The following is a 72089-nucleotide window of genomic DNA, read 5'->3' on the forward strand; positions in this document are numbered from 1 at the left end:
TACGCGAGGAAGCTTCCAAACAGCGGGAAAATAAGAATAATTTGGTTAGTGTGTAGGATACGAATCCGGACTACCCGAACCAAATGTTTCAGATGTTTGGACTATGGGCTCACATCTGCAACCTGTTAGCGACCTGACGGAAAGCAGTCCATAAAGCGAACAACTGCAATGAAAAGTAAAGCTGCGTCCTATGCAGGGACCGTGGTGCGACTGATACGAGCATTGCGCACACTGCGGGCTTGGGGCGATATCCAGTCTTTAGAGCAGAATTGGAAAGATCTAGCCGCGTCCTTTGATTCGCATCCAACAAATCAATATGCATCGGAGTAGAACCGCTCACGAGTTGCTAGCGCAGTTCGCTGCGGAGATCAAAACCGATTTAGTACTCATCAGTGAGCAGTACCAAAACATGGTTTCATGGCACCCTGATATATCAGGTACCACTGCCATCTGAGCTCGGGACGGCACCCCCCTTAGGCTTCTTTCGCAAGGTCGAGGGGACGGCTTTGTCTAGATTCGGTGTCAGGAATAACCGTTTTTAGTGTCTATCTTACGCCGAATGAGCCGATGCCGGACTTTCGACGCAGGTTTGATGCTTTGGAGGACGGTATCTTAGCCACAGATGGGCGGATCGTGGTCGGGGGTGACTTCAATGCTGGGACCCTTGAATGGGGCATACCTCAGATAGACAAATCTCAGAGCTCCGGAAGGAATGTCACAGCGCGCGCCGCATAACACAACGTATAAGCGACCGGGAGGAGGCATGTACCATAATGACGGAGTACTAATCAGCCAAAAGGAGACTCCCCAGCGCAATAAATAAGAGTAATGCTCGCTGCTTGCGGGATCTGGTTGATGAAGTGAATGGGGACCCGTGTCGCGGGACTGATCCCCGATGCCCTTCTTTCTAACGAGCTTCAAGTCATATACCAGCGCAAGGGAGAAGAGCCAAGGAAGGTTGTTGCTCGTGAAAAGCGGCCACGCACTCTAGACGGACTGCGTTGCTCATCGGCAATTTAGGTACGTGGCTGAATCGGAAGCATGGTGAGACTGACAATTTCCTTATCCAATATTTAAGTGGGCAGGGTGGATTTCAGTCTTAACTGCACAATATTGGAAAGGCGCGATCTCCGGATTGTGTGCTTTGCAGCCGAGTTGTGGACGACGCAGATCACACTTTTTTTTCTTGTGGAAGGTAGGATGGGATTCGTCAGCAGCTCCATTTAAACACAGTGGATCTCTCTCCAGACAACATTGTCTCTCTCCAAACAACATTGTGCTGAGGTATGCTGACAGGTGGAGCCGCGTTGCCCATTACGTTCGGGTCCTTCTCGTTGCTAAGAAGGTAGAGCTCGACCGGTGGAGGAGTCAGATGACAGGGGGTTCCTTGAACTGACAGTTCCCCTCCTACTGTCCCCTCCCGTTGGTGAAAGGAGTTCCCTGATTTGAAGGCTCCGCAAGGTGAGAGAGTTCGGGGACTAGCCCGAATGGGCGAAACGGTTCCAGGCTAGCTCTCTGACAATGAAGAGGTGTTTAGTTGGTAATGCGACGATGTACCGAACCGGGAGTCCGACACTATGTGCGTAAATGCATTCACATACCTTACCTAAAAAAAGGCTGTCTTCAAAAGCTGGGCATAAGCTTCCCAATAACAGGTGGCAGAACCTAAACGCTGCTGACACATCAAACTTTTCCTGTCAGAAGCAAATATGTATACTGCAAAGCAGGAAGGCTTGCAGGAGTATTGCAGGTAGGTAACAGGCCATAATTCAATAGCTGGACATATGTTCTGAATAAGATTTATTCAAGATGATACGTGTCCCTTCTATAATGAGGAAGCGGAATCAACGAGCGTTTTCTATATGAATGCCCCACCATACGTGGGGACAGAAGACATCAGATCTTCAATGCCGATGTTCTCCAGTTGGAACGGGTAGTATCACATCTACTAACGGAAATCCTGCGATACTTTAACGAATCCGGGACATTCTGTTAGATGGGGGAGTCGAGTACACTGGGTCACCACAGCCTGAGTGCTCCAAAGCTATTGCTTCCCCTCCTCCTCCCAACGCAAACACCCACACACCCCTATACTAGTCTCTCAGGATGCATTCGCGTTATCTTTTAAAATTTCTGAAATTCTATTCTATTCTATTTCTATGTGAGTTAACGCCTATCAGTCATCGGACTTCTGGGGGCGGCTTCATATTATATTTGCTAATGGAAATTGGGGCATCGAGTACAGCGGACTACTGCCGTCTGTGTGGTCGGAGGCTATGCCTCTCCGCCACTCCATACAAACCCACCCACGGGCACTGGTACGTTTCCATAACTTGACTTAGATACATAGTTTCAAAATTATCCTTCTAGATGAAATTATCAATGGAGCAAAGCAGTTGTTTATTTTCTAAGTAAAAACATCGTTTTCCACCCCTCTATTGATATTATAATTCACCCTCCAGAACAAAATTTTAATTGAAGATGAGATGATGTAATTGAAAATGCTTCAAGCGCAGAAAAGGGGCCAGCCCTGAAACTTTCAGAAAATGCACTAGATCCTGGAAAATCAGATTTTAGCTTAATGGCACTTCTGCTAAGAGCTTAGTATGTTGAGTGCATGTTAAAAGATACAAATTCCAAGGCCTTTTGTTTTTAAATATAATATGCGCACGGGATGTTACCATTATCTTTGTACACTCGTATGTGTAATTGGATGAATTTCAAAATGCTTTCAGTATCCAATTAAAATTTCATTAGCGGGACAGAGGGATGCATGTAATTGCATAGACCCCTGTTTTACAGTTTCGCTACCCGTTGCCTTTTTAGCTTCAAGAAATAGATGAATGGTTTACGCTTGGAATTTGTAAAAGTTATAGATATATAAGAAGGTTCGCAGCACTCCGAAATAAATGAACCCTTTCAGTTTTCACTTCGTGGCAGTAAAAATTCATTTTTCAATGCATTGAATAAATCGAAATGAGCCATTTATGTTAATTTACTTCAATGCCAACTCGTTCTCCTTCACAAAACAAAGTTGCCGTCGGCTGATGTTGTCATAATTAGAAGTTTGAATAGGAAACATGAAACGGATCATCGCCATTTTAATTGTATTTAAACGGACATTGCTTGAATGGCATAACAATGCAACAATGGAGTGGGTTTCGAGTTCCCAGAATTCCATAGAAGATTAATTCCCAACTTCCAGTCGATCAAATCTACTTTGCAATTAAGAACTATCCCCAGGATTGCAGGGATAAAGTCACCCTCCCTCTCCTGGTTTATGGACCAGTTACTTACATACTTTCAGTCGAATCTTACTCAAAAACGGTTGCACTTTTATTCAAAAACTACTGATGATTCAATGGCGAACTGCTCGCACCCAACAGGAGGTGGTAACCATCGAGCTCTTGCTTGGAAACTATTGTCAGCGAGAACCGGCCACTACTACCCCGAAACCATCGGGCTCCTAAGGGACTAAAGCCAATAGGAAAGTTGACTACTGGAAGCCAGCGAAGAAGCGAAACCCCCCTTGTAGAAGCAAATATATATTCTGAGCAAAATTGAGTCAAATAATTAGGAGGCAAACTGGCACGGGGGCACCAGGAAACCAAACCGCCACCTGAATCCAGTCGACGCCGCAAACAATTATTGGAGGAAAGGTAAACAGACTACCCGACGAGGACTGACGATCGCTCTTAGTAGGTAAACCATGCTATGAATTAGGCAGATACATTTTTTAGCCCCCGAAGTGTGCTTGAATATCAGTAAGATTCTGGCCAAGGAACATACGAACACATTCTTTCTTAAAATTCGGGAGAGTCCCGGGCGAAATCTTCTGGTGAGACCCTGTAGCTGCTAGTACGTACCCACTTCCCCAAGTGCGACAAGGACTGTGAGTCAGAACATTACTCAGAAGGTATGCTGACCCAGTCGTGTGAGATTATCAAATCGGTAATTACCCAGGACTATAGAAAATTTCTTCGTATCTTAATCTCCGTACCTAGATGGCATAATGCCAGTAATGCTACAGAAACAGCTGGAAAGGAGTGTGCTGCAGCTTGTGGATATTTACCGAGATTGCAGTTCTCTCGGATACGTACCGCACCCCTGGAGACGCGTCGCGTAATTTTCGGCGAATCAACCCGATTTCTTTCATATTGAAGAAGTTGGATATCCACTTAAGGGCGGTCATGGCGGGGACGCCCTCCTCCAATCTAAGCACGTCTACCTGAAAAGCAAATATAATCCGTGCTACACGAGGTAATTAGCACATTTTAATGATCTCTACAATCCAAGCTTAATACCCTAGCTGCCTTCCGGGTTACAGAAGGAGCATTCAACAACCAACGCCAACAAGGAAGCTCTAACCATTATTGGAGCCACACATTGGATAATATCTATACTAAGAACCTGAATAAACCAATCCGATATAGGAGGTAGCCAGAATTGTGAGCAGAGGAACGCCGCAGAGTAGCGGGGGTGGCGTATGCCGACGGTTTGGTGATATTGGTGTCAGGTTTGTTTTCCTCCGATATGAGTGAAATAATAGAAAGCGCATTGGGAAAGCTTAAGTCCACCAAAATGGAATTGATGATATTTACCATTAAGACAAGGGTAATCGGATTCGGAGTAGGTTGCCCATGAGCTGACAGCTGTAGCATTCTGTTACCTTAGTGCACGAGAGTGACATCTGGTGGAAATGGCTTTCAGGTTAATTTTGCAGCTGCCTCCGTCCCAATAAAAACCATGGCAGGGCTGCTAGTACGTTCAAAGCTATGCACCATTAAGTTGGCAGTGCAAGCTCAGTTGAGATGGACTAGCGCCTAATCCCGGCTCTGAACACAAAATCTCCCCCTACCTGGGACCCAAATTAAAATGACAACAACAAACACGACCGCACAGCCGGCAATAGATGAAATTTTTAGAAGTAACAGCACTACACGACGCTAACCACTTCTGGCAGCTAAAGTGGGAGATCCCACTACAAACTTCTTGGCATGAAGCACCAAGCTACGCCGGTCACTCACTGAAAAAGTAGAAAGGTCGACGGTTCAAACGATGAAGACGACTGAAAGTGAAAAAGGGAGTGACACCTTAGGGGCTAAGAGTCCAGGCGAGCAAAAAGGAGAGACACCATCGAATTCGAGTTCAGAAAAGGAGTCACGAGAAAAGATAGAAAATTCAGAGGTGTCCCCCTTTTGTCCAGAAAAAAATGGCAACGAACTCAACAACAAGGCGGGAATGCAAGTCATTTCACCGGAGAGGATGGATCTCTTAGGAAAGACGCATGAAGAGAAAGAAGGGCTAGTCAAGAAGTGCGGGGTGGTCCTACGGAACATGAAAGCTGCTACAATCGTCCAGCGAAACATTTTCATGGATGTTCACAACGGCATAACGAAAATGAAAAAACTGCTGGACCTTATTGCACCCCAGCGAAATTCCTGGATAACAGCCGAAGAGAAACGCCTAATATAGCCTCTAGTCATACAAAACGCAGTGCCCTTAACCCGCCAGAGGGGGAACAAAAAATAGACAAAAGGAGGTCAGTGGAAAACAGCGGGGGTCTGCCGACAAGGACACAGCAGGAAGAATTTCGCAAGGATGTAACTAAGCGAAAACAGGAGCAATAACAAACTAAGTTGAAAAGCGGCAGAAAGGGCTCCACTGTAGCAAAATCGCAGTCGACTAGGACATTAGCGTCAAAGAAAAAGAGAAGGGACGAACCGCGGTCAGAGGCCATTCTTATTAAACCGAACGGAGGGAGATCTTCCAGATTCCAATTCCAATTCTAATTCCAATCACTCTCCTCGTTGCCGAACGGAGGCTTATATATTATACCTCACAAAAAGCGAGGGAAATAAGGAAGCTGTCGCTTGTGAGAACATAGTTCGCACTCTCTGTACATGGCCACAATCCTGAGAGAGAGAATCGAGAAATAGATGGACCACGCATCTCATAAGAGACGTGCGGCTGTGGTTCAATGGAAAACACGGTAAGGTTGGCTCTTACCTACGCCAGCTGCTCAGCGGACATGGGTACTTTCAATCTTATCTGAACATAATCGGGAAATCACAGTCGCCCGACTGTATTTATTGCAAGAACGTGATGGATGATGCCTGCCGCACCTTTTTGTTTCTGCAGAAGGATGGAAGGGTGTCTTAAGTCGGACATCATAATTGAAGTCATTCTTCATAATGAAGACACGTGAAGCCAAGTGGAACGTTACACTCAAGGCATTCTTAAGATGAAAAAGAGGAAGATGGATAGGAGAGATGCCAGGGTAACTGAAGGCTTCTTGAATCTGCGGCGTCTTGCTTCTATACTGAATAGGAGTGGCCTGAGGTAATACATCAAACGGTACCGGGATAGGATAGTGTTTTAGCCGGTAGTCTACCATCTCACGTGGCTAAATGATCAAAAGATTAGCTTTTTCTTTCCATATAAAGTATGTACACAGCAACGGTTCCAATTCTAACGTACCGTTCTATTGTGAAGTGATAGACGCTGAGGAAGAAGTATTTGGTTGTTGCAAATAATATGGCCGTTTTGGTACTAAAATTTGAAACGACTGTAAAGCTTACAAAAATTTATTTATTTAATCAAAATAGGTGTTAGTCGATTCAAAACACTTCTCCCAGCGAGATTCAAGAGCATTTATGCCAGTTTCGTAGAAGTCCAAATGTCGGGTGTTGATAAATTCGTTGAAGGCAATTTTGACAGCCTCTCCATTCCTAAATTTTTTTTCCGCCAAAAAATGATCCAAATGCTTAAAAAAGTAGTAGTCGGTTGGCGAAAGATTCGGTGAATATGGTGGATGAGACAGAGTCTCATACTGCAATTCGTTCAACTTTTGAACCGTTGTTCTGGAGACATGAGGTCGTGCTTTGTCATGAAGGAATATCGCACCGTCTTTCTTGACTAATCTCGGCCATTGAATACTCAATTTTTGGTGCATTTCCTCGAGTTTGGCACAGTATTTCTGTGCATTTACCGTTTCACCAAGTGCCAAAAAAGAATAGTGGATAACTCCAGCTATAGACCACCAAACAGTCACCATTACCTTCTTCGGATGGAGGCTCGGTTTCGGCATATGCTTCAGTGGCTCATCAGCATCTAACCATTGTGCTGATTGGCGACGATTGTCGTATAATATCCACTTTTCATCACATAGCACTATTCTGTGCAAAAAGGGATCGCTTCTGTTGCGGGTGAGTAAAGAACTGCAAATTTCCATTCGAAACGCCATGTTTTGCTCCGTAAGGGCATGCGGAACCCATTTGTCAAGCTGTTTCACCTTTCCAAGTTGTTGCAAATGCCGGGAAACTGTCGAATAACGTACGCCCGATTTCTCTGCAATGTCTCTCACAGACTAACGTGTGTCGGATTGGACTAGCAAACGCAGCTCGTCGTTGTCAATCGATGGTCCTGAATGTCCACGTGGCTTACTTTGAAGGTTTACATCGCCTAACCGGAATTTTCCGAATTACCACCGCGTGGTTCCTGCGCTTACCGTATCAGCTCCAAATCCGCTGTTAATGTTCTTAGTCGCCACCGCTGCTTTAAGAACGAGTTTGAACTCATACAGAAAAAGTATACGTTTTTGGCTCTTTTCCATCCTTTTTTCCTTTCTATTCACTGTTATCACAACGATGGTCAAAACTAAAATGACTCCTTGATTAAATGGAGGAGTATTTATACTTCATTATCCGACACCAACAGCCCCAACTGGTGGTGGTTTGATACAGAAAATCGCAACTAACTTCACTTGAATGCCAAATCGGCCATTTCATGTGCAACAACCGAATACAATAAAAGGTGCTACTGGCGTTTTGCATTCCTGCCCGTCTCAATGTAGTCTTCTACCTGGACACCACATTAATCACGTTGAGGCGTGCAGTATTATCAGACCACGTCAGTCCGGATGTTGGACAGAAAACCCTACAGGTATACTAACATCCTAGGCGAAGTATCTTGGAAGCTCTGGTCCTTCCCAACGGACTATGACGTACGCAAGCTGAGCTTTGCAAGAAACTTTCCTGGGGGCTTTCTAACCTTGCAGGGTGGAGAAGGGACGCGTGTTGCAAAGTTATGTTATAATATTCTTCACCGACAGATCAAGGATACTCTGTAAAGTCGACTCGGAGATTTCCTCGAATACACACACTCGGTAGACGGATTGGAAACGTGGGGCTCTGCTCTTGGCAGCCACTCCGTTGACGTAGTTTGTTTCCCAAAATAGATGTCGAGGATGGAATCTAATCGCGCTATCTTAGAATCTCTGGCCAGCCAAAGGGAATTTAAGTGGGCATGGAAGTTTTCAGTCTTACCTGCACAAGATTGGAAAGGCGCGTTCTCCGGATTGTGTGTTTTGCAATGGAGTTGTGGACGATGCCCACCACACTTTTTTTTCTTGTGGAAGGTGGGATGGGGTTCGTCAGCAGCTCTATTTAAACACAGGGGATCTCTCTCCAGACAACATTGTGGAAGAGATGCTGACGACTGCTGACAGCTGGAACCGTGTTGCCCATTACGTTCGGGCCCTTCTCGTTGCTAAGAAGATAGAACTCGACCGGTGGAGGAGCCGGATGACAGGGGGTTCTTTGAACTGACAGTTCCCTTCCTCCTCTCCCCTCCCATTGGTGAAAGGAATTCCCTGATTTGAAGGCTCCGCAAGGCGGGAGAGTTCGGGGGCTGGCCCGAAGTAATGTGACAAACGGTTCCAGGCTAGCTCTCTGACGATGGGGAGGTGTTTAGTAGGTAGTCCGAGCCAAAGGGAATTTGGCCCTCCTATTACAAGAGAGAGAGTTTTTGGGTCAGTCGCGTGCAAATGCACACAGGGTTAGGGTTATGGCGGTCTGTTGATGGCACTGTGTTATAGCGGATTGTGCCGCCAGACTTGGTATAGCATAGATTTCACATTATTACACAAAGTTACAGAGAAGAGGGAGAAACCCTCAGAAACTTCCTTTTCTATATTGGAGCCTGGTTGTGGACCCTAGGTAAGCAACTCTTTCGGAAACCTGAAGGAGATCTCAAGTTGAATGGATGCTACAATGGACGATGATGCCTTGCTTTCCCACGGCAATCATGATTTTAGGACTTTGTAGCAGCAAAACGAGACACCACAGCGTCAATCCAGTTTTTCGGAAAGGGCACTGATTCCTATCTACCTACGACAAAGGATATAACATTGTGAACCACCGAAAATGGTGGCAGGGTTGTGGATAACTGTGGCTTTCACTGCTTAGTAGTTTAGTTTCCGGTGGCAAAAAGTGAATTGGCATTCAAGATGAAGCAGAAAGGCTGCGCAGCAAACATCACTAGCTCTGGTAGCGAACTTTATCTCCACCTCCACATGATGATCGCTCTTAATGAAAGACTGCAAAAGGAACTAAAAAGGGTGCACAGCTGAAAAATGATCTGCCCTGCGCATGAAAGTGCTACTCCCAACCAGGAGATTCTAGTGGAATAATGTGTGGTTGAACAAAATCCTGCGGCGCAATTTTGAGGCTTCAATCTAGTACCATATGCAGAACTGAGAAGAGTTTCACTTGGTCTGGCTTTTTTTTTCCAGCCAATCGAATCCTCGGCCTTCTGAAAGGATAATGAAACATTCATACTAATTCAACGTTCACTGCTCGTTATAGTGTAACTACTTATCCTGGGCCAACAGTGTCGTGTCGCAGTGGAACGATAGGGGAAGGTAGGGCTGGTTCATACTTGATAAAGTAAAGTTAGTAATAAATAAGGAATTTCACTATATACTTGTTTGTTATATACACAATCTACAAATAAAAATAGATAGATACAAATCATCTCGGTTTCCTTATAGATAATAATTTCTAGTTGTATCTTCAGATAAAATATAATCAAATTCACCGACGGCTGCAGCAAAGGATGCATCTGTTGTTACCGATGGCAAATACGGACAAGTTTACAGGAAGTCCTCTATATCAACACATTAATTTGAAAATACTTTGGTAAATACCATAAAGGCGCATTGTGAAGTGACTGCTAATCTAGAATTACATATTTGCATAAGTTTAGCTACACATTGCGTTCCATGGAAATAGTTCTGCTTTCTAAAGTAAATATTCTCTAAACTTAAGTGGACACTAAATACTCGCATAGTACAATTCGGTAAGGAAGCTATTTGGCTATATGTGGGAGCCGGAGGAATCACTGTTGAAATCTTCGATCCTAGTTCAAATATTTGCTCTAGTAATTCTATTATTAATAATTGGAAATTGCCAATGTATAGACAAACGGAAGAAATTGATACCGCATGAAGTACGTACAGGACTTCTTCGTTCGGAAACGTGCAAACTTACATTGTTAGTCAATACTTAAATTTGCTTTAGGGTTATGATTATCTATTGACGTAGAAATCGAGGTTAGTAATAATGTAATGTAATGTACTCCATGAAACTGAAAAGATATTTTGCCCAACTTATCATGGTTGAGAGTAAAGCCGGTCATCCACGGTCTGGCAGGGGTGTCAATTACGGCTGATTATTCCACAGTCCATCAGGCCGCCTGCTACCCTGAAAACACCATCCATGCTCCAGCAAGCCGGACATCGCCATCAGTTTAACTCTGGCGTGAAAGCCAACCCAAATTTAAGATATTTTTATGTTTGAATGAATGCTCATAAAAAAATTTTACTAGCAATGAAGATGCACCTTCGTTCCGGCCTCCGGTCATCTGCGTACTGTCCAGCTTTAACTGATATGCCGGCCTGATAATGCATGCTGATCTTAACAGCAAGTCTCTGTTTATTAAATTAGAACCAATGTTTTCTCCAAATATTCTAAACAAGTCGCGAAACCGGAAGCTGAACGCTTCAGATAAGAAAGGTTCGGTGCATTTCTTTTAAAAGTTACAAATAGCCTGTGCATTTGCCCCATTACTACCTAGCACATAATATATGTATATACTATGTGAGAATATCCACTTTCCGGTGATATTGACATTCATAGTCTTGAATTTTCAAAGAAGCAACCACTTTGACGTATTGTAGCTTTGTTAGTAATAGGGCGATTTCCGCCAAACTTGGTAAGATCACGCTCTATATTATAGCCTACATCACTGCGTGGTGCTAACTTAAGGGGAGTTTTGCAGCCAATTACTAAAAATTATAGTAATATACTATTAATAATAATAATCGTTGGCGCAACAATCCATATTGGATCAGGGCCTTGAAGTGTGTTAGAGCACTTCATTCAAGACCGAAACGGTACACTACAGTATACTGTAGAGGCAATGTGGTTAGCCTTGTGCTCGCCCGAGATTATCACTCTGATTTGATTCAAGTAGTCATTCACAGCTGAGTCGACTGGTATCTGACGTCAAATCACGATACAAATTCCACTGTCACCAGCGAGATTTGAACCGCGACCTTCCGTACGACAGCCTTGTGCTCTAACCACTCAGCTATCCGGACACATAATATACTATTAGTAACTTTATTTGAAAAAGATATCGGTATAGAAGGTATTTCGGAACCCAGGCACTATATAGTAGCAGCCTCCTGATTTTTTTCAGATTTTTCGGTTAGGTAGTTTCTGAGAATGACCCCCTTCAAGAAACGATCACCTTCAACCCTTCGCACTCCCCACTTTTCTAACAAATGTCAAAACTAAGACCGGCTTCGAAAAGTACTAACCAAGACCTTTACTTTGATACCCCACATGGCTATATTTGGTGAAAAAAAATTCACACCCTTCTTTTGTATGTATAGGGACCCTACCCCCTTAAATTCCATAAAAATAAAGTAAAGCTATAACCGTCTCCGAGAAAAATTCGTGTGGCGGACAGAAAGACACAGCCGAACGTGGGAGGGCCACGGCATACCTCTAGGTTGCTTATAGGCAGAGTGATGACCTCAATTATACTCTAGGCAACCCCAGTTTGGAGGGAGGCGTTGCGGATGTCAGGGAACGCTACCAAACTGAGTTCAGTCTACAGGAGGACAGCCGTGAGGGTATGCTCTACCTTCAGGACTGTCTCAGATGATGCAGCATTCGTCATCTCGGGAATGATAACGATTGACATCTTGGCAGATAAGATGGCGAATATATACAATGCGAAGCTAGTCTCTCCTTTATCGCGGAAGAAGCAGACTGAGAGGAAGAGATCCATAAATAGATGGCAAGAGCGGTGGGAACGCTCGGAAAAAGGTCGGTGGACTCCCAGGCTCATTCCTGCCATCAAGGAGTGGTTGGAGAGACGACACGGTGAGATTAATTATAATCTCACCCAGTTTCTCACCGGGCATGCAGGATTTCACCAATATCTGCACAAGTTTAAATTGGAGACCTTACCCGACTGTCCAAATTGCGATGGAGTCTCAGAGGACCCAGAGCATGTATTCTTCCACTGTCGGAGATTTGTGGAAGAAAGGAGGAATCTAGATGAGACTCTAGGAGAGGTGCTGGTACTAGAAAATCTGGTGCCGAAAATGGCAGCACATCAAGAGAATTGGGATGCGGTCACCTTCATGATCGCATCTATCCTAACCAAACTGCGAAAGACAGAGGAGAGGAGAAAAACGCGGTCATGTGCGCCGCGTATAGAAGAAAGATGACTAAGCTAGAATGAGCTGACTCCGCCCCGTGATGTAATAACCTTATGGTGGTTCCACGGGGCAGGGAGGGAGTCGGGGATGGTTTTAGTGGGTAAAAATCCCACACACTGGTGTATCCAGACCAGTGTCTTTTGAAGATTTCTACCTCCTCAAAATAAAAAGACAGGCAGTCATTGAACTGATTTTAATATGGTTTCGTTTTGCAAACGAAACCTTAAAAAATTTCTTTGTTTTAATAATAGTAGAATTTTTACCAAACTTTCCATCATTCATTCATTCATCATTCTTCATATTATAGTTTACATTATTGAAAAGTTTTATTATTCTCAAATGAAGTAAGTACTGATATTGTTAACTTCATTTTAGCAGATATCTAAATGGTTAGTATTTTCAGGCTAAAATGTCATATCTTTTCCAGATTTTTTAGTTGCGTAGTTTCTTGGAGTTGCCTTTTAATTTAAGTAACCATTTTCTCACCGTCCAAACTGAAATCTAGTTCGGGCTTCATTTATGTTCAAATTGGAGCTAGCCTACTTCTCTCACTGAGAGTGAGCTGTCTCTCTCCAGGGGCCAAGCTTCTCGTCTATGAAGATTGTTAGTGAGTGGTGATAGCCACACTCTACGCGACGTGACTTTACTATTAATAAAACCCTACGGATCTAGACTGGTGATTCGAAAAACACCACCCCCAAACCGGGGTATCATGAGAGCCGTGCCTATTGAATAGTTTGCAGTCGGGGGCAACTAACTATATTCGAATGAAGCTTGCTGATAGCTGGTCGCCTCAGTGAGTAAGTTTGACTTTACCGTGCTACGGGGGGTTTGGCATGGCGTGCCTCCTAACCTCCATACTCGTGGGAATCAAATAAGTTAGATTATAAAAATAAAGAAAACTGCAACAAAACAAGCAGAGGCACACCTCCGAAATACTGGTGCTGAAAGGTGGCGGCGAGGAAGATGGGGCGGCAACCCTATCGGCCAAACCAAAACCAAGTGGTCGAGGACAACCTCCATAGTGGTGGCACCGGGAGACGCTATAATCACTTTGGTTTGCCGACCGTGATTCAGTAGGCGAATGCTCCAAAGACCTAATCAGGACGATCAGACCCAAGTCTGCACGGGGACTCATCTGAAGTGGCAAATTGGTCACGAAACCTTACCAGGGGTATACTGGTACCATGGGAACCGGGAAAGCCCCTGGACTCACATACTTCGGGTGAACTCCTCTTGTATGTGAGGACAGCTCGGTTATTTGCGGTTGGCCCCCCTAGTGGGAGTTTCATGGTGGTTGTGGTTGTGCTCAAGCGAGAAGAGACCTTCGGGCCTCGACGTGGTGTTGCGTATCAACATGGGTGCCGTACTCCATAGTTCGGTAGAGATTTAGGTAATTCTTACATCCACCAGTATGAATGCTAAGCCATGCACTTGGTATAGACTGGTACCGTCAACATTGTAACACCGTGATAACAACAATCAACAAAGGCTACTGCTTAAAAAGCAGGGACATGCAAAATAACTTCTGAGATCAATATAGCAGACGTCAGGAAGAGGTCTCAGTGGCGTAGATGTTAAATGGTACCTGCGTTACCTGAAGGAACGCCTGAAACCAGAACAGGCCCTTAAAAAGGCTCAAGACAAACCTAAGCCATCTTTATCGGAACCAAGAAAGCGAGGAGCAACGGAGCCCACCCGAGGGAAATGCTCTCAAAAAACCCCAAATCTGAACCCAAGAGGGGAGAAATCCTGAGTAGTTCATGGATAAAGCAGGAATCAGGAGAGACTCTGGGGTGGACGACCGATCCCTAGAGGCAATCAAACATCGGATTTGGCATATCAACTATAGATTTAGCATACCTGTGCACGTGCATAGGGAAAAGCCGAAGGAAGACACTTCGGAGGACATAACGGGCGGAAAAGTTACAAAGGTCTCCGAAGGAATTTCGAAGGCCATAAAGGGGCAAAGGACTGAACCAGTAATTTTAAGGCCAAGTTCCAAAGAAAACATTCGAATAGCGCTGTCTTCGGAGCCCTGGGTGTATCGCTAGCAGCTTCGCAAGGAGGAAGCATGCAGGTAATCTGGGACTCCTCTTACAAAAACCAAGAGCTTGCACTGTTCTTAAACGTAATTTAAGAGTTCCTGACCGGGGACCTTATAGCTATCCAAGTCTCACTGGAAACCGAGGGGAACACTCGAGAGGCATCCTAAATCCCAGCAGATGATATCCGGGTCCCACGGAAGCTGGTCGCCAAATTTGTGAAGTACTGTGTGAGGATAACGTTACCACTTCTCCTCGACTGCGACCTACACCCATCAGGAAATCTGGGGAAGTAGCACCACCAATCCAAAAGGTGAGCATCTATAACACAGGAACATTCTAACATTCGTGACCAGCACTAGACAATAGGTACTAGATATAACTCTAGAAATCCTCGAAAAAGTCGTCATTGTCACATATGAGACCAGCAATCCGTCTAAAATAGTAAAGTTATCAAACGTGCTAAGACTCTTCAACTGGGCAAAACAAACGGAGGACTGGCCAAGGTACAAAAATACACAGATTGCGTATAGCAAAGCGATCAGGGAAGCAAAACGGAACAGTTTCAGAGAATTCTGTGAAGGGATCCAACAAACCATAGAAACAACCAGGCCTTACAAAGCTGTAGCCAAGCTGTTTGAAGAAGGTGGATGGGACATTTACCGAGAATGGGGAGAACATAGTATGCCCGTTAGACAGAACTCATTTCCCGGGGTCCTACCCCAAGGCAAAAGGGGATTCTGCCTGACACCCTAGCAACAAACAAAAGATGTAAAAAAGAGAACTGGAAACGAGCAAAAGAGATATGCTCGGAAGCTAAGGTAAGGTTGGCAGCGGAAACTTTTAAGCCACTGAGATCACCCAGAGAAGACAATATCTTCCCAGCACTAATCCAGAGAGGCCTAGAAATCATCTGAGCGTCGCTTCTCAAGGTGATAAGGGGTAGCATAGCGCTGGGATATATACGAAGGGCATGGAGGCGGGCGAAAGTGGTCTTTATTCCGGAAAAGGATCCTTTTCACCCTAAATTCAGATGAATTTGCTAACATCATTTGTACGCGGTGGAGAAGATCATAGGGAACTATATTAGAACTGACGTTTTTAAACGTAGTCCGAACCGAAAAAAAACTGAACTCAGCACACAAGCCAGGGAGTTACATTAACTCCAAAAACTGACTGGAAGTGAATCCGTGGGGCAATGAGGACATGCCCAACGGCATCCCTGAAAGTCCTTCTGGCCCTCTCCATCTGCACATATAGGCACAGTCAAGGAGGACAATCTTCAGGATGGCCTAAATCGAAGGAAGATTAAAAGGACTGTTTAAACCTCACCAAGAGGAACCTCCGAATCACAGTGGGAATTTCTCTCAACTTCCCTCCCTCAATCATCTCCTGACTTTCCTCCTATTTCTCATACCGTTCCTGAAGAGTTTCTTTTCATGGTCACTCATCGCGTCCCCTCTCTCTTTCCTATGATGTTCCCCAAGACTTTATACTTGGCGCCCTACTGTTCCTTTTCTTTATCAATGACCTTGCCTGCCCCAGTATCTTTGGAAGCCAAGGGGAGAACTGGGGAGGCAGTCGTAGCATCGCACTACTTTCCTGAAGACCATGCCCGAATTCCAGCGGGTTTAGTTGTTAAGTTGTATCCGAATAGCTCAGTGGTTAGAGCACTGGGTTGTCATACGGAAGACAACGGTTCAAATCTCGCTGGTAACAGCGGGATTTGTATCGTGACTTGACGTCGGATACCAGCCGACTCAGCTGTGAATGAGTACCTGTGTCAAATCAGGGTAATAATCTCGGGCGAGCGCAATGCTGACCACATTGCCTCTACAGTATACTGTAGTGTACCGTTACGGTCTTGAATGAAGTGCTCTAACACACTTCAAGGCCCTGATCCAATATGGATTGTTGCGACAACGATTATGATTATTATTAGTTGTTAAGTTGGTAAAATAATATAAGAGAAGGCGCTATTACTTCTCCGCTGCGACGGTAACGCTGGGCTGGTTAAAAATTGAAGAGTGTCTGAGAGATTGGTCGATGAGGTCAACCCGAAAGGAGAAAATTAACGAATTGAGATAGAGGGAGCGACGGAGAGGTAATCGGCTGAGTTTACCAGAAACGGAAAAGTTTAAGATACTTAAGAATCCAATCGCTTGTAGGATTGTCTAGGCTTCGCCAAGAAGATCCTTATAATCAAAGTGAGAATCATTATCATCATTATCAACGACGCAACAACCGGTAACCGGTCTAGGTCTGCCTTAATAAGGAACTCCAGACATCCCGGTTTAACGCCGAGGTCCAGCAATTCGACATCCCTAAAAGCTGTCTAACGTCCTGACCTACGCCATCGCTCCATCTTAGGGAGAGTCTGCCTCGTCTTCTTTTTCAATCATAGATATTGCCCTTATAGACTTTCCGGGTGGATCATCGTCGTCCATACGGATGAAGTGATCCGCCCACTGCAACCTGTTGAGCCGGATTTTATTCACAACCGACGGTCTTGGTATCGCTCATAGATCTCGTCGATATGTAGGCTACGGAATCGTCCATCCTTACCCCTGTAAGGCCAAACATTTTTCGGAGGATTCTTCTCTCGAACACGGCCAAGAGTTCGCAATTTTTCCTGCCAAGAACTCAAGTTTCCCAGGAATATATGAGGACTGGCAAATTCATTGTCTTGTACAGTAAGAGCTTTGATCCTATAGTAAAACGTTTCGAGCGGAATAGTTTTTGTAAGCTGAAATAGGCTCTGTTGGCTGACAACAACCGTGCGCGGATTTCATCGTCATAGCTGTTATCGGTTGTGATTTTAGACCCTAGATAGGAGAAACTATTAACGGTCTCAAAGTTGAAGTCTCCTATCTTTATTCTTCCAGTTTGACCAGCGCGGTTTGGTGTTGTTGGTCGGTTGGTTTTTGGAGCTGACGTTGTCACTGTATATTTTGTCTTGCCTCCATTAATTTGCAGCCTAAGGTCTCGCACCGCCTGCTCGACCTGGATGAAGGCAGTTTGTACGTCTCGGGTCGTTCTTCCCATAATGTCAATATCGTCACCATAGGCTAGTAGTTGGGTGGACTTAAAGAGGATCGTACCTCTTACATTTACCTCAGTATCACGGATCACTTTCTAGAGGGCCAGGTTAAAGAGGACACATGATGTCGGAGACCTTGGTTGATGTAGAATGGTCTCGAGAGTGACCATGCTGCTTTTATCTGGCATCGGACATTGGACAGGGTCAGCCTAGTCAGTCTTATCAATTTCGTCAGGATACCGATTTCTCTCTTATGGCCGTGTACAGTTTTATACTGGCGGTGCTATCATAGGCGGTTTTAAAGTCGATGAAAAGATGTTGGAACTGATTGCCATATTTCAACAGTTTGCAGCCGCTTGCCGCAGAGAGAAAATCTGATCTGTTGTTCATTTGCCTGGGGTGAAGCCTCTTTGGTATGAACCAATGATGTTCGGGGCATATGGGGCTATCCGGCATAGCAAGATAGCTGAGAATATATTATAGATGGTATTCAGCAATGTGATATTTCTATAATTTTTGCACTTCTTGATATTTCCCTTTTTATGCATTAGACAGATAATTCCCCGTTGCCAGTCGTCAGGCATTGATTTGCTGTCCCACACTTTGAGCGTCAGTTGGTTAACCGCATGGTTCTTAAGCCGAAGAATTGTACGGACTATTTCTGCTATACTTGGTGGTGACAGTATTTGTCCGTCGTCTTCAGTTCACGGGACCTTCAATTCGCCGATGTTCTGATTGTTCAGTAGTTCATCAAAGTACTGAACCCATTGCTTCAATATGCCCATTCTGTGGGAAATCTGATTTCCCTCTTGGTCTCGGCAGGATGAGTATCGAGGTGTATAAGGCTTCATCCTGCTGACTTGTTGGTAAAATTTCCGCACCTGGTGCGGTTGCTCTCTGCATTTTTGACAGACTTTCTGGTTCTCCCAGGCTTCCTATTTCCGTCTGTCAAGTCGCTTCTCCACTCGACGAAGTTCGTGATAAGTCCCTACGCGTGCCAGCGTTCTTTGATAATGCAACATTGCTCGGTATGCGGCATTCTTCTGTTCCATTGCTAGCTTACATTGATCGTCAAACCAGCCGTTCGGACTCTTTTTGGTGCTGGAGCCAAGTATCTTTGTAGTCGTATGAATGATAAGGTTCTTCAGATGGTTATGAAGATCATTTGTTGATCTATCTATCTATCTCCAGGACATCTGCTAGCAGTGGTTATTGGGGGATCAATTTCGCCCTTACAAGTGTTACGGAGGGCTTCGTTGTGAATGGATTCAGTATTCGAGCTAACCTGATTGTCAGAGGGGATTGTTGGTGGTGTTGTTATTCGCGCTCGGAGCACTATGTCAACGAAATAGAGATCCGAGTCTATATTCCCCCCCCCCCTCCGATATGTTCTTACATTCGTCAAGGCTGAGAGGTGGCGGCGTTTGAGCAGCATGTGATCAATTTGGTTGAAATTGGTCCCGTCTGGAGAGGCCCACATATGTGCGATACTGCGATACGGCCCACATATGTGCGATACAACCACATCGTGCGATACTGTTAACTAAATAATCCGCAGTCCGTTATCATTCGTATCGCCTGAATACGGGCTTCGTCCTTACTTGACTGTTGAAATCTCCAAGTATGATTTTGATATCATACTTGGGACAGGCTTCAAGGGTCCGTTCAACTCTGCAGTCTCCTCTATAGGGGCGTGAACGTTAATAAGGCTTATATTTCTAAAGTTGCCTCGGAAGCCCAGGGTTTATAGCCTTTCGCTTATATTTTCAAAGCCCATAACAGCAGGTTTCATTTTTTGGCTGACTTAGAAACCTATTGGCTGACTACTACCTACTGTGTCCGGGTAGCTAGGTGGTTAGAGCACATCATACGGAAGGTCGCGGTTCAAATCTCGCTGGTGGCTGTGGGATTTGTATCGTGATTTGACGTCGGATACCAGTCGACTCAATGCTGACCACATTGCCTCTCCAGTATACTGTAGTGTACCGTTACAGTCTTGAATGAAGTACTCTAACACACTTCAAGGCCCTGTTCCAATATGGATTGTTGCGCCAACGATTATTATTATTATAAGAAACCTACTCCCAGCAGATGGTTTACTGGATGGCCGCAATAATATATGGTGTAGTGACACTTCTCCAGGAAACCGGTCCCTGTCCTGTGGATCTCTTACAACGCTTTTATATCAGCACTATGTAGGGGAAGGGTATCGGCTAGCTGTTGAGCAGCGTTCGGTCTGTACAGGGAACGCACCTTCCGTGAGAAAATATGCAAATCGTTATTCCTTTGTCGTTGCCGGGTTCGTGTTTTTGAAATTCATCCTGTCTTAGGCTCCTTCCGTAGCTTCGTAACTTTAGTTTTCCGTCTAGGGTTGTCAGCCCCACCAAGCCCCAACCTGAAGGACCAGTTGGTACATTTTGTCCGTTCTTAGGCGCGAGAGACTCGCCTTGAAGTTTTCCATTGGGAAAGAACTCCCAGCGATCACCACGTGGAGGTGGAGATAGGGTTTGGTAGTAGAGCTGTTGGTGTTGATTCAGCAGTCGTTTCCCAGATTTAATGCTCCATAGTGGGTACCAATCCACGTTTCGCCCTGGGACCTATACTACCCTTTGACGGCCAAAGTGAGAATACAAACGCGAAGAATCTTTTGATAGAATGTGGTGAAATGAGGAATGGAATTTTATCTAAAGGTGATGACTTCTTTAGAAGAATACAATTTGGCAGGGGAATGACATTTTTGAATCGCCTTTTCAAAATCACTAATCATTCCACCTAAATCAGTATTTGTCAATATTTCACTCCCTCACAAGCTTTGATGTCAAGAAAACTGTTTTACTTCTGTGATTTTACCCAAATTGCCTTAAATAAATTGTTTCATTTTGATTGAACGATCAAATATTTATGTGTCTTCAGTCACTTCAAGAACATTTTCGATATGAAAATTGTCAATAATAAATGAAATCGCTTTGATATTCCTTGCCCTCCTTCCTCGAATATAAAATGTTTGTATTTTTTCGCGTTCAGAGGAAAATCGCATCGTAGATACCAACCACAAATGGGAAATGAATTTATAAGTGCTCTCAAGTTTTCCACAGATATTGGTAGATGTTGCGAGATATCATTACTTAGTTTACAGTGAGTTTTACCTTTAATAAAAAATTTGAAAACCGGGAAAACTTCTTACTTGTACAAGGAAAGGGAAAACTTTGCATAGCAACTTCAATTCAAAACTTTTTGTGACACCAATCCAATTAGGACAACTACAAACTGAACTGATTTTGAAGGAACTAAGTTTGTATCTGGATATACATTTGGTTATATGAGACCGTAGTATTGTCAAAGAAGATGTAGAGTACATATATCCTAGATCCGGGAAATGCCAGAAGTCATACAAAGTAGTGGCCGGAAACTTGCTTCAAGAAATCTGCAAGGAGTGTAGATTTCACCAATTAGCAAATTATGAAGATTATCAGGAAATTAAAATTACTCTTTTCGGCTGGTAAATATGTACAATGTAACTGTGTGTTTCCTCGCAGAAAATGGGCAGAGTGGAGTCGTGTCGAGACCAGAGAAGAAATTTAAAATTCAGCAAAAGAAAAGTCAGGAAAATCTCAAAACATAGATATTCTTGACTGTTTGTAACCTCCGCGTCATTGAAAGGGTCGCCTGTTGTAGGTTTTAAGGCTGCAAACATTTTCTCGATTCCGCTGTCCGACATATGTTGCATGTTACAGACATCTCAATCTCTACGAAGTGATAGTGGAATTTCTTCTCCTACTTTGCCCCTCTGTGCAGGTTGGTGATCGAAGGGCAATATCATATATCTGTCCGGGAGCTTACTTCATCATTCAGATCGGAAAAAGCAGAAAGGGTGAGGCTCCAATATAGGGAGTAACGAGCGACTCTGCCCTACGCATCCACGTTTTGCATCATGGCCTTAATTATTATGTTCGGACACACTTGGTTCCCTTTCCCCTTCCCCTTCCCCCCCTGCCCAAAGGCAGGTTAGGCATCATTCACCATATCCTAGCAGTAAATGCATTCGGCCGACCGTGATTTCCTGATTTGGTGCAGGTAGGACTGAAAACTTCCGTGTTCGACCTTGACGTGGTTTCAATTGGACCACGCCATACGTCTTTCATGAAATGCGTGGACCGCAAGATTCTCGTTCCCGAGATGTGCTGAGAATGTTACAGTTGATCAGGACAACCACTTTAGTTTTCTCCACAGCTAGACAGAATTCAAGATCAGTCATCCGTCTGCTGGCTCGCCTCATCATCATCCAGGGTGCATGCTGACTTTGTTCAACTGTGCGTGTCCGGACCAGTGCCCCAACATCACCATTCATCAGTCATCATGATGGAAGATAGATCCCTGAATTGCCGCTAGGTCTCGTAAAGCAGGGTGCGGACCTTTAGTAACAATAATAATCATAACTCCACCATAGCCGGTCACAAGCCCGCTTGTGAAAGGAAGAGGGAAGGATAGCTTCACCACCGCAGCATCCCAGGGGCACGTGCAGGAACTTAGCAGATTTCCCACTGAGGAAGCTTTCTCCACACCTGGCAGTTAGGTATAAAATTCAAATGCATCTAATCAGAAGAAGGAGAAACTTAAGGTCCGGTATGGATAACAGGCAGGAGGTGTCTGACTTGCTGACTGGGCCGGGTCACCGTAATGGACAGCACGGTGTTGAAACTGCTAATCGTGGCGCGTTTCGACCTTTAGGCACGAGGATGACCAGAAATATTGCTCCGCCTGCTGCAGCTGTTTCGCCACAATCTGTGGTGACCACTTCACTCTTTATTATCCGCTCCTACTACAAAATAACGGCAGGGGCAGGTACAACATCTTACCGCCCTTATATCAGAGATTCATCGAGCGTTTCACACAATTCGAGCACATGACGAGTCGCAGACCAATATCCCTTTATAACTTGCAGCGATACAATCTAAGCTATCATTAATAGGCGTGTTCGACTTGAGGTCATCGCGAAAACTGGTGACAGACAGTCGATGGGCGGCAGAGACGGCGGCACCAACAACACCACGCGGCACTGTATGCGGCGAAGCACTCTTCTCCACCGTCTAGCGGATGTTATCGCTAAGCTTCGGGACGAATTCCAAACAGCGTGTATAGGATTCTTGGAAATGGATCCTTTGCATAGACTAGGTATTCCCAGGCTCTATGCATCTCCAGCAACTCCGAAAAATCTATCTCAAATCAATGATGAGATTACTTCTTGACTGTATGCTGATATGTCGCTGCTGCGACTACAATCACTTGTGTATTGTGTTATTGGTTTGAGTGATGGAAGAGATCCACCATGGAAAATTTGTATGGAACTTCGGGGTAACTCGCTAAGGCAGGATATTAATAGGCTGACTTAATTCAGCTCTGCTAATGCCAGAGGAGAAGAATAAAGTGCGGAGCGTTTACAGGAACTATGCCATCCCCAGTGAGACACCCGTAAGTGAAATTCTGGAAACTTAAAGCAGAAACTTTCTGTGATATGCAGTCAGTCACCCCGGACGTGTACGCGAAGAAGCGAAGAACCAGCGGAGTTTTTCTTCAGATCACTCAACGAATGCCAACGGAGCGTTCAGTAAGTTTAGTTTTCGCTGACGGAAGCGAAAGAATATTGGCGTGGACTTTGGGGGTCACCCTCCCAGCATGCTAATCATACTGAGTGGATCACCGCCGAAGACACCCGCCATGCTATGCCGAGCCTGAATTTTGCGTATTTTACCGAAGAGGAGGTTCGACGAGCCATAAACGGCTCGAAGATTAAGAAGGGCCCAGGTCTGGATCGGGTGGTACAAATAGTTCACCAGTATACTTGGCCGGTTGGCACACAGCATAAATCAGGTTATTAGTCGGCCGGAATAATTTCCACCCTTTCTTACTGCGGGGATTACCTACCTTATCCCTAAGAAGGACACTGTGCGGGGCCCCGCAGAAACAAGGCCGATTAGAGTTAAGGGGTTACAAAGAGCAATTCATTATGGACTCAGTAGTTGTAGGAGAAGCAACTAGAGGCCAAAGAAACCTTTTAGTTATTATATCGATCATACCAAGGCTTTCGTTAGCGTCTCTCATACCTGACTAATCATTCTCCTACATCTGCTTCGCCTTGTTCTGAAACTAATAAAGTTTTTGGCGACAGTCACAGAATGGTGGCATACCACCTTATCAGCACCTTCATCTGAGGGTGCCAGTACCTCAGAACTTATCCATATATTTAGAGACATCTTCCAGGGGGATCCGCTAAGTCCCCTTTGATTTTGCATGGCACTAAAGCGGGATGGAATTTGGATTAGACATATGTCGAATCCAAGCCATCCGCAAAGGTCATCACAAGCCGCATGCCGGACATACCATTGGTGGCCTCCACATCGAAGCTATGACCGAGACAGACTTCTACAAGTACCTAGGAATTCTGCAGGGAATCCATGCCCGAGTTGATGATCTGAAGGATACTTTACTGTCCGAATTCCTGTGACGTGTAAAGCTGATGCTGAAATCGCATCGTGCGGGGAATAATAAGGTAAACGCATTGAGTGTATTCGCTGTCCCTTCATTGGTTTATGCATTCGGAATATTGCCGTGGACGAAAACCAATATGGAAAACGACCGGTGGCGAATACGGACTACTATCTCCAACAGAGACGTTGGACCACCTCATTTCCGGCTGCGCTGTAATGACACCTACGCAATATACGAATAGGCATAATGTTGTATGTAAGGTGATTCATCAAAAGTATGGGCTGATCATGGAGAATTATCCTTCTCCTCCGACATGGCAATTCCCTACGTTTCACTGTCCGACTTGAGTCCTGCAAACTGTAAATTTAGAACGGTAATTTCGGTTTTGAGTGAGGCGTAGAAGCCTCCCCGTCCCAATCGCTGTGGCTTTGGGAAGGTAGACCGCCACCATGCATCATCTTCAGCATATGTGAACAGTTCCGTTTGCTTCCATTCCGGCAGTTTAGGGACTATAGTCGTTAGGCAGCATTCTCCATAGCATAATCTTAATCATAATATAAGATCTGGTTCAAAGTTTATACCGCTTATACAGCCCGCTCCATGACGATTAGGTCCTCAGTTATTTCCTGCTCCTTAGGAGTGAGTATTTGCTCCGAATGCTCTTTACCGCATTGGCATAACAAACGGTGGATCTCCTGGCTCCTATCTTCACCCTTTCACTCCCAGGATTTCAGCACTCCTCTCTTACGGGCTGATCTCCGCTCCTCCTTGTTTTCTTGGCTGGAACATGTACACAATTTTTTGGCGTAGAATTGAAGGTATTTTCAACTCTCTCAAGTGTGTCAACAGTATCACTGTATACTTAAGCCAATGTCACTGCTTGGACCACCTCCTTAATTGCACCAATTGTCGATCACCAAGCTCTAAAACTATACTTTTTTTGTAAGAAGCCTCCTGTTGCACGTATTACATCAGTCAACTTGATGAGTTTGTCAACTTTCCAGGTGTGTTTAACATATTGTGTGCACGCTTCCCTGATGGCGTCTCAAGGTGGCCTCTGCTTATCAGCACGAGTCGCCCAACTTTGCAGTCCGAGAAAAAACAACCACAGTGAAATATGCCTTAAAGCTTGTTGAAGCAAGCCCGACTTATACTTGAATAGTTAGCTCCAGCATTTAGCTGGGAATGTCATTCGGTCCCAGTGCTGTTTGTGCTTCATGGATAAGATTGCCTGTTCTACTTCGTTTACAGTGAAGGACTTAGTACTTACCTTCTTATCTTCAACGTCAGCTGTAATGGGGTAGACAGATAAAAGGTCCTGCAAGGTTTCTTCCATCTTCACTGTTTCTATAGAATAGGATGATCGATGAGCTCCCAGTTTAATGGTAATCAACTTATAAAGGTGCCGTATAACTGTCCGTTAATATCACTGACTGTCTGTGCTTTTTCCTAAAATTCCCTACCCTTAAGACCTTTCGTAGGCTGTACAATTTACCAAAATCTAAGGTAGTTCCTTCGCAAGCTTGCAATTCCAGCTGCCCACCAGTACACAGGTGACTTCGGAAGACAAAGTCTTCTTTTATGCGCCAATGCACCTAAATTGTCAATGGTATGACTCATTTTTAAAATCACTTTTTATCCTCAACTGGGTTTGCTTCTCTTGAAAGAGTTTCGGAATATCTGCCAATGTTGATTTTCCCATTGGTTCAGTTGGTAGACATTTACCAGATATCAGAAGATTGAGAGGAACCATTTGCACTTCAAAGGAAATTTACTGTGAATCACGGGCCGAGAAATCATGCAGTACTCGCCGGCGCTGCATCGCTGACATTAAGGACTCCGTAGCAAAGATTACGTGAGGAGTAGTTTCCATGCAATCAAGGCGATGGGTCTTCGGAGTACTACCAATATTAAGCAAAATGAGTTATGTCCTGGTGAACATCTCCAAAATATATGTACCCTGAGAATCCAGTTGAGCCATATTCGAAGGCTCTAACATTAGAGTCTTCTCACACTAAAATTCTCCCTTCCGGGCTTCGAATCTCGTCCTTTAAGACTATTCCTAGAAGCGGACGTAGATCTCTAGGTGTTAGGAGAAAATGGCACTTTCAGATAACGAACCCGAAGATAGCCATTTTATCCAACACTCACCCAGTTGGCAGCAGTGGTAGATATATTGGCATAGTACAATGGTAAACTCTTATCTCGGCACTGTTCACTGAAAAGCCCCTTCAAATCGTGATCGAATACACTCCTACGCATGTTACTTGCGGATAATGGTGCTTGAATCTTCCTTTTTTTGTAATTCTTCTTTGGTGACTCATCATTGCAAATGAAGAAATAAGAAATTGGCTCACTCTTTTCTGACAATGGTCAGTTTATGTTCTATGGAGTTGACAGATGTAACTCCTACCTTGAGGTTGCTTTTACCTAGGTAACCCCTTATCCCGGTTATCGCTTGTTAACGGAACAGTCCAGATCCTTTGTTTCGAGGGTGTACACGAGTTCTAGACTTTAGAATCATCCGTTTCGTAAGTAAAATGCGTTGGATTGTCTCATGGAATGCCATCTTATTGTCAGTCTTGCATCCATGTTTGACAAATAGGCCGCCGGTACGAATCCGATGGATGAATTTAACGTCGACCCAGCTATGGCGTTATTGCAAATTCGTCGAAGACCTTCGCGAAAGATCTTCTTTCGTTTGATTTGATTCTCTTTTTCTTTGTTTCAGATGTTATCGCACTAGTTGACCTCGCCTTTGCTAAAGTAAAAACGCTGTGGTTTTTTTGAGACGCTGCTTGGTCCGTTTGGTTACCAGCTAGGGAAATTTCTTAGACCGTCATTGACTATCTACGCTGTTCTTTCATTTTCACCTTTTTTCAGTTGTCTGTGCTTTCTCTGGTAGGCCAAGGCTCCCACATTTCGCACAGCTAGTGGCTCCTTAGCATTTTGCTATTTCCTCTTTTGCGGTCTTCCAGGAGTTTCGCTGGTGTGATTCAGGAATTCCACCAACCTCAATGTGACATTTTTTATATCCTTTATATAATTCGCAAAACACCATGTCAGTGCGAATTATACTGAACGTAAATCCAGCCGTCTTCAGGAGTCTTAAGTCCGCATGGACTTGATGTCAGGGTGCATCAAATGACTCCGTAAGCCGTCTTCCTTGCCTTTTGATTTGATTGATTTGATACGGGGGGAGGGGGTTAAGCCCGAAAAGAGGGATTCGTGGACCGAAAAAAACCAGTGTAAGTTGCCTTTCATTTAATTTGGTTCGACATGACGTGAACGCGGACTTAAGATTCCTTAATCCCTAAACAAAACGATAGTGATGTTTCGCTCGCCAGGTGGTAGCAGCCTCACTTTTCCGTAGTATTATCCCGCACTCCTTGAGTAGTCGTCTTTTCACTTGGTGGACCTCGAGCTCGATAGCGTCTCGTTACAATTATTATCTTCTAGAGTGCTACTCCCTCTCACTTAGTAGAAAAAAATTGGGAATTTTTGTCAGTATTCAGGAAGAGAACCTTGCGAAGAATCTTTGGCCCCATAAAGATGAATGATTTCTTAGCCTATAATCTGGCTTAGCCTAGAATTTCTGAACGATGCAACGACTCTCTGAGTGGCGATAAATCTACCTTCGATCCAGGATGTGGTAGGTTGTTAATTCATTACGTATAAAGGAGAATGTTCCTGTTTTGAACGTAGTGACTGCCTAGGCAAGGACAGCAGACGGTTGTTAGAGAAATCAAAGGGATGGACTTTGGTGCAAAAGCGGGATATGTCGAGTTTCATTCTAGTGCCGACCTAGGCGAAGCACCGGTTGTTGCGCCATGACTGATGATGATTCTCCTCCTTACTAATACCCTCCTGGAAATTTTAGATCAGTGTGCGGAGCTTAGATTTTCTCTCGGCATGCTTTTCACAGGCTGATATCGTCCACACGAATTATAGTGTGTATTTGGAATACCCAGCGCATGAAGGACATTCGGTAGAAATTAATAATTATTGACAGATCAACATTCGTAGGAGCGAAAGTCCAAAGCGGTGACCGCCAGGGTCATATCTTATTACCAATTCTTTTTCTTTTCTTTATCCATGACGTTCTTCCTGTCGCTTTGACAGGAGGACGTGAAAGGGTTTAATGGACCTGTTTTGTTTTCTCAGGTACCTCGACTACGCTCATGACATCAGCTTGCTCTGTTACTGAGTTCTAGATCTTGGTCAAATGGCTCTGGATTTTGAAATGGAAGCAGGCAGAATAGAACTCAAGATAAACACTAACAAAGCTAAGAACTCTCAATCTAAGAAGAATAAGTCCGTTGTTTTACCTTAAATTTTGGAATGCAACTGTCATAATCCATTTCAAAAAAGGACTGTTCTATTATAATTTTGTCTCTTTTTTGCTATACGGTTGAAGCTCATGACTGTCTCTCGAACAAAAAGTCTGAAAAGTCTCAATTAGCGCTGAAACCGCAAAATACAACAAAATAAACTTACTATAATAGTTACAAACACACAAGTAATGCCCACTTTTAAGCAGTGTTAAAATGTCTATTACAAATATTCATTACAAGATTACAATATATTATCTCACCTATCATTTAAAAACTATAATTAGTTGAAATCGATCGCGACTGTCCTCATACCGTCACCGAAGTTAAGCGTTGCCGATGGTATTTAGTACTTAGATGGGATACCAAATTTCAACTTTTCCTTCTATTTTATTTAATTAGTTTTTTTTTCGGTTGATTGTAGGGCACATTCATGTATGCCGGGAAAAATAAAGATGCATAGATTAGAATGACAAAAGAAATTGATATTTTTTTCTAAATTTGCATATATTTCAATGATAAGTTTCTGTGTTTCTTGCTAAGTAATGTTCTGCTCTTATTGGGAGGGAAAGTCATGTAATTTATGCAGCAAAAATGCGAAAATGGTTTTCTTTCAACTGTAATTAAAAATTATCCGACAACAAGCAAAAAGCATTTATATTGTGAATATAAGCACATTACTCATAAGGTCGTACCTTCGACACTTCTTAAATGTGCTCGTCTTGGAACAAAACCGAGGAAAAGAAGAACTTCACTCTTGTTGAGTTCCAGTCCATTTGCACTGAAGATAATAAAAACGATAAAATGTTTTCTTAGAATTTTCGAAACAGAGGGAATTCTCGCACTTGGCTAGGCAGTCATATCAGAAAGTACACAAATGAACGTAGACATCTACGCAAATAATGTCTCATTTTGCATGCCCCATTTGGCAAGTATATCTCACATCCCAATACTTTGTTCGTTTTTCAATATTTTACTTTGCAACAAGTTCCTTCAAGCAAACATATCCTTCAAATATCAATATACAGCGTAGGAGTTGTGTTTGAGTTGAATGGTCCTTAGACTTTACAGTGACAAATTGGACTCCTACATATATTTGTTCGGAAACTTTTTAAAAAATGAACTTGACAATTTTTTTTTAAATGAACTTCACTTTTTTTGAAGACTCGCTTCAGTGACGCAAGCAGTGCTTCAATAATTCATACTTCAGGAAGCATTTGTGTTTTACTTCACCTATTTTCTGGTCTAGTAATACACGAAAGAAGAATGGCCAGGACGATTCTCTTCAGTTGGGTTTTGTCAACTAAGGGAACAGAGCTAAATGTCACTTCTCTAATTTGCAAGCCGTGACCGTTTAGGCACTGGATTGACAAGACCAAGAAAGGGGGAGAGAGAGAAAGCACAATGGCTGAGTTGCCTAAATGTCAACTGTTTTTGGGGGTCTAGTAGTCGACTACATAATAAAGCGATACTGAATATAGCTCTCTGGTAGCCAACCTATCTCTTTTAAGAAACCTAAACCCGAACCCAAACAGAAGGAAATTCCGGGTAGTTCTGGTTCAAGGTTTGGGCTACTGGTTTCCTTTAATAAACTACAAGAAACCTTTCTTTTTCTTTTAGAGATACTCTTTATTTCTAAAAAGTTTCACTACTTATTACAGATTTACTATTTCATTAATTGGATAAACTAACTTTTGAAAAACTTTATTTTTATCGGCCTTGACTGATGGACGGAACAAAACATTTGACATATTCAAGACATGATTCACGTGGGTACACGTGCGGAGTGTGTATCTTCCCAAAGATGGGGCGATGTATACGGTGGAACTTCAGCCCCTCTTAATTGTTCAGAATGAAGGCGGCTTTGTGGTAACGTCTATAATTATACTCGGGAAGCAGTACCGCAGTGACAAGCCACAGGGTGGAAGTATATAAAGGACGGAAGACGCTAACTTTCGCTACCAGCACTAGGCAAGAGACAAGACCACAATATTCTGCTTCAACTACAGGGTGGTCAAAGGGTAGTATAGGTCCCAGGGTGAAACGTGGATTTTTACCCACGATGGAGCATAAAACCTGGGAAATGCCTGCTGAACCAACACCAACAGCTCTACTACCAAACCCTATCTCCACGTGGTGACCGCTGGGAGCTCTTTCTTAACGAAAAGCTGCAGACGGAGAAGGATGAAGGCGAGTCTCCCGCGCCTAAAAACGGGACAAATTGTACCAACTGGTCCTCCAGGTTGGGGGTTGGGTAGGACTGACAACCCTACACGGAAAACAACTTGTTACGAAGCCACAACAGGAGCCTCGGACAGGACGGATTTTAAAACGACGGACCCGGCAACGAACACAGAATAAAGATTTGCGCATTTTCTCACGGAACGTGCGCTCCCTGTACAGAGATGAAGCTGATGAGCAGCTAGCCGATAATAATAATAATCGTTGGCGCTACAATCCATGTTGGATCAGGGCCTTGAAGTGTAGCTAGCCGATACCCTGTCCTAATATAGGGCTGATATAACAGCGTTGCAAGAGATGCGATGGACAGGGACCGGTTTCCTGGAGAAGAGCCACTACACCATATATTATAGCGGTCATCCAGTAAACCAGTGCTCGGAGTAGGTTTCTTAGTCAGCCAAAAAATGAAACCTGCTGTTATCGGCTTTGAAAACATAAGCGAACGGCTATGCACTCTGCGCTTGCGAGGCAAGTTTAGAAATATAAGCCTCATAAACGTTCACGCTCCTACAGAGGAGACTGCAGATTCGGAGAAGGATACCTTCTACGAGGCAGTAGAACGAACCCTCCAAGCCTGTCCCAGATATGATATCAAAATCATACTTGGGGATTTTAACAGCCAAGTAGGGAAGGAGCCCGTATTCAGGCGATACGTTGGCTCCCATAGCTTACACGAAAAAACAAATGATAACGGACTGCGGACTATTCAATTAGCAGGGTCACACGGAATGGTTGTTGGAAGTACCTGGTTTGCGCGGAAAGCGGTCCACAAACATACGTGGGCCTCTCCAGACGGGACCACTTTCAACCAAATTGACCACGTGTTGATCGAACGCCGCCACCTCTCAGCCTTGATGAATGTCAGAACATATAGAGGGGCCAATATAGACTCGGATCACTATCTCGTTGACATGGTGCTCCGAGCTCGAATAACAATACCACCTAGAATCCCTTCTGACAATCAGGTGAGAGTGAACACTGAAGCCATCCACAACACAGTCCTCCGGGACACCTATAAGAGGGAAATCGACGTCGCAATAACCGCAGTCAACAGAGGACCTGGAGATGAAGCATCAACAAATGATCTTCACAATCACCTGAAGAACGTTATCATGGATACGGCCACAAACATACTTGGCCCCAGCCGCAAAAGGAGTCGGAACGGCTGGTTTGACGATGAATGTAAGCTAGCAACGGAACGGAAGAATGCCGCATACCGAGTAATGTTGCATTCTCAAAGAACGCGAGCACGCGCAGAGACTTATCACGACTTATCGAGCGGAGAAGCGACTTCACAGACGGAAAAAGGAAGCCTGGGAGAACCAACAAGTCTGCGAACTAGAAAAGCACAGGTAGCAACCGCACCAGGCGCGCAAGTTTTATCAAGTGGTCAACAGGATGAAGCCTTATACACCTCGATGCTCATCCTGCCGATACAAAGAGGGAAATCTGATTTCCGACAGAATGGGCATATTAGAGCGATGGGTTGAGTACTTTGATGAGCTACTGAACAACCAGAACATCAGCGAGTTGGAGGTCCCGCCAACTGAAGACGACGGACAAATACTGCCACCACCAAGTTTAGGAGAAACAGTCCGTGCAATTCATCGGCTAAAAAATCATAAGTCGCCAGGAGCCGATGGAATTACTGCGGAATTGGTTAAATATGGAGGCGACCAGTTACACCAAGTGGTTCATCAACTTGTGCTCAAGTTATGGGACAGCGAATCAATGCCTGACGATTGGCAACGAGGCATTATCTGTCTCATACATAAAAAGGGAGATATCACACAGTGCAGCAATTATAGAGGTATCACGTTGCTGAGTACCATCTATAAGATATTCTCCGCTATCTTACTAGGCCGGATAGCCCCATACGCCCAGAACATCATTGGCCCATACCAAAGAGGCTTCACTCCAGGCAAAAATCAGCAACAGATCAGATTTTCTCTCTGCGGCAAGCGATGGAAAAACTGTTGGAATATGGACAACAGTTGCACCATCTGTTCATCGACTTTAAAGTCGCCTATGATAGCATAGCCCGGGTAAAACTGTACACGGCCATGAGAGAATTCGGTATCCCGACGAAATTAATAAGACTGACTAGGCTGACCTTGACCAATGTGCGAGGCCAGTAAAAGCAGCAGGATCACTCTCAAGACCATTCGACATCAAAAACGGTCTACTACAAGGCGATGGCCTATCATGCGTCCTCTTTAACCTAGCCCTCGAGAAAGTGATCCGTGATGCTGAGGTAAATACAAGAGGTACGATCCTCTTCAAGTCTACTCAACTACTGGCCTATGCTGACGATATCGACATCATGGGAAGAACCACCCGAGACGTACAAATTGCCTTCATCCAAATCGAGCAGGCGGCGCGAGATCTTGGGCTGCACATCAATGAAGGCAAGACAAAATATATGGTGGCAACGTCAGCACCGAAGACGAATCAACCAACAACATCAAACCGCACTGGTCAAACACAAACACGAAGAAGAATAAGGATAGGAGAATACAACTTTGAGACCGTTGACAATTTCTCCTATCTAAGGTCGAAAATCACAACCGATAGCAACTACGATGATGAAATCCGCGCACGGTTGTTGTCAGCCAACAGAGCCTATTTCAGCGTACAAAGACTGTTCCGCTCAAAACGTCTCACCATAGGGTCAAAACTCTTACTCTACAAGACTATGATGTTGCCAGTCCTCATGTATTCCTCGGAAACTTGGGTTCTTAGCAAGAAAAATTGCGAACTCTTGGCCGCGTTCGAGAGAAGAATCCTCCGAAGAATTTTTGGCCCCCTACATGAGGATGGACGATTCCGTAGCCTACACAGCCAAAATAAATCCGGCTCAATAGGTTACGGTGGGCGGGTCACTTAATCTGGATCTGGATGAGGATGATCCCGCCCGGAAAGTCTATAAGGGCAATATCTATGGTAGAAAAAGAAGACGAGGCAGACCCTGCCTAAGATGGAGCGATGGCGTGGGTCAGGACGCCAGACAGCTTTTAGGGATATCGAATTGGTGGACCTCGGCGCAAAACCGGGATGTCTGGAGTTCCTCATTAAGGCAGCCCTAGACCCGATACCGGTTGTTGCGCCGTTGATGATGATGATGATGATGAACAACAGGGTGAAGGAGCAAGAATGAAAATTGGAAGCTAGCAAAATAGGCACGCTTGGCGCAACAATACATTTTGGATCAGGGCCTTGAAGTGTGTTAGAGCACTTTATTAAAGACTATAACGGTACACTTCAGGATTACAGAACCCTGTAGTAGGCAATTTGGTCAGCATTGCGCTCGCCCGAGGCTTTTACCCTGATTTGAGTAAGGTACTCATTCACAGGTGAGTCGACTGGTATCTGACGTCAAATCACAATACAAATCCCACTGCTACCAGTGAGATTTGAACCGCGATCTTCCGTACGTATAGTAACACAGTTGATGAACTCATAGAATAGCTAACAAACACCAAAGTTTATGCTGACAGTACTATACTAATCTCTGGGGGCAAATATAAGTTGTAGAATCCAAACCAGATTGACAATTACTAGCAGCTAGTCCGGGATATCAGGGCTGCGCATGATTACAGTCAAGGCGGTAATGTGGTCAGAACGGAAGAAAAGGAAACAAAATATTGACATCCGTTCTAGGGGCTATTAGTGAGGGCAGTATGGTTTCATTTTGGCAGGGAATTCGAAACGCAATGGAATAAGATTTACAGTGGTAGGTCTCTCAAGGTGGAGGGACCTCCTGGAAGCGGGGTTCATTGAACCATGCCAAACGTGCGTTAAACCAATGGGTAAGCACGTTAGCATATCTTAGTTGAAAATAGGCACCACAGATAGATGTATCTCGTTCAACCTCCAAAGAAACCAATAGCTAAACAGCAATTATCACACTCAACACCAATTAGGTAAACTCTAAACTGGAGAGAGAATGCCTTAATAAATTGAATTCGCTTGGTTCACGCATAATATCTTTCTGGGTTTCAGACCACATTAGGTAAGGAAGCAATTTGGCAACGGATGGGAAGAAGGAGAACAGAAACACCGAATCAAAAGGTGTTCATGCCATGACGCTGGGGAATAAATATGAACGGTTGAGGGAATTATACTGGGCGATCTAATTAGGAATGAAATGATCAAGCGCTCGGAGAATTATTTAGTGCTCGCTTTACCATAATAGGAACACTCATTGGTCATTGTAGGCTAAATAATCAACTCCGCAAACTAGGGATATTTGCAGGAGTTGTATGCATATGCCCTCGTGGGAATTGAAACTCTTATACTTGTTTCAGGACTGTGCCCGGTATTGGTGCTAATTACGTTAAGGTACCTCACTAAATATTTCATACCAAACGCCAAACTGAAACACCTAGAAGCAGGGAATATGTTAATCTTGAATATAATGAGGGGCCTTAATTTTCTTTCAGTTTTTTCGACTAGGTAGTTTGTTACAATGTATCCTTGTTTCAGGTGACCGCATTCTGACCAACCTGTCCTCTGCGATTGATGTTAAAACTATGACTTGTTCCGGAAGGTAACAATTCCGATCTTTCATTTGCTGCTCTACGTGATTATATTTGGTCCAAACAAATTTACACCCCTATGCGTATCACCCTTAAATTCAACGAAGAGAGTCGTCTAACACGTGGTGACCTACAGTTACAACTTCACTACCTAAGTTTGCGCTAGATATTAGATATAATTTTGAGAGGGAGTATGACTTATGACAAGCAGGCAGATGTGGATAAGGATGTGGATGAGCGAACTATTACATAAGCCTCTTGACATGTATGTATTTGGAGCTTCTGGACACGTCGACCTCCAATGAAATCCATGAAGTCTGCGTGCAGCTTTAGGTTGGGGACGTGTAGCTTGACACTTCAAATCAGGTGACGCAAATCAGTATGCGCTGGAAACGTTAACAGCTGACATTTCTAAATTGCTGGAGACGGTCAGAGCTCCGGGTTCAGGAAATAGGAGTAGATCACGGTCTAGATCCGCCTCCAGAAAAGATCAATAATAGGTTTTTTAGTATCTTCGGTAAATGCCAGAGTATACTAGTATTACCGAATGTTCGACAAAAAGACTGCAAAATGTGCCAAAGTTATGGAACCTCTGTCGACGATTACGCGCAGCACCACTTTAAACAACAACTTATGATCTTTACAACCGTCGCCCCTACCTGAAATATGCAGCCGCTGAAGTTTCGGTTTCCTCGGCAACCTGAAATCGAGCTAACGCCGTGACTGCAATTTAAGTAGATATAAGTCTATGATATGAAATATCAGCACTCCCACCTGAGGAGAAATTAGTGTACTGTGGGTCGACAACAGATTTCCCATTGACCCAATTGACCAACACACTAAAATAATATGCACTCCTAACGCACCTCCCATTGTTTTTGAAGAGCTGTGTAGAAAAGAATTAGACCTCCGAATTGGTATATAGGTTGGAGGGGCTAGGACCTGGGAAAATGGCAGTAAAGTGGGGCAATATTGTGCAAACATTTAAATGCTCACATCTCCGTAAATATTGAGAATTTCGAGAAAAGGAGCTTAATTCGTGATCACTACTACTGGGGGAGGGACTGAGCTTGAAAATGGTGTATAGGTGGGGGGTCCCGGTGCCAGGAAAAATGCTGAAATTTGAAGGAATCTTGGGAAAAATTTTAAACGGTTATATCTCCGTTAATATTGATTATTTCCAGAAAAGGAGCTTAATTCGAAATCGTTACTATTCGGGGAGGATTGCGTCTTGAAAATGGTATATAGGTTGGGGGTCTGTATGTCAGCAAAACTGCTGAAGTTTGGAGGAATCTTGGGACAAACTTGAAACGCTTATATCTCCGTTAATGTTGAGAATTTCGAGAAAAGAAGCTTAATTCGTGATCACTGGTATTGGGGGAGGGTCTGAGTTTGAAAGTGGTGCATAGGTTTGTGGGTGTGGGGCCCAGGAAAATTGCAGAAATTTTGAGGAATCTTGGGAAACACTTAAAACGCTTATATCTCGGTTAATATTGAGAATTTCGGGAAAAGGAGCTTAATTCGTGATCACTGCTATTGGGGGAAAGTCTGCGCTTGAAAATGATATATAGATGGGGAGGTCTGGGTGCCAGGAAAATTGCTGAAATTTGGAGGATTCATGGGAAACCTTTCAGTGCTTACATGTCCGTTGACATTGAGAATTTCGAAAAAAGGAGCTTAATTCGTGATCACTAATATTGGAGGAGGGTCTGATCTTCAAAATATTGGTTAGGGATCCTGGGTGCCAGGAAAATTGCTGAAATTTGGAAGAATTTTGAGGAAAACTTTAACTGCTTATATCTCCGTTAATATTGAGAATTACGAGAAAAACAGCTTAATTTGTGATCACTACTATCGGGGGAGGGTCTGATCTTCTAAATGGTATATAAGTTGGGGGTCTGTGTGCCAAGCAAACTGCTTTTGGAATAGTCTTGGGAAAAACTTTAAAAGCTTATATCTGCGTTAATATTGAGAATTTCGAGAAAATGAACTTAATTCGTGACCACTGCTATTGCAGGAGGGTCCGTGCTTCAAAATGGTATATAGGGCGAGGGTCTGGGTGCCAGGAAAATTGTTGAGATTTGGAGTAATCTTGGGAAAAACATTAAATGCTTATCTCCGATAATATTGAGAATTTCGAGAAAAGGAACTTAATTCGTAACCATTTGTATAGAGGAGAATTAGATCTTTGAGGTCATATAAAGGGAGGGTAGAAGCAAGGAAAATGGCTGTAAATTGGGTTTTTTTTTTTTTTTTGGGGTAGGGTAGGTGAATGCATTTACGCACACAGTGTTAGACTCCCGATTCGGTACGTCATCGGACTACCAACTAAACACCTCCCCATCGTCAGAGAGCTAGCCTGGAACCGTTTGTCACATTACTTCGGGCCAGCCCCCAAACTCTCCCGCTTTGTGGAGCCTTCAAATCAGGGAATTCCTTTCACCAACGAGAGGGGAGAGGAGGAAGGGAACTGTCAGTTCAAGGAACCCCCTGCCATCCGGCTCCTCCACCGGTCGAGTTCTATCTTCTTAGCAACGAGAAGGGCCCGAACGTAATGGGCAACACGGTTCCAGCTATCAGCAGTCCTCAGCATATCTTCCACAATGTTGTCTGGAGAGAGATCCCCTGTGTTTAAATAGAGCTGCTGACGAACCCCATCCCACCTTCCACAAGAAAAAAAAGAAAAGATTCAACCACGCACCTAAGTTGCCGATGAGCCGCGCAGTCCATCTGCCTCTAGTTTCATTTTGCCAAGAGAGCTGCCACTCGTCTAGAGTGTGTTGCCGTTCTTCGCGAGCAACCACCTCCCTCGGCTCATCTCCCTTGCGCTTGTATATGGCCTGACGCTTCCCAGCAAGAAGGGCAACGGGGATAACTCCCGCGATCACCATCACGGCCGGTTCAGAGACTGTGCGGTACGCAGACGCCACCCGTAAAGCTCCCCGTCTCTGTACTTGCGCGAGGCGTCTACGATATACCTCCTTGTTAAGAGCGCCAGCCCATACCTCTGCGCCGTAGAGCAGGGCAGACTTCGTTGAGCTCATCAGGAGACGTCGCCTACTAGACGTAGGACCCCCAATGTTTGCCATTAGCCTACTTAACGCCGAAACTCCAGCCCATAGTCCAAACATCTGTAACATTTGGTTGGGGCGGCCCGAATTCGTATCCTACACACTACCCAACCAATTCTTATTTTCCCGCTGTTTAGAAGCTTCCTCGCGTATTTCTCGGCAACTTCCACCACAGCGAGTTTTTAGCCTCGGGAGTTTGCGGGGGTGATACCAATCCGGACATTGGTTACCTCCGGGCATTCGCGTTTGATGGCCTCTTCTACCTCGTTCTTTTCCGTGAGACAGTCAAGGTCTCGGATTTCTAAGGCACACATGTGTTCCAGGCTAGAAACCAAAGCTTTTTCTCCTAGAAGCCCCTTGACTGCTTCACAGAACGTGACTTTATTTATAGTCTTCGGGCCTAGTTCGACTAAGACTCCACCACCCTTCGTTTTACGTATGGAAGACACCTCCGCTCCGTTGTCTTCGGGTTTGATTTTGTAACGGATTTCACTGAGGACTTCCGCAAAAGTCTTGCCTCCCGTCGGCTTAATAAGCAAAGCTGGCGGTCTAGTCCTCCTTCGTCTCCCCACCTTTTCTTTTGGCACTCCGTCCTTCGTGTCCGCCTTAGTTTTAGGCAGAAGTTTTGCTGATGGCGCGACGTGTTGTTGTCTTTTGATCCTCTTCGCCTTCTTCTTTTCAGCCCTGGAGAGTACCTGAGTGAAGTCTCCTTCAGATGTCCCTTCCTCCTTTCGTTTTTTACCAAGTTCGCTCTGCAATGGGCTGTCAGCGATCCGTTTGGTACTCGTGGTGTTCTCCTCGGGAAGCGCGGTTGTTTCTGCTTCCTGCGGATTTTGTCTTACTTTCCATGTTCGCCTATAGTATGAAATCCTGTCCAGGAGCTCTTCCAGTTCCATTAGCCCGTTTTTCACCCCCTTACCGACGTTTTTCTGAAGGAACGTCGAAGATCGCATGTGCTTCACAACTGCCGTGCAAGTCTTTCCTCTTCCGCTTGTGCCAGAGTAATCGACAGTCCTCCCACTCGGCTTATATTCGAAACCATTTTATTAGTTTCGGCAGTTTCCACTGTGCCTCTTTCCCCAATTACAGCACTGTGCTGTATGGTCTGGGTTCCTCCTATCTGTGTTGCAGGTGCTGCATCACTTTCCGAGCCTTTCTCTCCGTCTGCGCGTCCCGATGTCTCGTCGGGTATTTCAGCCCTTGTTGCGTCCTTCGCTGGGCGCTGGGGCGAACGGCGCATTTTCGTGCTGCGAATAAACGCAGTCAGCTCACTCTCCATTTCCACTATCTCCTCGTTTTGTTCGTTTTTTTTCTCCATTTGAGTTGTTTACTCCATTTGTTGTTTGGGGTTGCCGATTCACCACGCGTACTTCTTCAGCAATAGCGAATTAACCGTGATGTTCGCAACAACGTCAACACTACTGGCTTCACTATTTTTCTAGTGTGCGTCCTTTACCACCGCAAAAACTCGTAAATGCGCAGAAATATTTGGAGTACCTTGGTAAAAAATCAATTGAAGACATTTAGTCAGCTGTTGATATTCATCAGTTCGCATTGTGCTTAAACCCAATAGGGTATGGAAACCGTTGTGCTTCCTTTCCAAGCAACTTGCCCCGCTTAGCGGAGCTACGGCACCATAGGTGCGAGTTATTAGTAGCGTATCTTGCAACAAAATACTTCCGGTATTCACAGTATTTGCGAAGGATACCGCCTGAGCCAGTATACTTTCCACAATCGAAACGTTTTTGGAAACGATAACGCAGATGCTGATACTTTATCCCGTGTTGCAGAGGTCAAGATTCCCACCACGCTCGGTTTTCTGGCAATCGCAAAGGGGCAAAATGATGGAGAAGTTCATCAGAGCCTCCAAACTAGCTCCAAATACGCATTCAAGGAATTTCCTGTCTTGGGAGCAGCGCCCAGGGTATTCTACGAGACTTCAAATAAGGCCCACCACCACGGCCATATGTTTTTCACGAAGTATTTCAAGCCATCACCATCAGGCGCACCCAGTCATCCGAACAGCGAACTGGCTGTCCATGAAGAGGGACATTAATTTTAGGGCCAACCAGTATATCGTATGCCACAGGTACAAACTAACAAAGCACCTGAGGGAAGAAGTAGATATGTTCCCGCAGTCTACCAAGCGCTCGCAACCAATCCATCTCGACATAATCGGCTCTTTGCGAGACTCACCGGGTTTCAGATATCACAATCGTTGCCAGGTTCACACCATGGCCTGAGACGATGCATCTGATCTTGCGCTGAGGGCCTGTGTTGAGAATAGATTCCACCCTTTAATGGGTCGGTAACTATAATCCCCGATCAGGAAATGCAATTCGAATCCTGCCTTTTCTCGAAGTTAGATAAATTCCTCAGTTCAAAATGCCACTCGCACTACTCTTGTCCTCAAGGGTGCAGTACAAAAACTGAAATAGACACCACTCACCAACCATAACCGAAGTGTTCAGGAATCTCGATTCCTACACGAACGTCCTAATTAGGACCCACATCTAGTCAAATCGATCGTGATCAGTAGCAGTTAATGGTCACCTAACTCGAACGAGCATGTTTTCGTTTGCCTATTGCATCCGCATATTCTCCTAGACATGGGGAACCTCGACCTGGAAACTTCAACACGGGATCTGCGTTTCTGATTGAACGACATACTTCTTGAACGACCACATTCCGAAGGGGCGCCATAGATTTGGACGACCCCTAAAACTGGGGATTGACCGGAGTAGGGAGCTTTGCTGCTATTGCCGCTGCCAATGGGACCGTACGTGATGCACTTGACCGCCAGCACTGCGGTGGATCTCGAGAGGAGCAGCTAAGCGTGGGCCGTGAAATACGAGAGTTTATTATTTCTCTGTTGAGGGAGGCAGAAGCAGTTCCCAATGATATTGATCGTATCACGAAGGGACTTACAACTGACGACAATTGATTCGATGGTCCCGTGGTAACCGTCAACGGTCAGCTCCTCGTTGTAAGTGATGAGCAGCTTAAGAGGGGGAGGAAACATTTCACCACGGTTCTGAACCTCCTGTAATGATTGTGAGAGAGGTGCGAGTTGCTAGTTCAACAGAAACCAAATTTTCAGAGATGTGAGGCCTTTCTTAGTAAGTAGACGAAAAGGATTATTGCAAACATTCCTAAGAAGGTGGATGTCAAGACTGTGGCAATTGGAGGTGGATTTGCGTGCTCCGTTCTGTCCAAAAATAAGTGTTAAAGTTTTTCTGGAACGCACTAGCTTCACCGATAGACAGGCAATTTGTTTCTGTCCTGTATCTTCCAATAGCGACCACTTCAACAACGGATAATTTTAGCGTATTGTGCGGAGTTCAGAACTTGTTTGCCCCGCTTCTCATTCATTTTGGGAGGCTTTCGACAGTGTAAACTGGGCGCATATATATCAGACAGACATATGACGGTGCTGTCTGCATCGATATACGATTTCGCAAAAATTTGAAGCCAAAACGGGGTCTACCAATATTACTTCTTGTCACCGGATCCGAAACACATTTTGCAGAGCCAGCAGCGATGGTATGTAGGTGTAACAGACGTGCTATATATAGCTACAGAACAAAATATTTCAAAACCAAGAAAAAATCCCTTCTGCCTATTCCACTAAACGCCTAAGCGGATCTACAGCAAAGTGAGCTTTCAAAGTGTCGGTTACACATTATTGGCCATCCCGTGCTGCCCGCTCCGCTCCCAGAGTACTTTTCCCTAGTTATTGCATAATTAATGGATTCGAAACTTTAGTCAGGAAAATATGCATTTCCCGTGCATATAAAATGTCCTCGTAATCCAGCACGAACGATGCCTTTGCAGTTGTCATGGACACATCAACATTTCGAAAGACAGGCATCGAATTTTTATAATTGGCTTAATCCGTGATTATTTTCCCAGGCCAGTCATAATTGGCAGCTTGCATCCGAAACACACACGCAACTTTAATTATGGCTTAATAAAAGGCAATATATGCACATAATATGTTTTCACTACTGCTGATGCCGCTGGGTAATCGGACTACCAAATATCCTTAAAAATGCCATGTAAACCCGCGCTTCCGTAAGTGTCCTGCTTTACTATTGTATACTGTCATTTCCAATAGCAATTTGTCCTTAGTGTAAGTACGAGGGAACGTAACTTTTACAACATCCACTGCCAGCAGAAATGCTTCGTAAATGTTCACTGTATTCATTATAATAACACATATTGAAGGACTGTGGAAGTTTTACAGCCTGCAGGGTTGTACACTAGCATATACGCGCTATTTAAAATTTTTCCTGGGACGTTTTTTCCAATATCGCTTACAACGAATAATTAGTGAATATGCTACCGATGGGAGTTTCCTCTGCGGAATCAGCGTTTTATTTGCTGCTGACAGTAGACACGCAATGAATTGAATCGAATTCAAAAGGCAAGTGAAAATGTGTAAAATTATCCTTGAAATATGCTAGGTATTGCCTGCAAATATATAATTGTGGCAACCACCTAATGATCATTTTGTAATGGCCATGGCATTAGCAGAATAACAACAAACGATCGTGGAAATATACCGCAAACAAACTTTTTAATCAGGCACATCTTCGCGATAACGATAACCAGATGACTATACCATAGAAATAGAAGTTGAAAAGTCCAACAGTGGAACCAAACTCAACATTGAGCTACTGCAAAGATCGAAGCCAACTAAGGTCCTTGATCAGGAGACAGAGACCAGCTAAAGTACAACATATCAATGGGGACGGACCTCATCCTTCAATAGCGGACTGAAGCAGAGAAGAGAAAAGAAGGTTAACCCACAAGGAGGGAATGTTCCGGAAAAACCCAACCTCAAACCGAGGAGGGATTAAACCCCGGACAGATTAAGGGCGAAGATAGGAGCCAAAAGGCCGACTGATAGCTATGCTAGTATGGTTCTGTTTCTTCTGCCTTTGTCCCGTGCACAAGCGGGGTCGGCTCGTCGTGACCGGTTTCCTCATTTGATTCTATCAAATGCCTGATCAGGATGCAATCATGAGGCTTTCATATCCCCATCCAGCGTATCAAGCCATCGTTGTTTCGGTCAGCCATTGACTTTGATGTTCAGACCAATCTTAGCAAGTGAATTTCCGTTAGCGCGAAATAGAGAGGACAGTAAACTTAGACCTGATCGCCACGACGAAGAAAAACTACACAGCTCTCTAGAAATAAGAGAGGCTAGAGGGAGTAGAAGTCTGTCTCAGTCATAGCTTCGATGTGAGGGTTACCGATGCTATGTCCGGCAAACGGCTCATGATGACCTTTGTTGGATTCGTCACTTCTTTAATCCAAACTCCATCCGAATATCAAGGCTATATATGTCTATTATTCGCAACATACTTCTAAGATGGGCGTCAGTACCAACATAAAAATCGATGTCATCTAAGTACACCCTGACACACAGAGTGTGGCAGTTCGCACTTAGCATGTAGGCCATACTTTATTGCCAAACCATGCCCTCTACCATCATTCAGTACCCATTAAAGTGGTTCAGTGTCATGCAAAACCAAAGGCGACTCAAGGATCCCCCTGGAAGATGCCTCCCCGTATATGGTTGTCCTGTGAGGTATTAGCACCCTCTGATGAAGGCACTGATAAGGTGGTGTGCCACCCTTTCATGACTGTCGCCAAAAACTTTATTGGTTTGTGATCAATGCGATACAGATGCAAGATATCGATTAGCCAGGTATGCTGAACGCTGTCAAAAGCCTTGGCATAATTGATATAGCAGTTTCTTTAGCCTCTAGTAGCTTGTCCTACAACTACCGAGTCGATAATGAGTTGCTCTTTGCAACACTAGTTCCTCGCATATGTTGCATTCTGGACACGTCTGGAGTACTGAAACTCTTGCCTGCAGTGCGGCATGGTGTTAATGCCGCCACCTGTACCTCCATCGACTCTCGGTCACCAATTTCCGCGATAACCCCAAGTCGAACACGCTCCCTGATGATGGCCGGGGATGTGTCGCTGCAAGCGTTACTGGTCGTCACGTGCGCGAATTGCAGGAAACACTCAACCAATCTCTGGTGTAACAAGGGGCGGTAAGATGTTGTACCCGCCCCGCCGTTATTTCATAGTAGGAGCGGATGATGAAGAGGTTAATTTCCTCAGTCCACTTCATCCGCTCCCTACGCAAACCTGCTGAAGTGGTCGCCACAAATTGTGGCGAAACAACTGCAGCAGGCGGAGCAATGCTCCTGGTCGTCGTGACGCCTAGACGTCTAGCGGTTTCGACGCCGTGCTGTCGATTACGGGAGCCCGACCCAGTCATCAAGTCAGACAACTCACACCGGTTATCCGTGCCGGACCTTAAATTTCTTCTTCTTGTAATAGATGGATTTGCATTTTATACCTAACTGCCAGGTTGTGGCGATAGCTTCCTCAGTGAGTAATCTGCAAGATTGCAAGTTCCTCACCTACCCCTTAAGACGCCGTGGTGGCATACAGCCATTCAGACTGAAGCTATCCATCCCTCCTCCTTTCACAACCGGGCTTGGGACCGGCTACAGTGGAGTTTTATTTTATTTTATTTTATTTTTTTAATTATATTTTATGTTTATATTCAGAATCTGATTATTGGTGATTGACGCATTTGCTACTAAAAGAATTACGAACCCATTTCATTTCCTGGAAAGGCCTGCTTCAATTGAATGTTAATAATTGAAATGCATTTTACAGCAAATTGACATAGCTTTTTATCAGATTTCATTTCCATTAAGATAATGACAATCAAATCTGCACATAATACGCCTACATCTGAATAAGAGCAATTCCGTGTCATATCTGTCAATAGTCCGTGAAATTCATTTAATATTGCTTGATGGGGACTGATTACAGTAAAACCAACTCAGTCATTATCAATCACTTTTCGATTCAATTGCTTCGGGATAACATGAATTCAATTACAACCGCTACTCATTATCCTTTCGCTCATTGGTAAACCGACCTTTTGACATGAAAACTTTCAGATAATAGGACGATTCATCGTTATCCCCATCAGATTAAAAGCATTTAACTGCCTGCACTATATTCTGATCGGCTTGGGTTCATTATATGCATTCATATTATTATGAGTAAGTACTCGAATGCACACATAATCCAACCCACTTAGGAAATACCGGTCAGATGAGTCTTCGCAGTTGCTTAATCTCCTATCTCGGCCAGATTTCCCATTAACTCTAAATGTTAAGAAGATGTTTGAATAGAAGTTTGATCATATGCAAGCTTCCTGGCCTTTTCCTGGAATATTTTATCCGCTTGCTTGCGTTTCAGATGGAATCAAATGAGATACGTAATTAGCTAGAAAGGAAGTCTTTTCTAGAACATCAGAGGATTATATTGTATCTGATGTTTTCCTTGCAATGAAGAAACACTTATCTTGCTCATTCCTTATACAATTTTGCCCGAGATTTTCTGTATTCAATCAAAAATTTTAATTTACATTATAAAGTACTAATCAAGACTTTTATTTTGATACTTCGCATGACTGCATCCGTTTAAAAAATATGATTTCCGACCACACCACACCAACCGATTACTTTCCCGATTTTCCAGGACGTTGGCACTCGTCCTCTACTGTTCTACCCCAAGTGCCCTTGGAGCGTGCCACTCGTCAGCCATCTTGGGAGAGTGGTTTCCACTGAATGGCATAGCCTGCAATTCAATTGTCGCCACTCCTTCATGTGTGACCTGCCACTGCCAACTTCCATCTTCCTATCACTTTGCATACGATTGCAAAACCCGTGCAGACCAAGTTGATAGTTTCAAATAGTGAGACCAGCGTACTGAGATGATATGGCGCATGCAGGCATTGAAGAAACTTTGGAGCTTTTCAGCTCATTTTCCATGTGCTACTCCCATATAGCAATATAAAAAAAAACACTAGCTCAAAACAGTCTCAACTTGATAGATAATTGCATTTCCAGATTCTAGAGAGGACAGCGAAAGCGGATCTAGCGCAATTAGTAGGTCGGGAAACATCTAACTTGGTGCCGCCGTGTCGTCAGAAACCATGCTTCCTAGATATAAACATTTTGTGTTCTGATAATACCTATTAGTTTCTCCGGAATGCCCCTCCTGCGTGAAGCACAAGAGATACACAACCCGTTCACGCTATCGACAGCTTTCTCCAAACAATGAAGTGCAAGTGAAACAAAGATCTAAACTCCGCATACAGTTCCAAAATGTAGGGTCTTGCTATGGCCAAGGGGTAGTATAGGTCGCAGGGCGAAACGTGGATTGGTACCCACGATGGAGCTTAAAACCTGGGCAACGCATATTGAACCAACATTACCAGCTCTACTACCAAACCCTATCTCCACCTCCAGGTGGTGACCGCTGGGAGCTTTTTCTTAAGGAATAGCTGCAGGCGGAGGAAGATGAAAACAAGTCTCCCGCGCCCAAAAACGGGACAAATTGTACCAACCTGTTACGAAGCCACAACAGGACCCTCGAATTCGACGGGTAACACAACGACAAATGACATAACGATTTGCTCATTTTCTCATGGAAGGTACGCTCCCTGTACAGAGATGGAGCTGCCAAGCAGCTAGCCGATACCCTGTCCCAATATAAGGCTGACGTAACAGTGTTACAGGAGATGCGTTGGGCAGGGACCGGTTTCCTGGAGAAGAGTCACACTGCACCATATATTATAGCGGCCATCCAGTAAACCACGTGCTCGGAGTAGGTTTCTTAGCCAGCCAAAAGATGAAACCTGCAATTACTGGCTTTGAAAACATAAGCGAAAGGCTATGCACTCTGGGTTTGCGAGCCAATTTTAGAAATATAAGCCTCATTAATAATCATGCCTCTACAGAGGAGACTGCAGAGTCGGAGAAGGATACCTTTTTTTTTTGGAGTAGGGTAGCTGAATGCGTTTACGCACAGAGTGTTGGACTCCCGCCACAGCACGCTGGCGGACTACCAACTAAACACCTCCCTGTCATCAGAGAACTACCCTGGAACCGTTTGACACATTACTTCGGGCTAGCCCTCCCGCTCTCCCGGATTTGGGAGCCTTCAAGTCAGGGAATTCCTTTCACCAACGGGGGGGGAGGGGAGGAAGGGAGTTGTTAGTTCAGGGAACCCCTTACCGTCCGATTCCTCCGCCGGTCTAGTTCAATCTTCTTCGTAGTAAGAAGAGCCCGAACATAATGCCCAATACTATTCCAGCTGCCAGCGCTCTTCAGCATCTCTTTGACAATGTTGTCTGGAGAGAGCTCCCCTGTGTCTGCATAAAGATGCTGGCGGAGGCCGTCCCACCTCTCGCAAGAGAAAAAGGTGTGTTCAGCGTCATCCGCCACTCTATTGCAGAACACACAATCAGGAGATCGCGCCTTCCCAACCCTGTACAGGTAAGACTGAAAATCTCCATGCCCACTTAGAAGTTGGGTAAGGAAGTAATCAATCTCACCGTGCTTTCTATTAAACCATGGGTCTAATTTGTCGATGAGCCGCGCAGTCCACTTGCCCCCTGGCTCATTTTGCCAAGAAAGTTGCCACTCGTTAAGGGTGCGTTGACGTTCCTCACGGGCAACCACTTCTCTTAAATTTTCGCCCTTACGGCGATAGATAGCTTTGCGCTCTTTGGCAAGGAGGGCAACGGGGATCACCCCCGCAATCACCATCACAGCCGGTTGGGAGACGGTGCGATAAGCAGACGCCACTCACAAACCTCCCCGCCTCTGCACTTGAGCGAAGCGTTTACGATGCACCTCCTTGTCAAGGGCATCAGCCCATACCTCCGCACCATAGAGAAGGACGGACTGCGTTGCTCCCATGAGGAGACGTCTCCTAGTTGATATAGCTGCAGCCCTGTCCGCTGCTGCTTTGATTTGCTCGAAGAAGCTCATCTTCGAGTCGAGCATTAAACCAAGGTATTTAATCGCTGGTTTTGACTCTATAGTCAACTCGCCGATCGATATGGGACGCAAGGTCGGGATTCTCCTTCTGGTCAGGATGACTACTTCAGTTTTTTTCCAGCGCAAGGTTGAAACCGTGAGCAGTCATCCATCCGCTTACCCGTCGCATCAATATGCCAAGCCTGCTTTGCGCCTGTTCAACAGTGCGTCCGGCAACAAGTGCCGCAACGTCGTCTGCATAACCGACCACGCGCGACTCTTCGGCCCGTGTCAAGCATACACAGCGGTCGGTATGCAGACGGGAGCTCCGCGTCTCCTTTACCCTTACTGACAAGCTTATAGCGCGCGAGCTTTGCTTTTATTTATAGCGCTGCGGAGTCTCCTTTTTGCTGATCTATATTGTGACTTTATGGCACATGCCTTCTCGTTGGCGTACAAACGTTGTGCCAAACGGCGGAGCTTATGGCACTCCTTCCGTAGGTCGGCAGTTTCCGCCGTCCACCAGTACATAGAAGGCTTGCCGCGCCTGGGGCCTCTCCGAGGCATGGAAGCCTCACACGCCGTCGTTATCAGATTCATCACTGAAGTTACGACGGTGCCAGCTGCGACACCGCCACCCCCCGGAGTGCCCCCCAACGCGGCCCTACCTGCTCCAAGAGCTTCGACGAACCTTCCGATGTTCACCCTCGCGACATTCCACACGCAGGGGGAACGTCGTGTTGGTGCTCGCCGGCAAGTAGCGTCAAACACTTCGAACGCAATGTACTGATGATCTCTTGCCGAGAAGTCTTCTAGGACTCGCCACCCGTCCACCGATGATGCCAGAGATTCCGACGCAAAAATGATGTCAGGAATGCTTCCTTCACAACCTGGGCGCCGAAACGTTGGCGTGGATCCGGTGTTTAAAATTACGAGCCCGGTTCTCGCCGCCATTTCCAGAATCCGTTTCCCTCTGGAGTCCGATTCAGGTATGCCTCATTCAAGAGCCCTGGCATTAAAATCACTGCCAACCAGGATTCGTCCCTCCGTGCTCGAAACGGCATCCTCCAGAGCATCAAGCCGGCACCGAAAGTCCGGAATCGACTCATTCGGCGTCAGGTAAACGCTAAAAATCGTTATCCCTAAACACCGGATCCAGGCAAATCCGTCCCCCCGGCCTTCGGCAAGAACACGAAGTCAAACGTCGTCCCGAACCCAGATGGCAGCGGTGCCCGATAAGTCGAGATACCATGAGGACGGGTCCTTGTTTCGGTATTGCTCGCTAATCAGCACTAGATCAGCATTTACTTCCGCAGCGAACTGTGCTAGCAACTGGTGAGCGGTTGCACTCCGGTGCATGTTAATTTGCAAAATGAGGATCATGGCGTTCGCACCCTAGCCCTCTCCAATTCCGCCCTGAAGATCCAACACCGTCCCGAGCCCGCAGTGTGTGCGACGCTTTCGCCAGACGCGCCACGATCCCTGCAGAGAACGCAACTCTCACTTTCCTTGCAAGTCTTCGCTTGATGACCCGCTTGGCCGCATCTCCGGCATGCTGTCCTCCTGTCCGGACCCTTGCAAGCTGCTGACGTGTGTCCATAGTCCAGACACCTGTAGCACTTGGTGGGACTATCCGCATTCGTACCCTGCATACTACCCATCCGATTTTGACTCTCTGGCTGTTAAGGAGTTTCCTCGCATATTGCTCGGAGCCTTCCACCACAGCGAGCTTTTGGCCTCGAGCATTTACAGAGGTAATACCTACCCGGGCATTGGTCGCCACTAGACATTCACGCTTTAGCGCCTCCTCTACTTCGACCTTTTCTGTGAGGCAGTCAAGATCCTGTATTTCTAGAGAGCACATGGGTTCTAGGCTGGAAACAAGAGCCTTCTCCCCCAATAGCCCCTTGACCGCTTCGCAGAACGTGCTCTTGTTGGTCGTCTTTGGGCCCAGTTCGACGAGAACTCCACCACTCCTAGTTTTCCGTATTGAAGAGACCTCTTCTCCGTTCTCCTCGGGTTTCATTCTGCAGCGGATTTCACTACGGACTTCCGCAAATGTCTTGCCTTCCGTCGGCTTAATGAGCAGAGCCGACGGTCTAGTCCTTCTTCGTTTCCTCGTTTTTTCCGCTACTGGCTTTGGGTTGGCAGACTCCTTGTTTTTGGACAGACGTGTCTCTGGCGACGGAGTCCGTTGTTTCTTTTTATCCTTTTTCGCCTTCTTTTTTTTTGACGTTATCGACATCATGGGAAGGACAACCCGAGACGTACAAACTGCCTTCATCTAGATCGAGCAGGCGGCAATCGGGCCGAGATCTTGGGCTGCATAACAATGAAGGTAAGACAAAATACATGTGGCAACGTCAACACCAAAACCAACCAATCAACAACATCAAACCGCATTGCTCAAACGGGAAGAATAAGGATAGGAGACTACAATTCAAAAAAATCACAACCGATAGCAGCTACGATGGTGGAATCCGCGTACGGTTGTTGGCAGCCAACAGAGCATATTTCAGCGTACAAAAAGTGTTTCGCTCGAAAGGGGGTCATAGGTCAAAGGGGGTCATAGGGTCAAAGATCTTACTGTACAAGACAATGATTTTGACAGTCCTCATGTATTCCTCGGAGACTTGGGTTCTTAGCAAGAAAAATTGCGAACTCTTGGCCGCGTTCGAGAGAAGAATCCTCCAATGAATTTTTGGCCCCTACATGAGGATGGACGATTCCATAGCATACATAAAGACGAAATCCATGAGCGATACCATGACCGTCAGGTTGTTGATAACATCCGGCTTAACAGATTGAGGTGGGCAGGTCACTTAATCCGTATGGACGAGGATGATCCAACCTGGAAAATCTATAAGGGCAACATATATGGTAGAAGTAGAAGACGAGGCAAACCCTGCCTGAGATGGAGCGATAGCGTAGGTCAGGCCGCAAGACAGCTTTTAGGGATAACATGGACCTCGACGCAAAATCGGGATGTCTGGAGTTCCTCATTAAATCAGGCCTAGACCGGATACCGGTTGTTGCGCCGTTGATAATGATGCTCTGCATTATAGTCTATGTCACCGCTTACTTTTATGACTCTACGATAAAAGTAAGGAGGGGTTCTAGACAATTTTCTATAAAGATAGTAATGTACTATTATTAACTTTGTTTGATCAAATATCAGTTGGAGGGTATTTTGAAGCATGGATGCCATATAAGAGCAGTTACATATTTCCTTTTCAGATTTTTAAAAGTGTAGTTTTCGGAAATAGGTGCGTGAAAGGAATGACCAATTTATAATCCCCACACTCCCCTCTTATACAACAAACATCCCCACTGAATTTCGCTGGAAAAGCACTAATGGGGACCTTTCACACGACAACTCACATGACAATATTTTGTGGAAAAAATTGATGCCCCTCTTTTGCATTTACTCGATGTTCGTGACAATGGGGAAAATCTTTTCTGAGAAAAGAGCGTGGGACAAACAGACAGACAGCCAGACAACGAACCGACTTTCTGTTTTACAGAAACCCCTAAAAAACATTCCAGCCATTTCTAAGAGAACGGAACTGAAAATTTGAATACCCAGAAGCTGCACCTCTCCTTCATGTGTTCGAGTTTGGAAACATACACAATTAATAATTTCCAAGAGAAGATCGCGATAGAGTGTGAAGTTAGCCATTAAATATGTAACAGTTTGTGCTCTGATGCTCGCTGAAAACTGGAGCCACGAATTTTAGAGCAAGGATACAAATATCTGTACCTGCTTCTATGAGTAACAGAGTTTTCGAAACGTGATGCACAATTCACCCAGTAGCCCGCATGGATAAGGGAAAACCCATCCAATTGATGCATCTACATAAACCCGCTTCCATTTCCTTCGCTCGGAGAAATATTATGGTTGGAGAACTGGAGAGTGCCTTACTAGAAATCCTTCTCAGATCACAGTTAGCTGTAGAATTCTTCTAAGGTCCCACCCGAATCGTCTCTAGGGAGTTTGCTTAATTGATCAAGAATAAATTTTCCGGTGTTCGAAATGGTAGCATTGGCACGAGAGACGAACTGAAAATTTTAAATCGGGGCTTTAAAACACAACAGTCATAGAAGCAGTGGCTGAAAAGGAAGGATCGGAATCTTCTGGTGAGATCCTGGAGATGCTAGTCCATATGCACTTCTTCTTCAGCGAAAACTGTCAGTCAGAACCTTCCTTATATGATATACAGCCTTAGTCGTGTGAGATGGACGAATTGTTAATTACCGAGCTGTATTTTATTCAGATATGTACTATGAAATGGGAGTTAAGAAGGCCTGTGTAGGCTTCACCACCTGCAAGAGTCCTTTTGTAAGGAAATGGCGTCATCGGCCGAGGATGGTTTTTGGATGTACACAACCCTGTCTTGGGCCAATCTAAGATACAACAGAGTCAAGTTTTGTATAAGTATTTGAGGAGTGGTGGTGGTCAAAAGCTAGTACGGAAACGTGGGTCGGTACTTACGATAGGGTATAGAACCTGGGAACTCCTGTTGACCCAACAGCTCTACAACCAAAACCTTTCCTCACCTCGAGGTGAGGACCGCTGGGAGTTCTTTTTTAATAAAGATCTGCACAAAGAGAAGGATAAAGATGAGTCTCCCGTGTCTACAAACGGGACAAATTGCACCAACTGCTCAGACTGGGGCCATCCAGTAAACCATGTGCTCCAAGTAGGTTCAGCCAAAAAATGAAACCTGCTGTTATCGACTTTGAAAACATAAGTGAACGGCTATGCACTCAACACTTGCGAGACAAATTTTGAAATATAAACTTCATGACCGTTCACGCCCCTACAGAGAACATCATTGGCCAGATTAGATTTTCTCTGTGCGGTAAGCGATGGGAAAACTGCTGGAATATAGATATCAGTTGCACCAACTTTTCATCGACTTTAAGACCGCGTTCGATAAGTACAGCCAAGGTAGAACTGTACACGGTCATGAAAGAATTCTGTATCCCGATGAAACTGATAAAATGGACCAGACCAATTTCCGAGGCCAAATAAAAGCGGTAGAAACACACTCGAGACCATTCGTCATCAACAACGGTCTAAGACAAGCAGATGCGCTATCATGCAGCCTTTTTAAATTGGCTCTGGAAAAGTGATCTTTATGTTGAAGTAGATGCAACTGCAAAAGGCAGCATTGTTTTCAACTACGGGCGTTTGCTGACGATATTGAGATTATGGGAAGAATAATCCGAGATTGGCCATCTACTTCCATTCAGAGCGAGCAGGCAGCGCGAGATCTTCGGCTGAATGAAGACAAGATGAAGTACATGGTGGCAACGTCAGCGCCAAAAACCAACCAACCAACAACATCGAATCGCACTGGTGAAACGAAAACTAGAAAGATGGTTGAAAATTACAACCGATGACAGCTATGACAATGAAATCTGTGGTTGGTGACAGCCAAAAATCCGATTTCAGCTTACAAAAACTGTTCCACCCGAAATGTCTCACCATAGGATCAAAGCTCTTACTTTACGAGACTATGATTTTACCAGTCCGTATATGTTGCTCGGAAACCTGAGTTCTTATTAAGAGAAAATGCGAACTCCTGGGATCGTTCATGAGGAAATCCTTGAAAAGATTAAGGATCTACTATTCCGTAGCCTACATAATGACGAAATCTGTGAGCGATACTATGACCCTCGGCTTGTGGATAAAATCCGGCTCAATAAATTCCGGTGGGTTGGTCACTTAATCCGTACGCAAGACAATGATCTAGTCCGGGAAGTTGATAAGTGATATCCATGGTATAAAAAGAAGACGAGACATACCCTGGCTGAGATGAAGTCATGGCGTGGGCAAGGATGCCAGGCAGCTTTTAGAGATATCGAATTGGTAGACCTCGACGCAAAACCGGGATGTCTGGAGTTTCTTATTAACTCAACCCTAGACCGGACACAGGTTATTACGTCATTGATGATGATGTTGGTTTGGGGAGGCCTGAAACCGCATCAGTTGAAAACAAACTTTCTTTCCCTTTTTCTAGTTCATAAACTTCTCTGTTCTGGACTAGTTTATAAAAAATAGAAACTTACCATTTCGCTCAGGCAGAGGCACCTAATCAGACGCTGTCTCGCCTCTACCCTGGGAGCAGCGTTGCCAAAGAGGTTACTGAATGTTGTTTAAGCCCTTATGCACACAAACGTATTAATTATATTCGTGATAAAAACCGCATATTAAATTTTGGCCTAAGCTGACAGAAGTAGATGAAAGTTTTGTTCTGTACTAGCCGAGATCTATTGATCAGCAACAAGGAATTGGTCCAGATTGCCATCAGTGAACCGTGGATCCACAACCCCCTCAAATCCTTACAAAAAAGAGGAATCTACATAGGCCGAATTCAGACTCAATTTATTAGCAACCGTATACAACCAACATCTAATAACCACTTTGTCCACCTTGCTCCCAGGGCAGAGGTAGAGCAACATCTGATGAGTTGCCTCTGCCCTAGACGAAACCGTACAATGGAAGCAAGGTTACTAGCATATGCCAGTACTACTCGTTCTCTGCAGTCCTGTCCAGCAAATGCCCTTAATATAATCCTAGACCTGCTATCCCTGGAGCACCATATTAAATACACTATAGGGTGCAGTGGTGTCAGACCACGTCAGTCCACATGCTAGGCAGCGAAACCATACGACCATAGTAACATCCTAGACGATATACATCGGAGGAACACTGGACATCCCCAATGAGATACGCAAATACACCTTCACAAGGAACTTTGCTATAGCCATTGCAATTAAGGCAAAGTGGAGAACAGACGACGTGTTGCAATGTTATGACATAATACTCTACACTGACGGATTATCGATGGTCTGTCGAGTCAGTGCGAGAGTTTTCTCGAATGTACATATTGGGGGCTGACTCGTACTCTCTTCCAGTATTCGCAAGTGTAATCCAAGCGGAAATATTAGCGATATTGCAGGTCTGTCGATAGGTGGGGCATGATCCCAGTGGCCGTCCATGTTTTGCACTCAGTGGTAACATTCTCAACGCAGGTGGGGCAGTGGAAGGACGCATTGAACAGACCGGTCAACTCGATCAAAGTCACCCTTCTCGGAACTTCCAGGCATAGGAATGTACAGGAGAATGAACGGGTCCATGAACTGGCTAAACAGGGTCCTACTTCTGACAATCCCTTGATTGGAGGAGGGTGGCATACTTAGGGATTCTCTTTGCGGCTGCTTCTAGCTGGAGTCAGGCTGCGGATTCTTGGTGGTACGTAAACGAAGTCTCTAGTTGCAGGGGGTCGTATCCACTTTCACTGGGCTCCTCGGGTCGGCCACTGATATTCACATGCTCTACCCTCTCGATGAAGCCTTTGAACATACACTGTGAAGCTGGTCCAAAAGCACTGATATTTACGTCGGGACAATTCCACGGAGTGAACCGTCTGTTGAACGCATATTCGTAGCTCTGGAAGCTAGTTCAACAGTTCTCAAACTAGCTGCGTTAAGCGTATACTTACTACTGAAGGTGATGATCTCTTTATGCCTAACGTTGTTTCCGTGATGTTTGATATCGAAGGAAGTTAGGCATGGACCTTGTAAACTAAGTCGATTGGAGAAACTACCACTAAGTACAGAACATCATTTCCAGAGGCGAATCTTCATATTTCTGTACCTGTATTTGATGGAAGCAGCTAGATGTAATTTATTATCAATTGAAAGATGGAAAAAAGAAATATCTAGCGATCGATAATATCTTAAATGAAAAGCTTTACATCGCCTGTTTTATATAAAGCATCAGTTTTTGCGAACAGAGTTATCATATTCAAGGCCATAACAGTCAGTCAGTAACAGTCATTCACGGTCATAACATTTCTATAATTATCGTCCTATTCCTGGATAGATAGATAAAAATACAATCGTTAAATTTGTTTAGAGATTTAAATTTTCTTGATTCTGCAAGAAGTCTCAAACTTTTTTCGCAGTTTGTCGGGATCAAGGCTTCACCTGAAGGAGTTACTTGGCTTCCATCTTCTGATAATTGATTAAGTCACGAAATCCTCCTTAATAAACATCGTCTGCTGTTATCCCTCAACGAAAAACATATACATACAATTATGTATGTGCATATACTCCCCGCAATCAAAAAATATTATTCTGATCCCCTCCCAGACATGGCATCTGCAACTTCTGATTAAACCAGCTCCTTATTCACTCAGCACTTCGTATAGACATAAATGAGCAATTTATCATCTTCCTTATTGCGTCATCCAATTTACTAAGAAAAATAACATTGAAATTAATTCCGACATGTTTAATCGTATTATAAACGAGAGATTATTCTGCTTTTAATTAGTCCCGCTGCTTTCAGGATTTCTTATTTACGTCAGCACGGCCCCATATAAATTTACGTGAATGCCCCAATTCTCATAAACTAGCAAAAATTTTAAATAAGGACTCAGTAATGAAAGATATTATGCCCATTCTCTCTCTCGACTCAGCACAACTTGATGAAGATATTATTTATGATAGACATTAATGGGTAATGTTGCGGAACATTCGGTCATTAATCATAAAAAATAGACGCAGATTGATTGATTCTAATTCATAGGCTCCATTTTGACTAGCAATATTCGAGTCAGTACTTTTTTCCATACGCACCCCCGATGGGATGCTTTTGTGCAAATTAATGGGAAATTTGTGTTGGATAGATACTTTTATTGTCGATTTTATTGAATGATGATTTGAGTTTGTCCAAAATGATACAACTTTGCACAGTCAAATTTCCTGTTTTGATGCTAGCGCGGATCTTTTATCTGCATATTACGCGTTTTATATCCATTTCAGTTGTTTTATATTCATTTTTGTACTACGGAGGTCGCACAAGTTGCAATAAAAGTTCATCTCTGGATTATAAACTTGAGAGTTAGAGTTTTTCAAAAAACTTTTGCCTGAGAAAAGTCCTAAGTTGGGCCAAAACGAAGATTTTCCTTGCGGCAATTGGAGTATAGCCTTCAGAAGGACAGGTCACTAAGATGTCACTAATTTACGAAGGAAAGAGGAAGGTTTTTCATTGTAGGGAGAATGAGCAACAACGCGTGGTACTCCGGAAGGCACCCAGTTGTAGCTGCCACCATGCTGAGGTGCAGAGGTCAAAACCATATATAATAATATTGTCAAGGGGTGCCTCACTGCGTCTAAAAGAACTACTATACCCCTTTACTAGTTATAGTATACCTATAAACTATAGTATCTCGTTTAAACCAAGTGTTTCAACCTGTCATCTGATATCAACTATTCTCCCAGATGTACATGTGGGGTAGACACCGCCGAAGTTCCAATGGTAAGCGAAAAGGAGGTCCTCGAAGCTGCGGATAAAATTGTTGGAAACAAAGCACCTGGCTTGGATAGCGTCCCTAATAAAGCTCTGAAGGCAGCAGTAAAAATAGCTCCAAATATGTTTGCCGAGGCGTTCACCATATGCCTTAAAGAAGGAGTATTTCCTACACAATGGAAGAAGCAGAAATTAATTCTAGTCCCCAAGCCAAACAAACCTTTGGGTGAAGCTTCGTCCTACAGGCCGATATGCCTTCTTAATAATACTGGTAAACTATTCGAACGAGTAATCTATAACAGATTAATTCGAATTGCCGAAAAGGATGGCGGTCTCTCCGAAAATCAGTTCGGTTTTCGAAAGGGGAGGTCTACAACCGATGCACTTGTCCTAGTAGCTAACACAGCTAAGACCGCACTTGACGAAGGCAAATGTTGTGCAGTGATTACACTTGATGTGAAGAATGCCTTCAATTCCGCTAGATGGAGCAAGATACTTGAGTCCCTAATGAACTTAGGCGTGGCGAAGTACCTGGTCCGTATTGTTGCCGACTTCCTAATCGATAGGACTCTGTGCTGCGAGTCAGATGAAGGAATGAAATCCTACCAAACGACATGCGGAGTTCCACAAGGGTCTGTCCTAGGGCCAGTCTTGTGGATTATTATGTATAACGGGGTACTGACCCTAGACCTTCCTACTGGTGTGGCTTCCATTGGTTTCGCGGACGATATTGGTGTGACGGTTGTTGCACGCCTTCTCGAGGAAGCCGAGCTCTATGCAAATGAAGCAGTCTATGAGATTAAATCCTGGTTAAAGAATGCTGGTCTACAGCTCGCAGAGCATAAGACGGAAGTAGTACTTATTACCAAGCGGAGAAAGTGCACTTCCATGAAGATCAAAGTTGGAACGCAAACAATTTATTCCAAGCCTGCACTTAAGTACTTAGGTGTAATGATTGACTAGAGGTTGAATTTCAGATTGCATGTGGAGGGTGCAGCAACCAAGGCATATAACATCGGAGCGCTGGTTGCGAGAATGCTACCAAATATAGGTGGCCCAAGGCCGAGCCGTCGACTCCTTATTTCAAGGGTGGTCAGTTCGATCCTACTGTATGCAGCCCCAGTATGGGCAGATGCACTGGAAAATACAATAAATAAGAAAAAGATTGGAGTTGCGTATCGCATAAGTGTACTCCGAACATGTTGCGCTTACAGAACAATTTCTAATGAAGCAGCTTGCGTGATAGCAGGAATGATCCCGATTGAGATTCTGGCGAAAGAAACACAACGACTTTACGATCGAACGTACCTCACCGGAGAATCTCCTGCCCGTCGGCGACAGTTCGCACGAGCTGAAACTGTCGCGGAATGGCAAGAGAAGTGGGACAAGTCAGAAAAAGGCCGTTGGAATCACAAAATCATATGGGATATCCGGAAATGGATCGAGCGACCTCACGGCGAAGTAGGTTTCGACCTAACTCAATTCTTGAGCGGACACGGAGGCTATCGAGCATATCTGTATCGATTTGGGCGTGATGATTCGCCATATTGCTCACAGTGTGCAAACATTCCAGAGGACGCAGAACACGTCTTTTTTCACTGCCCCAGATTCGAAACCCAAAGGCCTACATTAGAAGCTACAACCGGGGAGCACTTTACACCCGAAAATATCATGGAGCTTATGGTGAAAGCCAAGGGGATATGGACCGAAGTTGAAAAAGTGATTACAGCCATCGGAAATAAGCTTAGGCAGGAGGAACTCATTCGAAAGAATGAACGCGAGAGGAACACGAATGTTGACATGAGCGCAGAATAAATTCTGATCCAGCCCCGCGACGTAATACCAAATGGGAGTCCCGCGGGGAGAGTGGAAGGAGAAAGAGGTGGTTTTAGTGGGTAAGAGTCCCACATAACCGTGTGGCAGGAGCCTGCGGTAACTTTTGAAGCTTTCCACCTTCCATCGGGGAAAAAAAAAAAAAAAGATGTACATGTGGGGGTCTCCTAACAGAATCTAGAGATAGTGTCCGTATATATCCCCAGCTTCTCCAGGTGATAGTTTAGCCTCAAGTGACAAGCGGGTATTTCAATCATGATCCGGAGGCTCTTCTTTGCGAGGTTTAAACAATCTTTCCAGCGCTTGGGTTCGTATCCCCTCATGAGTAACCCGGACTGTTTCATTCCTGGTAAGTTCGCCTAGTAAAGTTTCCTCAGCCGCTCCTCTTCATTTTTCAATGTCGTAGCCACGAACCCATTTCCGACTCCACAGAATGACTCTAGCTAGGCAGAATAGCGGCGTCGCTGCTGTTTTCTTGGTCAACTCGTCCACTACTTCATTTTCTTCTAGCCTAATGTAGAACCCAGAGAATCCAGATCTTATTAAGTAAGCCTAGCGTCTATTAAGGCATTGCCATACCACTTTAGAATTTACCTAGTAGGACCTAGGTGCGTAAAAAATAGTAAATCCGAAAGCCACCTAAAAAGCATATCAATTTTCCTTCAATTGAAGCAGCTCTCCGCTTCACTGGTACTTCTGGAAATTCTGAAGAACGCCATTCTTGGCTGTGTCTGTATGTGCAGATGGAGAGGAGTCAATTCCAAAAAGACCTCTAGGGATGCCTTTGGACAGGTTCTTATTCCCTACTGATACACATGCAAGCCAGTCTTTGAATTCTGATTTACTTGTTGTGCTGAGTTCAGTTCTTTCTGCTCAGATTGCCTCCCATAGGTAATCGCAGCCCTTTCAATTACAGTGTATATCCAGTGTATGTCACCTCCCTGCCATGTAATCTAATGGCTCTCAGGAAATCAAGCTTGCACTTCATGGTGAATGGTAGTATATTTGCCTTGGCTGGTTTTATTCGCAGCCCCGCCTTTCTGCACCAGTTCCTAGTGAATCGCAGTCAGGTTTGAATTTTATCGCATAAGGAATCCTTATATCTGCCCCGGATTAAAACAATTTCATTAGTATAACCCTGGACCCGTATTCCAGTGCTTGTTAGCTCTCCTAGGAATTCATCAACTATCATCCTCCACATTAATGGTGTTAACACCCCACCTTGTGAGTAGTATCCATGACAATTTGTACCTGTCAGTAATTTTATTTTCTCTCTGACATCCTGCCCATCCAGAGGGTCAGGCTGCTTGCCACTAGCGTGCTGGTTAGGGCAACTCGTATCTCCGTGTACGATGTGCTATCGAACGCTCCTTCGATCCCCAAAACGCACCTGTGTGCTATTTCCTTCGTTGCTATGACATCCAGTAAAACATCCATCAGTTGATACAAAGCACTTTCAGTTCACCATCCTGTCCAATAAGCATGCTGACATGGATCTCGGGGATTGGGCATTAAAAACTTAGTTCTTCTCCTTTACCCTTCTTCCCTTCTGACCGTTGTTGGGTGTCAGGCTGAATTATACTGCCTATCGCCGTGGAGTCGGACCCCTGGAAATGGGTTATAAGAAGTAGATGCATCCTGGTATAGCCTGAATCCTGTGTGGAGTGGCCAAATCTCCCATCAGGCACGTCCCTTCATGCGGATAAGGAAACGCTCGGTGTATCCGTTATGGGCATGCACATGCACCCATCAGAAGATGTGCGTGAATGGGCATGCCTATGCGCAGGCCGGATAGGTGGGGAGTAAATGCCTACCCGTGGACAAAAATTGGCTATGGGAAGGACACCCTGAAATCAAACCAAATATGGAGGACGAAAAGAGTAGTTTTTTTACGGTGCAGGGGTTCGGAAATCCAGTGTCGGCGGTTTTTGGGGGTGGGTAAGCAGGCTCTCGGCCGCCGATATTCAGCGACCGCAGTGCCTCAATAGTGAGTAACTTGGCTACTTTGGCATCTAATTGAGTGAAAATGAGATCTACACCGAATCTTTCTCGAAAGAGCTCAAAACTAGGGAGGTCACCACTGAAGGCAACTTTACCCCTAGGTAATCGAGATTCCTCGAGAGACTCGGAAAGGAACTTGAAGTGTCCCCGGACTATCGATGCTATAAAACGCGATCGTGGAAGGCAGCAAACTGCAACAGCGTTTGTATCATTGGGGGAACGCGTAAATGAACTCTGTGAGTTCATTAAAGAGAGGCGGAATATCCAAGGCTCTGATACGAGGTATTAAGTTGTCTTATATTAGGGCGGTAGAGGAGAAAAACGCCCAGGCGCCATGTGGCAAAGTCACACGGGAAACGACAGTGACGCTACCTCAACATAAGATAGGTGAGAACACGGGCAAGCGGAGTAGGGATGGAATAAGTGAAGTTCCGGATAGTTCATCGATTACGGGTCCAACTGTGACAAAAGGGGAACAGCCTACAGTTCGTAAACCGGAAGAATGGGCAAAGGTAGGCGGCAAAAAGCGGCACAAGGCGAAAAAGAAGACTCATCCGGAAGTAATCATTACTTCCACGAAAAGAGATATGTCCTACTCCGAAATCCTTCGGAAAGTGAAAGCCGATCCGGAACTGACAGGCCTGGGTGGCAATGTGAGCCTTATCAGATGTACGCAAAAGGGAACTAAACAAATCTAGTGAGAATATAGTGTATAGCTTTTGCGGCCAGGTGGAGAAAGTGCTAGATGAGCAAGCTGACGTGAAAGCTTGGAAGTAACAAATAGTGATAGAGTGCAAAGACCTAGACGAGGTCATATCACCAGAGGATATCTGTGTTGTGCTAAGGGAACAATTCAATCTTGGCGACCTGGAAGACAGTGCCATCAAAAGGATGAAGAAAGCATATGAAGGTATACAGACCACTATTACTAGCTTGCCGGTGGAATCAGGCAACTGAGAAGGTAAGAATAGGTTGGGTCGTATGTCGACTTAGGGAGCAAATATCTCTGAAGTGATGCTTCAGATGACTGGATTTCGGTCACTTTGAAGCAGCATGTAGTAGCGAGTACGATACGTCGAAGAGGTGCAAGAAGTGTAATGAAGAGGGCCACCTTATCAAAGACTACCCTGGAGATTCGCAATGCATGTTGTGCAAAGGAAGAAGGGGAGTAGATGACCGGCACACGATGCAGGTGGTAGCAAGTACCCGGCATATAGGAGGGAGTTGAATCGTAAAGCTAAATGAGGTTGATAGAAATCAATCTCAATCACTGCGAGGCAGCTCATGACTTGCTCTCGCAAACCATTCGAGTATCGAATGTGGACGTGGCGGTAATGTGTGAAGCGTACCGAAATTACGTTAGTGCTACGTGGGTGAAAGAATCGTGGGGAAACGCGGCGATGGTGGCATGTAGACGACAAGCCATTCAGGAAATAATGGCATTTCCGAGAACCGGTTCTGAACAAACAAAAGTCAATGGAGTCCATATCTACGATTGCTATGCTCCTCCTAGTGCAACATTAGCACGATATGAGGAGATGCTGGACAGTTTGGTGTTTGACGCTAGAGACCACAGCCCCAAAATTATTCCCGGGGATTTCAACCCGTGGATTTTAGACTGGGTAAGCGAAGTGACGACCATCAGGGGCCAAATCTTGCTTGAAACCTTCGCGGCAGAGGACTAGAGTCAATCGTCGATCCAACCTACCTCAGTACCTCGTTCACGATAGAGATGGTCTGGCGGATGAGTGAGCACTATACCCACAGTGATCATCAGGCCATCTTTTTCGACATCAGGAACGGAGGAGACGATAGTCGAGTGAGCATCAAAAACGGGAAAAACGAGGATAGCTGGGTGGTTCACTGGAGCTTTCGAGGAAGAGGCATTCCTGGCGGCTGTAGAACGAGGTTACGACCCGAAGGGAACGGCGCTGGAAAAAGTGAGCCAGTTATATCAACGGATAACTGATGCCAGCGACTCTACAATGCCGCGACGCAACCAAACTATTGGCGGAACCAACAAATCGTGAGAACATCGTATCTGTGAGCGAGGAGGCTTTGCCAAAGGACCAGGGGGAAGCCAGAACATCAGCGGTCGGAAAAGGAATACCGCGATCTTCAAAGTAGCCTTAAGAAGGCCATACGGGCAAATAAGCGGAATTGTTACAACCAGTTGTGCCTTGAAGAAAATACGAACAAGATTCAAAATCACCCCATGTGTCGTGCCCGCGACTCTTGTTAAAAATAATCGCTATCCTTTTCCCACAACAACAAGAAAGCGGACCTCATCCAATGGTTCAACAGAACCCCTTCATAATTCCCGGGGTAACCGAAGAGTAGAGGTTTGTGAACGAATTGGAGAAAATAAGGCTCTGGGATTGGATGAGATTCCGAACAAAGACCTGAAGTTGGCTGCTCATATCAGGCACGCATGGCTAGACAAAAGCACCAGGATCATTCTCGAGACTATTCAACATTAACAACGGTCTTAAACTTTGCCCTGGAGAAAGCGTTCTGTGATGCTGAGATCTTTAAGTCCATCCAACTTCTGGCCTATGCTGGCGATACCGACATCATAGAGAGAACGACCGAAACGTACAAACTGCCTTCATCCAGATCGAGCAGGCGGCTATCGATGAGAGATTTTGGGCTGCACATTAATGAATGCAAGACGGAGTACATGGTGGCAACGTCGGCACCAAAAACCAACTAACCAACAACATCAAACCACACTATGCAAACGGGAAGTATAAAGATAGGAGACCACAACTTTGAGACCATTGATAACTTCTCCCATATAGGGTCGAAAATCACCATCAATAACAGCTATGACGATGAAATCTGCGCACGATTGTTGGCTGCCAGCAGAGCTCATTTCGGCTTCCAAAAACTGTTCTGCTCGAAACGTAACACCATAGGTTCAAAGCTTTTACTATACAAGACTATGATCTTGACAGTCCTCATGTATTCCTCGGAGATTTGGGTTCTTAGCAAGAAAAATTGCGAACTGTTGGTCGCGTTCGAAAAAGGAATTCTCCGCAGAATTTTTGGCTCCCTACATGAGGATGGACGATTCTATTAGCGATACCATGACCGTCAGATTGTGGATAAAATTCTGTTCAATAGGTTGCGGTGGGCGGATCACTTAATCCGCATGGATGAGGATGATCCAACCCGAAAAGTCAATATCTATGGTAGAAAAAGAAGATGATTCAGACCCTGCCTGAGGTGAAACGAATTGGCCGACCTCAGTGCAAAACCGGGATGTATAGAGTTCCTTATTAAGGCAGGCTTAGACTGGATACCGGTTGTTGCGCCGTTGATGATGACATTAAAAGCGACATCCAACAGTGTTCCATGCCCGGCAAAAGGTTTCAACGTGTCCATGTTGATACCATCGGGCCCTTATCTCCGTCGGGTCGTTGCAACGTGGCTCCGATCGCCGAAAGCCTCCTTAATGTGCCATTGAGACAGAGCCAACTGGGTGCAGCTCCTACCTACCGTGATGATTGGCATACGAAAAAGTGTTAAGAAGGAACTGAGTGTAATGCCTGCCCAGTTAGTATTCAGAACTTCTCTTCGGTTACCCGACGAGTGGTTCGTTGACAGTAGCGACAATATCAAGCACACTGAATTTCCTAATAGCCTGCGGGAGCATGTGCGAGGACGCCGTTCGTACATAAAGACCTAGGCTTTTGTTCGCACGTTCTCGTCCGAGTCGATACCGTTAAAACATCTTTGAAACAACTAACCAACCAAAGAGTGTCAACCGCAGTCTCCACGGTTGAAATTAATGGAAAGCAGGTGAATGTGTCAACTGAGACGCTGGCACCAGTGTTCCTCCTGGCCCATCGGAATGATTCAACCACGACATCATACGAATCGTCCTCATCTATTGTAGGCGGGAGCCAATCTGCTAGATTGTTCCACGTGTGTTCTTGCGGGACTGTCGTTCCAGCCTATGGTCAGATCAGACTCCGGCCTTGTTTCCAGCTATTGCTGGCTCCAGCCAGTTGGTACGTCAGCCGATCTGTTGCAGTCATCTAACTTGCATGCGGGGGTTGTGCACCGCCGAACTCGTCAGAGAGCAACGGGCAGCATTTAATGTTCGCGACAGCTGCCGACGTGCAATATTTTCACTTTACCGATATTCAGGCTGCAATTCAGGATTTGAGCACACAGGCATTATCACCGCGAATTAACCTGCGAGTTTATCCTCCAACTTTCCGTTGGCACCCCCACGGTAGATGCTCATGATGATGAAGAATTCAAGAGGTGGAAAGCACACCTCAGCATGGTTCTTCATTGTAACATGCGGATAAATACCGCTTCCCCAAGTAGAAGGAAATCATGTCACCCATCAATGCACTCAAACGGGGTGAAGCCGCTGGGCTTGACGATCTCCCCGCATAGTTGGTTATCGCAACACCTGCAGTTACTGCAGATCGGCAGCTTTCACTCTTATGGAAATCTTGGGAATGCGAGACCTTTCCCAGAGAGTGAAAAAAGTGGATTCTTATGAAGATCCCGAAGAGGCGCACCTGTTTTGAGCGTGTCGCCGGCGCAAAGATAATGGGGAAAATTTTCCGGATGCATCAAATAATATCTCAAAAGCTTGATCAACAGAGAGCAGGCTGGTTTCCGCCCACGGTCCTCCTGGATTGACCACATCAACACCTTATAGATCATTTTGGAATAGTCATCAGTTTCGAGAAAGCTTCCGATAGCGTGAACACTGAGTGATCTGGAGTGCTCAACGCAGAAAACCCGGAGAAACTAATAGTTATTATCAGAACGACATATGATAACGTAAAATGTCACCTACTTCACCTAATACTGATATTATTTCTTCTTGTTTATCGGTAATGTTCTTCATCCTGCCTTGTCTGTTAAGTCTTTGGGGTTTTAACGTAGGTACCTGTCGTGGAGACTTAATCCTACGGTCTTCTTAAGACACGGATTGATTTTGGGACCACAATCAGAGCCCCGCTGTGACAAGCAAGAACGGTACGAGTCTATACCAAGTGCATGGCTTAGCATTCATACTGGTGGATGCAAGACCTACCAAAATCTCTAGCAAAGGAGTACGGCACCCGTGTTGAAACGCAACACCACGCCGATGCCCGAAGGTCTCGTCTCGCTTGAGCATCATCAACAACCCCCATGAAGCTCCCACTAGGAGGCCAACCGCAAACAACCGAGCTGTACTCATATACGACAGGAATTCTCCCGAAGTATATGAGTCCAGGGGCTACCCCGGTTCCCATGGTACCAGCATACCCTTGATAAGGTTTCGTGGCCGAAGCCAATTCAGATGAGTCCCCGTGCAGACTCGGGTCTGATCGCCCTAATTAAGCCTTGCAGCATTCGCCTACTGCACCACGGCCGGCAAGCCAATGCGATACAGCGTTTCCCGGTGCCACCACGTGGAGGTTCTCCTTGGCCACTTAGTTTTGGTTCAGCCGACAGGGTTGCCGCTCCGCCTTCTTCCCCGCCAACTCGGAGCACCTGTCTGGATTAACAGCAGAATAACGAAGGCATCGATCAATTTATATATCTAGGAAACGTGGTTTCTACAGACGGTGCCATTGAACAGAGCTAGATTTGCTTTTGCTTCCCTGTCTAAAATCTGTAAATGCAGTTATACCAATACCAGGATCAAGTTGAGACTGTTCTGTGCTAGTGTTCTTTCTGTCTTGCTATATGGGAGTAGGACATGGAAAGTGAACTCCGCTTTTACCGAAAAGCTCCAAGCTTTCTTCAATACCTGCCAGCATCCTCTCCTTGGGAGTACACTGGCCTGAAACTATATCAAAAGAAGAACTTGGTCACTGCACAGGCTTGCCCATCGTACGCGATGAAATAGGAAGACGAAAGTGACAGTGGATAGATCAGACATTAAGGAGGGGCGACAATTGCATTGCGGTCTATGCCAAGCATTGGAATCCACTCTCCTAAGATGGCCCACGAGTGGGTCGCACCTAGGGCACTTGGCGGAAAACAGTGGAAGATGAAGGACATTTCGGTTGATCGGGAACGATGGCGCGTAGGCGTGGTCGTGTGATCCCAGCTGAACTGTTTTCCAAGAATAAAGACGCATTGTTTCAATTATTGTTTGTTTGGTTTATTCTGAATGGAATTCCACTATCGAAGCTCGCGTACTTCCTTCAACTTTTGTAAACAATGTTTAAATTCTTTTGGCATATGGAATTTCAAGGCTCCTAAGCATTCAAGAACAAGTCTCTATATATATGTCCATACAAATGTTTATATTTTACGGATTTAGCGGTACAACTTGACATTTTCTTTCGAGGGAATTTTAATACTCCGAAAAGAAACAACCTCAAGTGCAGTCCTTGACTGTGGACACCTAAATTTTCTAGTGACGATAATCCCACCCAGAAGGTTGGCAAAAGGCTGGCTGTCAATCAAATGGGAACGAGCGGTCCATGTTGCAGTATATTTACCAGTCATGCCTCTGAATTAGATTAAACGTCCTTTCCATCCGACGATTTAAGCTCAACGCGAAACTTCTTTTCAATTTAATAAATCCTTGGACGGATTTAATTCTGCACAAAGCCCGACAATCAGTGATTTTCGTATCCCAATAAGTTGTCGTATAAATTAAGTTTTCCCTTCATTTGGCTGGCACATGACCTTAGCTCGGTGATGAAGTCGTCTCCATTTAGGGGATGGCTGGCTGTGTATGTATAATTGGAAAGCTTGTGGTGAAATCGTTTCGTCGAAGGAAAATTCGTACAGACGTCTCCTTATCATACATTCTCCATGAAGTAGTCTCAGAATTTCAGACCGCCTTGGGAAATCAATACGGACAAATCCCATTAGGTGAAAGTGCTGGGTCGGGTGGGCGAGAAGGATCGAATCTCCACTCGATTAAGAAGAATGAGCAAAAGGAGTTTATCTCTGGGATTCCAACTTCATTTTCCAGGGAATATGATACGTATGGCTAAACTCAAGAGGACTGAACTTATTTATGTTTGTCTGGAATATCTAGTCACTCATATGTGGAATATCCTAGTTTTCAGAGCTTTGTAGAAATATGAAGCTCTAGTGAAACTGGCACTTGACACTTGACTGCCACACGCGAATTACTCCACAGCGGCTGCCGCTCCGTACCCAATGATTGGGAGGATAATCTCCCTCAATGGCTCCCTGTAGATGCAAAAGTTGAGAATTTTTCCCATGAAGTGCTTTATATGGATGATGCCTTACTTATTCGAAGTAGCAAAAGAAGGTTAGCAACAGAACTTTTGAAATTATACTGAAATCGGATATTGAGCATGCAAGAATGGTTTGATAGTCCTGTTCTTTGGAAAACAGTGAACACATGAAAGCGAAAACTGACAAAGGTGGTAAATGCAAATCACTAAGTCAAGCCTTGCTGGAGATTTCTATTCATCTTGGATTTGATTCGGTTTAGGAGAAAGATAAGTGGAGTCGAGTTGTTCATTTTTGAAATGCGACACGATTGTTCCGGAGTTCCTCGGGCTCCTTGCTTCTATTTGTTAATTAAAATGTTATTTTTCCTGTGGAAAAAATTTGCATCTTTTATCAGGAGTAGTTTCCTCATGCAAGCAATGGACAAAAGTAGTAACAGACAACCCGAAGGAAGTATGTTATCCATTTTCTGGAGTATGTTGATCGCCTCACTTCACTCAATACCATACACCTCTCTCTCTCTGCCTCTTGACAAATGTGTAGCGTCTGTCTTCTTAGCATAATGGTTTCCGTCGCATAATATGACCCTGAAGAGTTCACTTCCCGATTTCATTAGTACATCTACAGTATCTGATCCTTATTCCGGGGGAGCTCTTCCGTGTCTCAGGCTATAACCCCCGACAGTTTGGAGCTTTCGAGTAAAAGTGAAAGTAATTTTCCATTTCCATATAATAAAACAGAGAAGATATACGCGCGCACCAAATCAGTGTTACGATATGGAAAGTCCCCGCTGAAACCATCAGACACCTTTCCGATTGCTCTCGCACGCGAACGCTTCCTCCCAGATCGGTGCCGCGTATAATAGTGTCGAGCGAACTACTCCCAGACCCAATAATCTGTGACTGCATCTTTGGCCTTCAATGCTAATAGCATCGAGAAAGTTTCTCGGTGAAGAGCGAACTGCTAATGACTGATACACGCCGGGACGCACTGGGAATCCCCGGAGCGGCCGAAAACTCCTTGTTGAGGTTGATGGGGTGAGGTCAGCCTAGCTCTGCAAAGGTGCTAGTTGTAGCAGGGTCGAATAGAGCGCATTGAAATGCCCCGAACGAGCGCTGATTCGTCCATGAGTTCCACGATCAACTTAGCGTAGGTCACGCCTCAGGGAACTGAGGTGGGGGCATGTCTCGCAGGGTATACCTGTTTCTGACTATTGCGGCTGCTCCCTTCTACATGGAGTCATGGTAAAACTTAAATTGCGAATACAAATAATATGAATGAGGAGATAGTGGGAATGGATAATACGTTGGTTGCATTTGTATGCAGCACAAAAATGCGTCACTCACCGCAGTGCACAGCGAAGGACGGCTGAAATACCCGAGGAGATATCAGAATGCGAAAACAGAAAAGACGACTTAGAAAGTGATGCGACACCTGCGACACAGATGGTAACTCAGGCAGTACCGCGCAATTCTGTTGCTGCGGTCAGAAACACAGTGGAAATCGAGCAAACTGACCAAATGACCCCGAAACCGAGCCGAATGCAAGCGCAATCGACCACACACCACAAAGCGGAAAGGATTATCGAGAAATGCGCAGCAGTTCTGAAGCGCATGCGGTCTGCGATCTCTGGAGGTGCTCGTGGATAGAAACAACCGCACCCCTCGCTGCGAACGCCAATCGGAGGCAGTCCGTTGTAGCGCGAACTTAGGAGAAAACGAAAAAAACTAAGGCGCATCTGAACAAGATTTTACTCAGGTACTCTCCAGGGCTCATAGGAAGAAGTCGATAAGGGACAAGAGCAGCAATTCGTCGTGGCATCAAAATAACCTCTGCCTACAATTGGGGTGGACATGAAGAATGGAGCACCAAAACATAAGGCGGGAAGACGAAGGAGAACCAGACAGCCAGTTTTGCTTATTAAGCCGACGTTAGCGAAATCTGTTATAGGATCAAATCCGAATGTAGCGAAGCGAAAGTGTCTTCCATTCGGAAACCCAGGGCCGAGGACACAGGTAAAGGTACTTTCAGTAAAACAGTCAAAAGGTTTCTGAGATAAATAGCTTCTGTATCCAGTCTGGAAACCACGTGCTTGCTCGAAATCCGAGACCTCGACATCCTTACAAAAAAAAACGGGATGGACTCCATGAACCGCGAATGTTCGGAGCTAACCAATGTTCGGATTGGTATTATCACTGCGAATTGCCGAGGCCAAAGACTCGCTGTGGTGGGAGTTGGCGAGCCACACACGAGGAAATTTCTAAACAGGATGAAAATCAGAATTAATTGGGTAGTATATAAAATGCAAATTTGTACCACCCCAACTAAACGTTGCGGGTCTGGATTATGGGCACATAGAACAACCTAACAGAAGGGCAACATGCTGCAGATACGGTCAGGCAGGCCATAAAGCGAATACGATAGTTGCGTTCTATGCAGGGATGCAGGGCGTCTGATGAGAGTATTGTGCATGCTACGGGCTCGGAGTGGTGTTCAGTCAACATGATCATCATCCTATAGATAAATATACACCGGAGTGCAATCGGTCACGAGCTGCTAGCGCAGTTCACTGCGCAGGTTAAAGTTGATCTAATACTCATCAGTGAACTTTAGTTCACCACAAAAGTTTATGCATCCACTTGATGGCGGACTGGACTACTTGGGAAGCAACTTACTTCCCCTCTTGCAGTCCATAGCGTCTGATAAGTTGCTTCTGTGTGGATGAAACCGTCAGTTAGCCCTTTTGTTAAACTTGGGTGTAAAACCTAGAAAAGATGAGAGCGTGGACCACAAGATAGGAAGTAAGTTTATTCCCAAGTGGTCCGGTCCATCATCAGTTGGTTGCGGACTCAGGACTCCCAGCATCCTCAACAAAAAAATCACTTCGACCTGGTTTAGATCTGAACTTATGATGGATTTCATTTCAATATATAGTTCGCACTCATGTCGTGTTTGTCATTATATATAAATAGAGCGATTACCATCTATCGCTCCTTTCGGTCACGCTGCTCCCAGGGCAGAGGCAACTCATCAGGTACTGCCTCACCTCTGCCCTGCTAGCAGCGTGACCGAAAGCAACGACAGATAGTAATCGTTCTATTTATATATAACGACAGACACGACATGAGTCCCAACTCTTTTGATAAACTTGGGTGTTAAACCAAAAAAGAAATGTCTGTGAACCACAAAAGAGGAAGTAAGCTGCTTCTCAACTGGTCCGGTCCATCATCGGACTCAGGACTCCCAGCATCTTCAACAGAAAATATAGTTCACCAATTTGGTTATTATTTTGCTTATATTTTTCACTAAAAATTAATGACAATCGAATCATACAGAAAAAAATTGATTAATCAATCGAGAAAAATTCACTTAAAAAGGAATGAAGATGAAATAGACGGAGGTCCGTTTGGTGAAATGACTGTCGCGAGCCCCGCTGGTACGCCGGCCTCACGGCTCCCATCTTAATACCGGCAAGTAGGGGCTTAGGCTGCAATGCGTGATAGTGAGATTTTGGTGTGGAGTTCGGTTGATTCTCCTCTAAGCCGCTCAC

This window comes from Hermetia illucens, chromosome 6, assembly GCF_905115235.1.
Source record: "Hermetia illucens chromosome 6, iHerIll2.2.curated.20191125, whole genome shotgun sequence".
Classification (NCBI taxonomy): domain Eukaryota; kingdom Metazoa; phylum Arthropoda; class Insecta; order Diptera; family Stratiomyidae; genus Hermetia; species Hermetia illucens.